This window comes from Malus sylvestris, chromosome 5 (assembly GCF_916048215.2).
Source record: "Malus sylvestris chromosome 5, drMalSylv7.2, whole genome shotgun sequence".
NCBI classification, from domain to species: Eukaryota; Viridiplantae; Streptophyta; class Magnoliopsida; order Rosales; family Rosaceae; genus Malus; species Malus sylvestris.
In genome coordinates this window covers 30,656,154-30,726,008 of record NC_062264.1, presented here as the reverse complement: position 1 = coordinate 30,726,008, position 69,855 = coordinate 30,656,154, and the positions used below count along the sequence as shown (strand labels likewise).

The window sequence follows — 69,855 nt, the reverse complement described above, 5'->3', positions numbered from 1 at the left end:
GTACTAATAATAATCTCCTAATTAAAAACATAATATAATATATTAAAAAATTTGTCCGAGGAAAAGAATCATTAAATCCTTATAAAGGGGAAGAGATTGCAAGGCGAGATAACTAGGGTTTGGTTTTGGATCTGAGGAAAGACAAGGTCCTTAATGCACAAGAAATCATTATAAATTTAGAAAATTAATAAAATGTTGTTCGTAAAACCCTTTTTTATTCAAAAATTCTTAGGCAATTTTTTTTTATCATTAAGAGCACATTTATTTATGAATAATGCTAGGGAAACCAAAATTTTAAACTAAAATTGCAAACCAAATGATATGTCACGAACAGAAAATAACCACATTAATCTTCATCCACATAATTTGATTTAAAAATTTGATCACCCTAACATTACCTTTTTTTTAATTACTAAGGACACTTTCTTTATTATTAAGGACATTTTTGTACTAAACAATGAAGGAAGTTGCATTTCATGAGGGTATCATTAATAATAGAAAAGTTGCTTAAGGACATTTTTGAAGGACGTTTTATTAGTTCTCCCTTATAAATTAGGGTTTTGTGTGAGCCTATATATTTCATAGTTTTCTCATACCAAATCTACAATGTACTATTGAGTTTGAATTCTTGAAAAAAATTAAATGAAATCCTCGACCAAACTCATACTACTCATTTCGACAAATAAAATTAAAAAAAAAAAAAAAATCTCACACTACTCATTGAACATGTCGTTTCTCACAGAAATACTCAACAGGTTCCCACAGGAATAAATAAGCATGAAGTTTGTCACAGGACTATTCAAAACGATCTTCTTCTTCATCCCTACACCTTATTCATCTCGATCTTGAGCGCTTCACTCGTGGGGATATACGTCTGGTCACTGATCAAAGTGACGAAACCCGGCCACGGAGCAATCTCAGGACTACATTTAATCTACTGGTTTATCCCCACCTTCTTAGTCCTCTTCTCCTCGAGGATGTTGTTATCGGTAATGTACCTGTGACCTAATTTGCATTACACAACCACCATCCAAAACCGAACACCCCTACAAAGGAATCTCCATGAATGAACGCGTTTCTCTTTAATTTGGACTTGGAAGGGATATGTTTTCTTAACTAGATTTATGATTACTAAGTATGTGCAATTGAGTTCATGAGGAAAGATTAATCCTTTTTTCAACCTCCTTGGTTCTTATGTTATGATGTTTAACGTGCTATTATGATTTAACATGTTGTTGGACGTCTAAATTTTACTTGACCTTCCCTTTCGGGTTTTTAGTTCAATGAGCTTATTATTCTGGGTCATCAATGGCAGTCCTCCGCGAAATTTCTTAAAGTTAATCATATATATATATATATAGCAGTACTAATAATATGTTGAGAAGAAGTTCTCCATACTATGTACAAGTATTTTTATTTTATTCTTCTATTCTCTGAACTCTTACGTTTGGTGTGAAATAATTTGTTGAATAAAGTAAAAAAATGCATGCGTCCAAAACTTGTTAATAGGAGATATGATATATAATGAATGGTTTCAATACTAATAACGCTGTATTTTTTTGTGATAGAACGCCATACATGTAACTAGCACGAGGTTAATAAATGTAATTTTACGACAATATCAGTGTTGATTAATAGGTGGCAAATCCATCTATAGTGGCAGATGTACATTGGGACCAAGGTGGTCCCAAGATCACTTGGAGTTTGAGAAAAGTATAAGTGAAGTCCTTTGAAGATTCTTTTTGTATGTTTGACACTATGCCTCTTGCAGGTTACATGGACAAAACACTTGTCAGATTGCTCCGACATATGTCAATATCGTTTGACACGTGTGCAACTTAGTTAAGGTGACGACAACAAGCCCATCAAGTGTTCGCGAAATGCCTCAGTCAATATGTTTTTTTTTTTTGCGCCCTTCGTGCTTTGTTTCTATCTAAAAAACTTAGATCTCTAACACAGAGACCCCACAAGGCGAATCATAAATTCACCACTGTCCGTCTATGAAATATTGACAAAATTTGTCCATGAAAAATAACACCGAGGAAATCTTGACAAAACTTGACAACATGTATGTTGGCCTCTCTAAAATAACAAGGATAATCACAACATGAAAACTATTCTTTGGTCTCTAGATTCATAACAATCCACCGAATTATTTTTATATTATCTGATTGAGATTGCCCCTTGGATATAAAAACACAAAGAGTGCCAAAATTGTATGTTGGCCTCTTAAATGAAATACACAAGAAACTCACTCTACCAGTGTGCCTACAACCCCAAAACAAGATATGATCCAAGCATGTATATATTGGTGGTGAAAAGTTGAAAATGCTAAAGGCACAGCTGTGTATTGACATTTTAGAATCATATTTGGGACCATCATTAAAAAAATAACTTCATCTACTAGACTTTCACACAATCACGTCAAATTCTCCAAAAATATTTTTGTTCAGTGTATTTTGTGCCTATAGAATGAATAGTCTATTTCTTTCCTTTTTAAGCCCCCATGTGGTGCGGTTCTATTGCTGAATACACGAGATAATTTTGTCTATCATTGATTGTATAAGACTACGCATTTTGTTTTTTCTTATCGGTGATTGCATATAAGCTGGTGATGGAAAAAATTTCTCATCATTGATCAAGGGCATATCAGCTTTTTTTTTTTTTTTTTTAATTTTTTTTTTACACATTTTCAGACGCCTAATGACCTGATGGAGTTGTGAGCGCCTTTTTTCTTTTAAATTTTGTCATGCCAAACAACAAATGGTTTATGGCATCAATATATATTTAGTCCAATTACAGTGACATATAACCATCACCATTTATGTCACATAATGATCACGCAGAGTTGTGCATGTCTTTTCGCAAAGTTTGTCAACCAAAACAGCAAAGATGAGAAACTACTAGCACTGCTATTTTTACTAGGAATATAGAAAATGTAAGCCCCTACGATTTCTTTTGTACTTGTAACGTTGCTATCTACATGACTTATTACGTGTTGCACTTGCACACGGAGCGTAAACACATCACGCATTTCACTCACACTCAGAGCGTTATTATGTAGTAAACACACTGGTCACGTGTTCTACTTACACTATGTGTCACGTGTTTTGCTTACATTCAAAGGGTAAACGCATCATGTTTCACTCACACTTAATTTGTATTTACCCTAAATATTTTGATGTGTAACGTAAAATGATACGTTATCTATCTCACGTAAAACAATTTGTTTAAAAATAGGTGAAGAAATACAATTAAAAACTAAAAGCTAGTTAGTGTACTAGGAAAAATAGGTAAAAAATGATAAGTCTTGAATTCGAATCTTGTTGTAAGAAAAGAAAATAGATCTCATAGTAAACCTGCAGCTTAAGAAACGATATTCTTGATTACGAATATATATTGACAATGGCTTTTCAGACTCATTTTCCAGTCGAGAAGCTGATATGATTCCTAAAGAAGTGAAAACCAAAAAAGGTAAAATTTCAAAGTATGAAAGTTGAATGCCGTGTTGGATCACATGGCAATGGTAATATCTTTGTACTTCCTGATTTGGTTTACTAAATTATACGAAAAGCAAATTTGGGGCTATTAAATGCTACAACGCAAGATATTCTAAAATCTAAATCACTATGATCTAATTTATGAAGATGAAGATTCGAACTTGAGTGTAAGAGAACGAACAATACTAACCTTTAAACTTATCAACCGACCTAACTCACATCTCCAATAAGTATACAACAATCTTCTGTCTTTTTACCTTGCTGTCATACACATAATTCAAATGATGCAAAGATGTCCTGAAAGAAGGTAGAAGCGTCTGATTTATGCATATCAACAATTAAGGAAAGAATCACCATTTTAGATTTTTGAGATTTTCAACTAAATCCAAGTGATACTCTGTGTATCCCCACATGGCCACTTTCATCCTTTTTCCCTTTTTTTTTTTTTTTTTGGTTTTTAGTAGAGGATCCTTTTTCTCCAGTTTCCGCGGCTGTTTTTTTTATAAAAAGATTGAAATTGCACCATGGAACAACAGTAGAAAAAACCAGCTTTTTGCGTTATCTTCTGCCTCACAATCATAGCAGAAGTCTCACCATTCTTACATCTCTTGCAGAAATCTCAGCTTTATCTTAAGGTACCTACTAAATCCTTGTCTTAGACAATTTTTTCTGGCTTTTCTTTGGCTTAATTAGCACTTGACTTAGAAAACAATGTAAAGTCTTTTGGCGGATTGCCCTGGTTGATAGGGCGTTCTTTTTTAATTTACTGCGTCCGAGTTTAAATTTTCCTCCCTCCCCCCTTAGTGTGGTAATACTACTTGTAATAAACAAGAATGCAGTTTCAACCAATTTTTGCAAGTTGAAAAATAATTATTAATAGCATACAATTACTGAATTACACCTGTGAAAGAACTCATGATAGGAAATAATTTGAATATTTCAAGGCTCCAAATTGTATCTGACCTCCTAAGATTAACCACTCTTGTGCATATTAATGCTGAAAATATTGGTCTTTTGTTTTGGTTCCTTTTGCTAAGGAAATTTCGAAGGCAAGCCTGCTTTCCTTTCTATATATACACAATTTTTTTTTTTTTGATTTCGTATATTAAGCTATTAATTAACGCATATTTTTAACATTATCTGCTGCTGTGTTATACAGGAAACCAAACAATTCACCACAAACTGTTGGAAAACACAAGTTTGAAAGAACAAAAATGTTGAAGAGCAAAAATGCAACCACGAAGATGATGGCGCTTGTTGTAGACGATAACATAGTCAACCAAAGAATTCACCACAAACTACTGGAAAACTTTGGCATAGAAAACCAGGTTGTAGGGAACGGGAAAGAAGCCATTGATGTCCACTGCTCTGGGAAACATTTTGACCTTATTCTCATGGACATGGACATGCCTGTCATGAATGGCATTGAGGTAAATTTCTTATCTTTTTTTTCATGTAAATAAAGACATAAAATCGTGGAAAGTTTATTCTAAATTTACCTGTTAATGCTACTGATTTTTTTGTTTGTTTTGTTTTTGCTTTTGAATTATAGGCAACGAGGATGCTGCGTGCGATGGGAATTCGAAGTACGATTGCAGGTGTTTCGTCGCATTCGTCTCTCAGTGAAGACACGCGAGAATTTATAGAGGCAGGCTTAGATGATTACCAAGAGAAACCATTAACTCCTGCTAAGCTAGTTTCCATCCTCCATAAGGTTAATCTCCATGTTTGAATTAATTATTATTTCAAGGATTCATTAGTATTAAGAAAGGAAAAAAGCTCATGTACTTAAATGTAACCCTCTCACCATCAAGTAGTTCTTGAAATCATTATTGTTTAAGTGTGATTAACAATTGAGAGCAGCCGATTAATCAATATATATATGACAAAGTTTTACTTTTACATACGCTTTGCTCTTTCTTAATTTTGTTCCTTTGGTGTGTTGCTGCGGCTGGTCATGAAATATGAACGAAAGGCCACTTGTTTTTTTTTATATTTCTTTTACAATGTGATATTCTAAAATTTAAACTGTTCTAACCTATGAAATTGAGTTTGAATCACATTCATGTATGTTAAGAAATACGGACTTCGATTCCTTCAAACCACTTGGACTAAAAACTTCAACTTGATGAATTTTGTTTTTTTGTTACATTGAAATGAGTCTAACCCTCGACATGATTACTTAATGATACGTTTGGTGAAGTATCAGATTAAAAACTTGATTTTTTCAGTAAAAGAAAATTATTGTCTATTTTTTAAGAGAATAAACAAATTAAAGAGAATTGATCATACTTGTTCTCAATTAAAAAAAAAAACTCAGTTCATCTATGGCTTGTTTTTGTTTGTACTTCTTCCTCCTATTAATGAAAGTTGCTGTTGCACAAAGAATCAAAGATTGTGATGTTCATCTACTTCATCAAAAAGAGATTGAAGAACATTTAATGGCACAAAGTTCCATTATTTAAAATCAAATTTGGTTTTAGAGCCCGTTGAATTGATAGGCAAAATACCAGAAACCACCACCTCTGATCCAGACACAGCCGCTGCGGCCATGGATGTTCGTCATAAGCATATGCAAATGTAGGTCGAGGGCCTCTTCATCTATTAGCCCTAAGTCCAACTTATTCCACCACCCAATCCCCATTCCCAACAACCATACACAATCGCAAAACCCCAATTCCTTTTTCATCGAGAGAGAGAGAGAGAGAGAGAGAAAGGAATACTAAAAAAAAAAGGAATACTGGTGAGAGGATGGCTAGGGAAGGTTCTAGAGTAATCCACGAGAGAGGGATGGAGAAAGAGCCAGCGTGGTTTTATTCCAGCAACCCGACTAATAATACCAAGAGTTTGGAGTGTATAAGCCATCTGGCGTGAGTTATATAAATTAAGTGGAGTGACATAAATAATTCGATGCTAGTTTAATAGAAATGGCATAAAAGAGTATAATGAGAATTAATGAGAAATATAACGAATTGTGGGAGGTCCCGGATTTGATGCTCCGCATAGTGAAATTCACCTTAGCCTTCCTGGGCCTGGAAGGGGTGGACAACTGTGATTTGCTATTGTCTCCATTTTTTTTTCTTTCAAATTGCTAAAAAAAGGGGAGATAATGAATGATAAATAAAACGATTTTTGATTTGATTTGCTAACAAAATGATAAAATTAAAATAAATAAAATAATTAGAGAATCAACGGGTCGTTTTGGGAATAGAGGGGCTTAAACCCTCACGATTTGTAAAGTTGACGAATTTTCAAGTTGGTGTTTAATATGACATGTCAAATCAAGCTTTAAAGAATGTGTACTTCTTTTCTTTAAAGAAAATTAACGAAAAATTCAAAAAAACTTTAGTTTTAAAGAAAATGGACAAATAAAAGTGTAGTAAATAATAGCAGGAAAAGGTAAAAATGTGGTTTTTCGTTAAAAATGAACAGTACCGGAAATATTTCGTTAAAACTCTCATTCTTTATTGCTTATATAACTGCACTGAAGTACTAATTTTGCAACTCTAACTTACACCGAGTCAATTTAATTGGCAGTTGAAAATTGATAAATTAAGATATTATGCCATACAAAAAGTCTTACAATTTGAAAAGAGAAGTGTGATATTTTGTACCAGAACTCAGAAGAAATAAAGAAGAATAAGAACTTACATCAAAACTGAATGAATAGTACGTGGTGAACAAACTTCACGCAAGCGTAAAATTACTCTAATAAATTAATAATTATGCAATTAAGAAATATAAAGACAAGTTAATTTTTGTTACATTGGTATGGTGTGAGTTCCGAAGCCTACGTTAGACTTAGTGGATGAAATAAATTTGAAAGCTCTAAGTTTATTGGTAGATGAACAATTATCTTTCCTTGGTTGATGGTCATTCCTTTATATAGTATTAAACATGAGTTTGAAGACGATTCTACGAGGCACGAGTAGCTAACTGTTATTAATTGGTTGGTTTGAGCCTCTATTAACGCCCATTAAGCCAATTAAGGAGATGTGATAGAGGGGCAACGATTAAGAGTCTCCTTTAGGGAAGCCTCTTGAATACATCAAATATTGTGGCCTAGTTCACGATAATAGAGACTGTTATATCATTGGCACGAGGTTATTCCTTCTCTAGTTTTGTTGGGCTAAGGGCTGGTTTGGTATTGCTATGCTTTAAAAAAAAGCTGCTGTGAGAATAAGCGGCTGTGAAATAAATCAGCAGAGTGTTTGGTAAACTTTTTTGTAAAAGTGCTTTTGGAAAAAAAAGCAGTCTAATTGTGAGTCTTTTCATTAAATGAGCATTATAGCTTCGTGTGCTTTGAATAAAAAGCTAGTTTTCCAAAGCTGCAAATAGCAGCTTCAGTTTTTTCCTTTGATTTCAGCTTATTCTCACAGTAGCTTCCAAAATAAGCCTTTTTTTTTCTTCAGTTTACCAAACACCTAAAACCCTTACAGCTTTTTTTCATGGGTGCTTTTTTTTTTAAGCACCTCACTCCCAAACCACCCCTAAGAAATCCATTATGTTGTGGAATTACGCGTATCCTACATGCATGTCCTGTTGAGGTGTCTTCTCAGTTAAGCGAGATCCACAAAACTACGTTTCGTTCGCATTTAATGTCTAACCCAAACTTGAACTTGGATTTCCCTGAGTGTCATAGGAGCATTCTCATCAATCACAAGACCGGTGACTTTTCTTATCACATTATATATTGAAAAAGTATTAAAATGATGATTTGATTATGTATCTAATACAATTATAATTTTAACGGTAAGATTTGGTTTTCTAGTTTATATATATTTGTATGAATTGAAAAGAAAACGAAAACTCAGGCAAACAGGCCTGCTTAGAAGGCCCACCAGGGTCCGTGGCTTTCAGCAAAAGTAACTGGACCTTGCCGTCCCCAAAACCCTAAACCCTAACATAAACCAAATGCTTCTAGACCCTTCTCTGCTGCACATTTTATACTCTCCTGCTCTCTCCCTCTCTCTCCCTCTCTCTCTCTCTCTCTCTCTCTCTCTCTCTCACCTCGCCTTTTCCTGATTGCCCACCTTCTTTCTCTCTCTAAGGTGCTCTGCAACTTCATCAATCATGTATCGCTTCGCCACTAACCTTGCCTCCAAATCCAGGTATGTACTCCCATCTTTTGCCTCTGTCAAATTCGAACTTGTCCGCAAAAGTCACCGTCTTTGATTGTTTTCTCATCTGGGTCGCTCTCATTTTCTGATTTTTCATTGCTTTGTGGTTGCAGGTTGGCTAGGAACAGTTCTCAACAGGTACTTGTTCTTCCTTATCTATTTGAAGTTGAGATTTTTTATTGCTTAATTGTGTTTTGATGTGGGGTTTTGTTTTCCTTACTGTTCAGATTGGCAGTAAATTGATTTCGAGAAGGAACTATGCAGCGAAAGAAATCAGATTCGGTGTTGAAGCCCGGGCCGGGATGCTTAGGGGTGTGGAAGAGCTCGCTGATGCTGTCAAAGTCACAATGGGGCCGAAAGTAAGTGACTTTTTCATTCTTGATTTGTTTATATTGGTTGATTGCATTCTGGCTATGTTTGGAACAACAATCTGTATATTGGTAGTAATTTTTTGCGTTGAGTTCTCATATTCATATGTTTAAATCTTGCTGATCTATGGGTGTAGTTCCGTTTCACTTCCGTATTCGTAGTTTAATAAACTCTGAGATTTGTTGGATATCGTATTTTGTTTATTCATTTTGGTAATTCCTGCAATTGTAATTAGTGAATTGAGTTTGTTTCTTTGTTCCCTCAGTCTTCAATTCCATCTGACATATTATGATGGTTGTTGTTCATGCTTGATTTTTGATAGGGGCGCAATGTTGTTCTGGAACAAAGCTTTGGTGCCCCTAAAGTGACAAAGGATGGTGTCACTGTAGCAAAGAGTATTGAGTTCAAAGATAAAGTGAAGAACATTGGTGCTAGTCTTGTAAAGCAGGTTGCCAATGCTACAAACGATGCAGCAGGAGATGGTGAGTGTTCTTTACATTTTATGTACAACTGTTTGTAAAATCTTGGCTGATTGCGAAGATAGTGATGTAAATGTTGTTATTTGTGTTTGCAGGTACCACTTGTGCTACAGTCCTTACTCGTGCTATATTTACTGAAGGATGCAAGTCAGTGGCGGCTGGAATGAATGCTATGGACCTAAGACGAGGCATTTCAATGGCAGTTGATTCTGTTGTTGCAAACTTGAAGAGTAGAGCTAGGATGATCAGCACATCTGAAGAAATAGCTCAGGTTTGCTTTGTTTTAATTTGACAATTGAGAGAAGTAATATGAATTTCTAAATTTATGGTAATGACTTTGTTGCTCATATGAATTCTTTTCCTTTGAACAGGTTGGTACAATATCAGCAAACGGAGAGAGAGAAATTGGTGAGCTAATAGCTAAAGCTATGGAGAAAGTTGGCAAAGAGGGTGTTATTACCATAGCTGTAAGTTGCTTTCTTAGAATCTTTCCCTGTTTCCTATAATTTTCTGTCAGTAGTATCATATTATGATATGTGGTGGCAACATTGGAGCTTTCGCATTCTCTACATAATCTGATTCTAATTTTGTTTGCCTGTTGAATTATTTCAGGATGGAAAAACACTGTATAATGAATTGGAGGTCGTTGAAGGAATGAAGCTGGATAGGGGCTACATATCCCCCTACTTCATCACCAATCCAAAGAACCAAAAATGTGTAAGCAGTTTATCATTATTTGTCACTGTTCTAGTTTCATGGTAATTATCACTCTTTTCAAACGGCTTCATCGTGATTACTCACTAGACATTTTATTTTTACAGGAATTAGAAGATCCACTCGTCCTAATCCATGAGAAGAAACTCTCAAATTTAAATTCTATAGTTAAAATATTAGAGCTGGCCTTGCAGGTAAGGGTTTCTTTGGTGCTATTGTTGGAATCTTGTGAATGTTGCCTGATTTGATGTGTGTTCTCAGAAACAAAGACCTCTTGTAATTGTTGCTGAAGATGTGGAAAGTGAAGCACTTGCAACGCTCATTATAAACAAGCTTCGTGCTGGAATTAAGGTGATGCTTGTATCTTATATTATATACTGATTATGCATCTGATATTAGTAGTGTTGATTGTCTATATATACTTCATTGTCCTGATATGATTCTTCTGATGGGTTGAAGGTTTGTGCAATTAAAGCCCCTGGATTTGGAGAAAACAGGAAGGCAAATTTGCAGGACCTAGCTGTTCTTACAGGAGCCCAGGTAACTTGATATGTAGTATTCTTCACTTCTCCTCGAAAAGTTTACATTATTAGGAGGCTGACAAGTGAACCACGTTGTTTTCTTTTTCTTTGGGTTTCTAGGTAATAACTGAGGAGCTTGGTCTGAACATCGAAAAAGTGGGAATAGAAACACTTGGAACATGCAAAAGGGTGAGATATTTCAACTGTGTATTAGCATATGTTCCTAATCTTGGTGTCTCAGTTTCTGCTCTAAATAAGTTGAAATGTTCAATGATTGCATGATCTTGGTATTGTAGATTACGGTATCAAAAGATGACACAGTCATTCTTGATGGGGCTGGTGACAAGAAAGCCATTGAAGAAAGATGTGAACAGGTTTTTTGCTAGTTCTCTTTGTTTAATCTCTTCAAACAACTATTTTGTGTTTCGTTGTGTTTGTTAACGTGATGTGTGGACTTTGACTGTTGTGACAGCTGAGATCATCAATTGAATTGAGCACTTCTGATTATGACAAAGAGAAGTTACAAGAGCGCCTTGCAAAGCTTTCTGGTGGTGTTGCCGTCTTAAAGGTTAATTTCCCTTCTGAAAATTGTCAACTGTTTTCTGTGCCTTCTATTGGTCTGGAGTCTAGGGTGACAGATCTAATTTCTAAAACGTCTTATACACTGTTTCTACTGAAAACAAGTCTGATTGAGATTTACTCTGTAGATTGGTGGAGCTAGCGAAGCGGAAGTTAGTGAAAAGAAGGATAGAGTAACTGATGCTCTAAACGCCACCAAGGCTGCTGTAGAGGAAGGAATTGTAGCCGGTAAGTTGTCTTCTAGAAATGCATTTGGCTTGTCTTGTTTGAATTGTGTTATCTTATGGTAATTAATAGCTTGCAATGTGCAGGTGGTGGTGCCGCCCTTCTATATGCCTCAAAAGAGCTGGACAAGCTGGTGACTGCGAACTTTGATCAAAAGATCGGTGTTCAAATAATTCAGAATGCTCTAAAGGTATCAATAAAAAACAGTTATCTTGTTTATTTCTCATTCTCTTGGGGTCTTTTTGTCATTTAAATAAACTTAGTGTAGCTTTAAGCTTCATGCTAGTCATGCTCGGACTAGCAAGAAGTCCTTTAAGTAAGGGGAAAATATGAAATGTCAACCTAGTCTTCAATAGTTTCATAAATTAGGAATTCCAAATGCTTTCAGATTATCAATTAAAAAATACACAAAGCTAAGTAATCAAGTGCTAATGGATCATATACATTTTAATGTTATCATTTGGTTTCATTATCTTTTAGATGCCTGTATCCACAATCGCTTCTAATGCTGGAGTCGAGGGGGCTGTTGTCGTTGGCAAACTACTAGAGCAGGACAATCCTGACCTTGGATACGATGCAGCTAAAGGTTGGTTCTTTTTAACCATCGAACTAACATGATGACTGGTGGCTTCACCTGTGTCTAGTACTGTAAAAATATGTAGAAGGATTTATTCGTTCTCTACTCCTTTCAGGTGAATATGTTGACATGATAAAGGCAGGGATCATCGACCCATTGAAAGTCATTAGAACCGCCTTGGTGGATGCTGCAAGGTAATCCATATAAAGCCTTGAAGCGCCTTGTGATTTTCCTTGTTTTTTTTTTTTTTAAATGACATTCTTAAAGCAAAGATCTGAAATTTGTCTCGCTGTTGCAGTGTTTCCTCGTTGATGACCACTACCGAGGCAGTTGTGGTCGAGCTTCCGAAGGACGAGAAGGAAACCCCTGCAATGGGAGGAGGCATGGGAGGCATGGATTACTAGATGTTGTATCGGCATGCTGAATTTACTGGAGGCTGTCTTCTTCGGCTCTAACCTTCCTCGTGTCGTTTATCCTATTGAAACTGAGTTCTCCAATTTCACAATTTTATAGCTTTTTCCTTTTGAATGGTATTGGAGGCTGAACATGAATGTAATCATAGTGAGGGATTGACTGTGCAGTAGCATTTTACACCGTTTGTAGTCTCTGGTGGGTATTTATTTCTCATTTGACAAAGGATTTTATTTTCATCTGCAACTTTGTTAGTGTTAATTGTGAGAGAAAAAAATTTGATAATAAAAGTACGTATGAATGTGTGGTTAGTGTCGTATTAAGTGTTTAGCGCTTGTGCACTACTATTATAGAGTTACTAAGTTATACTCCCGGTATTTTTTACGCTCATCCTCTTGTTTTTGTTTCTCGATTCTTTGTTAAGTTATTTAGTCCAAAATAATAGAAACAGAGGATTTTCACATCTTTTTTTTTTTTCCTCTTGCACGTTCTTGTTAAGTTTAGCCTTTTGATTGAATAAATCACAGTCGAGGATAGGTGAAAAGAAATGTGAGGAAATTGTTTCTTACAACAAATAGGAATGCGCATGGGGAGATAGGAGTATGCGAAATTCACTTTCTCTTGTGGTGATTGTCGATCTTCTTTTCACCTCAAACTGTCCCTGTTATCTTAATTTTTGAATTGAATAAGTTAATAGAGAATCAAGGGACGAAAATAAAAAAACAGCTTTATAGGAAATGCAAGATGATTGTTGAAGATTGCATGTTTTGTGAATTCTTTCATGATTTATAAGATCACATAATTCAAGTGTATCAGTGTAAAGAAATACATGAATAAAAGTAGAGAATAAAGCCTTTATTTCTTTTCTTGTTCCTTGATAGATGGATGGAGGTTGGAGCCATCACAGCTAGAAATGTGGAGTCTGGGAATAATCAAAGGCTTACGTTATGTGGGCATGAAGCACTTGGTGACCACTTATTTATAGGCAAACAAGAAGCATATTAAAGCAGTTTGGTGGTCGTGAGAAGTGAGGAAGATAAGTTGGCCACCCATATGGTACTTAAATGTTGGTGAACCAACAGAATCCTCTCCGATTCCTTTTGGTAAGTGGGGATCCGTAAATTTTATCCGTTCATCGTACATTGTGTGGTCAGTTTTTGTCAAGTATTGTTTGTATTTAATTTTAAATAAAAATATTTAAAATAATTTTTGACCGCACGATATACAATGAACAAACACGATTCACAAATTCTCAAGATCCTCACAAAGTGGATCCGATGAGGATCCGGATTCATTGGTGAACTCACCAACATGGCCACGTCTGCACCCCTTCGGAAGAAGAAGACTCCTTATGTTCATAGAAATTTTCCTCTTTTTTATTATTTTTTTCTATAGCTTCATGTATTTGAAGATCTTTATTGAAGATTTATACTTCCCTAGACACGAAATCTACACTCTATACAAGTTTTAAACTAGATATGAGAAGAACTTTCATGACACAAGTACATTGTTATTGTGATGTTCCGTGTCAGTGTATCCTTGTCATGAAAGTTACTATCTCTTAGTAAGCAACTTAAGTGCGGAGTCGAAAACTTTTAACGTGGTCTTTAACATAGGCAATTGAAAATCAAACATAAGACCATGCATCAATCGCCAAGTTTGATTCAAATATATACAAAAAGAGAAGTGCAACATAAGAAAACAAAAGATAAAATGGATTGTTTGAAGTTGTAATGTTTAACTTTGTACGATTTAAACATGTGTGCATGAGTAACTACACTTAACTGCTAGAACTACAAAACCTCATAAACGCGTTCTTCAACTTAGAACATAAAAATATATAAATAAAAATCCTTAACAATTCTAGTTAATGCCATTTTTAAGATGCTGAAAGAGAAATAGAACAGTGAATAGGTGTTAAAACCTCTTACACAACCCATATAATACGATAAAGAGGAAGTGTATATCGAACAGAGGTAGGACTGGTATGTTCCCAAGCATAAGTTTCACCCAAGGAGTGACCAATGTTAGTGATAGTCGGGCACAAAGTTTACTTCCATCGGTTTACCAAAAAAAAAAAAAAAATTACTTCCTTCAGAACATCTTCAAAGAAATACTGGCGAACGAGTTCTGGAGCTTCCATCTTCAATAATTGTTTCCAATCTCAAAGGTGGTGCACATTTTTTCTGGACGCAGATGTATACAAGCTCTTTATGCAAGGGATCTCTATTTTTTTTTTTTAAATTGAGAATTTGGTGTGGGGCTCACTTCACATCGAACTTCAATGATCCGAATCGTCTATTTTGTAAGTCTCGATTCATAGATCATCCTTACAAAAATTCAATTCAATTCGAAAACATTTACCTATTTAATTATCAAGATAAAATTGTATTGTTTCTTATATAACAAAGTATTCGTTAATTTATTTGAACCAAATTAGATATCTTAAATATTTCCAATTTGGCTAATATTTTATAACGATGATCTATAAGGTGCAACTTGAGAAATATACGGTTTAGATCGTTAAAGTTTGATGTGGTGTGGACCCCACAACTAATATCTATTTTTACAAAAAAATAAAATAAAATAGAGATTCATTCCCTTAAAGGCTTCACACACACACACAAGAAACAATAGAGCGGTATTTCATTTATTGTCTCCAAAATCAAATATAGAGTGCTAATTGGGTACAATATTGCTCAAGTAACCAAGAAATTGATCTGATGTGAATTTGTGCAAACAAACAACAAGAATAAACTTAAACAACTATCACATGCACAAAACTACAGACGCCACCTATACAAACCTGGTGCAAAATATGATAGACGTGACAAATCTGCATCGGCGAACACACCGGTCATTGCTGAATAGTGAGGTCACATAAAGTTATGACAGAGAAGAGAGACTATATAACATCATTGTTAAAAGACGAGATCACAAAACTCATCACACAAAGGCGAAAACCACATAATTACTCAACAAAAATATCCGTCAAATTCTTCAAAATAGAAAATTAATCTGATAATCCTTTTGCAATAGGCACATAAACATTGCCAAGTTTCCTACTCAGCGCAAGAACAGGTCTTCCATTTGCATCTCTAATGATGAAACCAACTGCAGCTTAATTACTTTTCACCGAACCATAAAAATTCATGTTCACAGTTACTGTGATATTCCTATTCACAGTGACTGTAGGATAGTAACTGCTTCCAGATAATATCACATATTGAAACAGTACTCATAAAATTCAGTTTGAATCATTGATCTTATAGACTTATAATTCTCAGAGCCAGACCCGAAGGGAATGTGACTCAACAAACACTACTAGAATTATGTTTATAGGACACCATTTTTTACACACCATTTGCAATTGGTAGCCAATGCCATAGATATAAAGCACTCTTACTATTTTTTTGTGTCTTTACAGTGGAATGCCACTGATATGGGTAGCCTTCAACATTGAGACACCAATAATTGGTGGCTGTTAAATAGCTTTATTTCTTAAAAAATAATTTCTTGTGCATTTAGGGATGGCAATTTGACCCGTCAAACCCGTTCTCTATAGGTAACCGATCCGAACGGTTCGATTTTGGGGATTAAATTTCGGGTATTTTACAATTATGGTTAACCGTCAGGTAAACTTTTCGGTTTTAAGTTTGGTTATGGTTATTAGGCTATCCGCCCTGAACCCATACTCGAAACCGAACTGTTTTGAATTAATAAAAAAATATCAATATTTATTATATAGAGAAGAGAGTTATCAATAATCATTAATAATATAAATTATATTCTTATCAATTATTAATAGTATTAATCTCATTTTTAACAATATTTATCACATGCATTGTTTGTATCAATTGTATTAATAACACTATTTAGTATTTAATATTTAATCTTATTTAATATATGCTGTATATGCATTATATCAGTAATCTATTTAATTTTTTATTTAAAATTTACTATTTAATTAATAATATAAAAATATAAAAATATTATAATGGGAAAAACCGTTGCTCGATAGAAAATTCATTACTCAATGGGTTCGGTTATGGGGAAAACCCGTTCGGGGATTCTACGGTTTTGGGTTTGGGAAAAATAAACGGGTTCAGGTATGGGGATGGCACATCTGAATCCGATCCGCCCCATTGCCATCTTTATGTGCATTTGTGATTAAATGGGTCACCAATAGAATTTATTGGGCACCAAAAAAACAAATAAAAAAAACAATGAACATCTCTCCCCTTCACAAAAGTCCAACTCCTCCCTTTCATTCTCTCCGCTCGCTTCCCCCTTCATTCTCTCTCTCCTCCCTCCCGTATCCTCTCTCTCCCTCTTCTCTTTCATGCAGCAGCGCCTCCATCATCCGGTCACCAATGACCATCAAATTATACCTCCAGAAGCCTCTTCCCTTCCTCTTTCCAACCCTTAAGTTAGTTTCTACAAATTCGTAGCCGAATTTTCTGAATTTCAGATCTAAGAAACGGTGACCGCGGGTTTTCCGGCCAATTTTCGGCGAAGTTCGCCGGAATTGGACCTTAACCCAAGAGGTAAAAATGATCATCTCCTCGTGGCTGTTCCCTACTGTAAATGATTTCTCAAAATAAAAACTTTTAGTTTTTGGATCGATTCTAGATTTCGAATTTTAATTCCATTTTCTCTATGCATGTCGAAGATTGAGGACGAAGAAGGTTAACCAAGGTTGTTTCCAACCTGGGCCGAGAAGAATGGAAGCCTTGGAATGTTGTGAGTGAAACTAAGGTGAACATGGTTCTTCTAAAAAAAACTAAGGTGAACAGGGTGATTTTCTCCTTAACCACAATGTAATTGATATTATAGTTAAAGATGAAGTTCCCAATCTTGAATCTTTTAGATCAGTAAGTTCTAGTTATTTATTATTATTATTATTTTTATCTATAACAATATTACTTCTTGTGCACCACTTAGAAATCTCCTTTTCTTCACACTGTCATATTAACAATTTTCACTAACTATTGCCAATTCTTTTTGCAGTTCCAATTTCAGTTGTTGCTTTTTTTAGAAAAATGAAAAAGCTCGTCTGAAACAATTTGTCAATAGGGACTGCATTGAGGGAGTCTTCCCTCCTTGTAATGTTCTAAGTTTGTTCTCTTTTATAGAATTAAGTGCAAGTTGAATGGCAAATATGCTAAAGATAGGCATACATCTCTTTCTTGTAGGTTGTGAGTTCGGATGGAAAGGTGTAACAGATTCATCCCCTTCCATTAACTGAAAACAGGGATCCAAAGGTATCCTTTTGAACTTGATTTTAATTTTTTTAAGTATTATTTTTCGGAAACTTCAAGCATCTAATTTGTGCATTATAGTGCACTACTTTGGTAGAGAACCTACCTGACGATCACTACGTGGAGAACCTTAAGAGTATACTTGGTGAAGCTAGAAGGTATGTTCTTTTCCTTCTTTTTCTCCCCATTATGTGACATTACTATTCTCTTCAGTTTTGGTTATAGCATTGTTTTCAATCTTCCAATTAAGAGTATACATATCATGTTTTATTTCATACGATAAAAGTGTAACATCTGTGTCTTTCTATCTCAATCTCGCTCTCAATTGCTTTTAATTTTGGGTGATTATTTTGTCCTTATTGTATCGCTTGTGAAGCAAAAAAAAAAAAAAAAAAAAAAAACTGAGCATGATAAAATTACTTAACAAATTTATCTTAGTACTTAGTTTTCAGAGCCACCAAGTCTATCAATATTCAGCAAGTCCATCTCTATTTCCAGTGCCTAGTTTCCAAAGGCGAAGTTGAGTTAGATTGGAAACTCTCTCTTTCTCTCTTTACCTTTTGTTTTATTTCTCAAGGAAGTTGATTGGGTTGAACAAAAAGGAATAAAAAGAAATGAAAACAAATTGAAATTTGTTGGTGCTTGTGTTGATGTTGAATTTGTAATATATTAAGACCCAAACATTAAATAAATGGTTCACTTTGATGTAAATTGATAACATCAAGCCACTACTTCAAAATAGTGAGTCTTAACTTTAGAATGTTTTTGTGATGTCATAATTGATAACCATATCCACTGATCGAAAATTTATTTACTCGCAAGTATATCACTTGTGAAATGTTGAGACTCATGAATTTATCTGCTGAAAAATTGATCTACTTGCCACATCAGTTTTTCGGGTGGAATGTTAGAGACTCATACTCACAAGTATATGCTTTTTATGCAGGTTGTAGGAAACAATAAAACTGTAAAGGCATACTTTTGTGTGTATTTTAGTCATTTGATCTATGCGCTTATGTGTTTGCAGGTAGAGATAGCAATTACTAAGGCTCAAGCATTACGAGGAGCACGTCACTATTAAAAAACATGTTTGGAGGTGTTCAAGAAAATGTGAAGTCTTTTAAGTGGCAATTTCCTTCAAATTTGGTGCCTGTTTCGTACTTTGACGGATAATTTCATATTTTTTAGTATAGCTCATTGGTTTTAGACCTGATTTTTTTGAATATGTGTTTAGCAAAACTGCAATTCTGTGCAGTCTATTAACTATATATATAGTCTAGATTAATGGCCCTTGTTTTTAAAAAAAAAACATATTACAACATGGCCACCAATGTATAAAAAGTATATAATATTTCAAAGGTATAACTATTCATTGTGCCACCGTTATCTAATTGGTGGTGTTTGTTACAATAAAGTGCTCTACATAGGACATGTTCTCTAATTTAGTGGCTGCTTGGTGGCCATTGAGGTTTGCCACCAATGAGAGTATCCACAATTGACAATAGACACCAATGAAAATGGTGTCTTTTAGCCAAATTTCTAGTAGTTAAATATTGAGATGATTATGCTAGAGTCGTGCCAAAAAGCAAATAGGGATTAGGTGTGGGGCTCACTTCACATCGAATTTCAACGATCCAAACAGTCTATTTTTTAAGTCTCGATTCATAAATCATCATTGCAAAAATTTAATTCAATCTGAAACTATTTGCCTATTTAATGATCAAGATAACATTTCATTGTTTCTTATATAACAAAGTATTTGGTAATTTTTTAAAACTTAATTATATGCCTTAAACATTTCCGATTTGGCTAATATTTTACAAGGATGATTTATGAGGTGCAACTTGAACAATAAGCAGTTCGGATCGTTAAAATTTGATGTGATGTGGATCCCACAACTAATTCCAATTCTTATGAAAATATGAGATCTCTTTCCTTAAAAGTTTTCTAAAGTTTTGGGAGAGACAGGTATAACATGGCTCACTGACCTTTTCAATAGGATTTTGAAAACGAAGAAGATGCCAAATGAGTGGCGAACGAGCACTTTGGTGCCTATCTACAAGAATAAGGGCGATGTACAAAATTGCATGAACTATAGGGGTATTAAGCTAATGAGTCATACAATGAAGCTCTGGGAGAGAGTCATTGAGCATAGATTGAGGCAAGAGACACGGGTTTCGGACAACCAATTCGGGTTCATGCCAGGGCGCTCAACCATGGAGGCAATCTATCTCTTACGAAGATTGATGGAAAGATATAGAGATGGGAAAAAGGATTTACACATGGTCTTTATAGATTTGGAAAAAGCGTATGATAGGGTCCCAAGAGACATTCTTTGGAGGATTTTAGAGAAGAAAGGAGTACGAGTAGCATATATCCAAGCTATACAAGATATGTATGAAGGAGCAAAGACTGCCGTAAGAACTCATGAAGGACAAACCGAAAGCTTTCCCATAACTGTAGGATTACATCAAGGCTCATCCTTAAGTCCTTATCTTTTTGCGTTGGTAATGGATGAGTTAACAGGACATATTCAAGATGATATTCCTTGGTGTATGCTTTTCGCAGACGATATAGTGTTGATAGATGAAACTCAGGAAGGGGTAAATGCGAAGCTTAACCTTTGGAGAGAAGTGTTGGAATCTAAAGGTCTTCGCCTAAGCCGATCAAAGACAGAATATATGGAGTGCAAGTTCAGTGCGAATGGAGGCCAAAACGAGTTAGGGGTGAGGATCGGAGATCAAGAAATACCAAAGAGCGACCGTTTTCGTTACCTAGGATCTATCTTGCAAAAGAACGGAGAATTAGATGAAGATCTCAACCATAGAATACAAGCTGGATGGATGAAGTGGAAGAGTGCATCCGGCGTGTTGTGTGACCGCCGTATGCCACTGAAGCTCAAGGAAAAATTTTATAGGACGGCAATAAGGCCGGCGATGCTGTATGGCACAAAATGTTGGGCGGTGAAGCATCAACACGTACACAAAATTTGTGTAGCGGAGATGAGGATGCTTCGTTGGATGTGTGGCCACACGAGAAAGGATAAGATTAGGAATGAGGATATCCAGGGTAAAGTAGGAGTAGCCGAAATTGAAGGAAAGATGAGAGAAAATCGGTTACGGTGGTTTGGACATGTGCAAAGAAGGCCTATTGACGCTCCGATTAGAAAATGCGACTATGGGACAGAGGTTCAGGGACGAAGGGGTAGAGGAAGACCTAGGAAAACTTTGGAAGAGACCCTAAGAAAAGACTTAGAGTACTTGGATCTAACGGAGGACATGACACAGGACAGAACACAATGGCGTTCTAAGATTCATATAGCCGATCCCACTCAGTGACTTGGATTTTCCAAGTCTCCAACTGAGAAGTTTTCCTCACTCGGGAAATTAAGGGAACACTACCTCAACCTACATGCTTCACTCACAAAGCTTCAACATACAAGCTTTAACAAAAGAAAATTCAAAGAACTTAGCGAAGAAGGCTTTGGTGTATTTAACACAATACGTTGAAATGAAGGAAAGCTTATTTATTGATATCCCCGATAAGTTACAAATATGTACATATACTTGAGTCAAAATAAACAAACAAGAGGGAGCCTTCATAAAGGTTGCTTAGGAGGAGTCTCAGCAGTCGGTAGAGCCCCAGAAAGAGAAGGCACCGGAGGGGGATCATTCGGAGCCTCAGTACTGGACAGAACCCTAGAAGGAGGAGGCATCAGAGGTTGATCATTTGGAACTTCATTAGGCGGTACAGCCCCAGAAGACGAAGGCAATAAATGCCTTTGGAACAAACCCACAAATCTCTGATGATCAAGTAAAACCTGACCATCAGATTCCTTCATCTGGTCAAGCTTCCTCTTCATGTTTGTAGCATAGTCATGTGCGAGCCGGTGCAACTGTTTATTCTCATGCTTGAGCCCTCTAATCTCTTGTTTGAGACTCATCACTTCAGCCGCCAATGATTCAACTTGGCGGGTTCGAGCAAATAGGCGTTGGGCCATATTAGACACAGAACCTGCACACTGAACACTGAGAGCCAGAGAATCCTTAACAGCCAACTCATCAGACCGTTTGGAAAGTAGTATGTTATCTTTGGGAGTGAGAAGGTTCCTGGCCACTACCGCAGCGGTCATATCATTCTTCATCACGGAATCCCCAACGGTAAGAGGACCAGTAGGGGAGACGAAGGATGGGCGCCATATGTTGTCTGGAGAAGGCGGGGCTGCCTCTTCAACAAGGTTCAAGTCAAAATGACGGTCGGAGGGGCCAGACATTTTCAAAGGTGTTGAAGAGAGAAGAGGTCGGACAAATCAAGATCTTAGAAGTGCAAGAATGGAGCTTTTACTGGTGGATATTCAAGTGTGCTTTGGAACTTAATGTCAGCCCCTATAAAAATCTGCACTCGACGAAGCTTCAGAAATCGAAGAGGCGCCTGCTCAGAAATCGAAGAGGCGTTTGCTTTCTCAAAAGCTGGGCTGCTCAGAGACCACGAGGGTCGATCTTAGAAATCGAAGAGGCGTTTGCTTTCTCAAAAGCTGGGATGCTCAAAGACCACGAAGGCCGATCTCAGAAATCGAAGAGGCTTGCTTTCTCAAAAGCTGGGCTGCTCAGAGACCACGAGGGCCGATCTCAGAAATCGAAGAGGCACCTACTTTTCCAGCCTTGTCAGCACCTGTCACACGCACACTCAGCTTTGCGAAAATTATGGGCATTCTGTCGAAGATTTCTGGTGAAGTAGAAAGCACATGAATCGTACTGTTCAATCACCCACTTCCCACACGCAACAGTAGCTCATGGGTACCACAGATAACTTTGCCAAAGTTCTCTGACAAAGTTGACACACGTGAAGCTTGCAGCTCCCACTACATCGCTCTGACCAAGAAGGGTAAAAGAATAGCAAAGAAACAACACTAACAAAGTTTTAGACACATAAATTTTGAAGGTCTAGCTACCATATTATTACCCACAAGGGTAAAGGAACAGTATCATTGCTGGATAATTGGAAAGTCCCGGTGTGTCAACCTCTGTGCTTCGTGGCAAGGTAGACTAGCAAACATGCCCAACCTTTACTCACATTCGAGAAAACACTCCCAACAAGATTGTTTGCTCCAAAATCGAAGAGGCACCGCCCTCCGAATCTCGAGAGCCAGACTCCCAACATGATTACTTTCTCAAAAATCGAAGAGAGGGTAAAGGAACAGTAGCACTGCTGGATAATTGGAAAGTCCCTGTGTGTCAACCTCTGTGCTTCGTGGCAAGGTAGACTAGCAAACATGCCCAACCTTTACTCACATTCGAGAAAACACTCCCAACAAGATTGCTTGCTCCAAAATCGAAGAGGCACCACCCTCCGAATCTCGAGAGCCAGACTCCCAACATGATTACTTTCTCAAAAATCGAAGAGAGGGTAAAGGAACATTACCACTGCTGGATAATTAGAAAGTCCCTGTGTGTCAACCTCTGTGCTTCGTGGCAAGGTAGACTAGCAAACATGCCCAACCTTTACTCACATTCGAGAAAACACTCCCAACAAGATTGCTTGCTCCAAAATCGAAGAGGCACCGCCCTCCGAATCTCAAGAGCCATACTCCCAACATGATTACTTTCTCAAAAATCGAAGAGAGGGTAAAGGAACAGTACCACTGCTGGATAATTGAAAAGTCCCTGTGTGTCAACCTCTGTGCTTCGTGGCAAGGTAGACTAGCAAACATGCCCAACCTTTACTCACATTCGAGAAAACACTCCCAACAAGATTGCTTGCTCCAAAATCGAAGAGGCACCGCCCTCCGAGTCTCGAGAGCCAGACTCCCAACATGATTACTTTCTCAAAAATCGAAGAGACACCGCTCTCCGAATCTCGAGAGCCAGACCCCCAGCAGGATTGCTTTCTCAAAAATCGAAGAGGCATCATTCTCCGAATCTCGAGAGCCAGATCCCCGACAGGATTGCTTGTTCGAAAACCGAAGAGGCACCACTTTCCCAACTTCAAGAGCTGGATCTCCTTGGATAAAGCTTGTCTGTAATCTTCACACGCAACATCAGCTTTCCAGATACCACAGACCACTTTTTCAAAGTGCTCTGACAGAGTTAAAACATGTGAAGCTGGCAGTTCCCATTACCGTACTATGACCAAGCAGGGTAAAGGAATATCATTATTACTTGATGTTTGGGAGACTCCTATATATGTCGACCTCCATCCCCAACGGACAGGCAGACCTGCAAAAATGCTCAACCCTTCCTCTTATCTGAGAAGGCACTCCCAACGAAGCCTTTCGAAATATTCAGCTTTCTTTCCCCCCGATAATACCTCTGTAAACAAGCTATACTAGAGCAAGAATATCTCATATCATCAGGGTTAAAAGCAAGAGTATCCCATATCATGCTTTTTCCCTGTCTTTTCCTTTGGCCTTGTTCTTACCTGCAAGACAAGGAGAAAGAGAGCAATCAGTCAGCATTTGAAATCAAGCTTCCAGCCAGGAACTAACTGCCTGGAACCCCTTACCTGATTACTTACCTGGCATTGCTCTCGAGTACTCATCTTTAACATCTTATGCTTCCAGGGAAGATACCGCATCTGCCTGAGGAACAGATAGGGTAAGTGAGAAGGATACAAGGAAGCATGTGGAGACAAGCGTAACAGCACACGTGCCGATACATCCATTACTCTGTCAAAAACAAAAGTATCCCATATCAGCAGGGTCGAACGTACTCTAGATTTGATGGACTTGTTTTGACCCTCAAATTCTTCAGTCGGCCTTATACTCTGGAGGAAACCAAAAAACCCTCCAGCCCAGTTCAAGAATAAGCCTGTGGAAAGTTACTTCTTCAAAAGCAAAAGTATCCCATATCATCTCTTCTCATTTTTCTTCTCTTTATCCTTCATGCTGCCTGCAAGATAGGGAGAATGTGAACAATCAGCCGGAGCTCTGATTGCTTACCTTGTCTGTCACCTCTTTCTGCAGATCCCCTAGCTCGGCGACTTGGGGGACTCCTACTACATGGTTTGTATCGCGCTTAACCAAGCCTGAAACTACAAGTAAGCTTCAAGTGAAATTGATACATTACCTTGTGCATCTCCACCAGTTACAGATACCACCCCTGGATGGAGGAAGAGTACTTCCAGAAAAGATGCCACATCTACCTATGTGACAGATAAGGCAAGTCAAGACGATACCACACTCCGGTACTTAGAAGTTTCGTGGTTACGAGATCATTCTCCCACAATATTTCCTAATGTCATTTGTACTAAATCATTCACTTGTACTCACTAAAGGAGAGCTTGAACCTATGTACTTGTGTAAACCCTTCACAATTAATGAGAACTCCTCTATTCTGTGGACGTAGCCAATCTGGGTGAACCACGTACATCTTGTATTTGCTTTCCTATCTCTATCCATTTATATACTTATCCACACTAATGACCGGAGCAATTTAGCTAAGATCACAAAAAGTGACCGTTTTCGCTACCTAGGATCTATCTTGCAAGAGAACGGAGAATTACATGGAGATCTCAACCATATAATACAAGCTGGATGGATGAAGTGTAAGAGTGCATCCGGCGTGTTGTGTGACCGTCGTAGGCCACTGAAGCTCAAGGGAAAATTTTATAGGACGGCAATAAGGCCAGCGATGTTGTATGGCACAGAATGTTGGGCGGTGAAGCATCAACACGTACACAAAATGGGTGTAGCGGAGATGAGGATGCTTCGTGGGATGTATGGGCACACGAGAAATGATAAGATTGTGAATGAGGATATCTGAGGTAAAGTAGGAGTAGCCAAAATTGAAGGAAATATGAGAGAAAATCGGTTCCGGTGGTTTAGACATGTGCAAAGAAGGCCTACTGACACTCCGGTTCGAAAATATGACTACGGGACAGAGGTTCAGGGCCGAAGGGGTAGAGGAAGACCTAGGAAAACTTTGGAAGAGACCCTAAGAAAAGACTTGAGTACTTGGATCTAACGGAGGACATGACACAAAACCGAGCGCAATGGCGTTCTAGGATTCATATAACCGACCCCACTTAGTGGGAAAAGGCTTTGTTGTTGTTGTTGTATATATATATATATATATATATATATATATATATATATATATATATATATATATATATATATATATATATATATAACGTTGCGGGTGTTTCGATATTGTTTTTAGGATTTTAGGTAGAGCAGATGCATTGCATATTAGAAATTTTAATTTTTCTAGCGTGCTCTTCCAGACTTCCACATTCACAATGGAAAAGAAGAGATAAGGGCATTTTTGTGTCTTGAAGCTTCAAATTCTGTGTACGTTGCAGGTGTTTGGACATTGTTTTTAGGGTTTTAGGTAGAGCAGATGCATTGCATGTCAGGAATTTTAATTTTTCTAGCGTACTCTTCCAGACTTCCGCATTCGCAATTGAGAAGAAGACAAACTTCCGCATTCGCAATTGAGAAGAAGACATAAGGGTATTTTTGTGTTTTCAAGCTTCAATTTCTGTGTACTATAGTAAGGGTTGACGCACATTATTCTAAAAATTCTCGTCTAGACGGTTGGTCACCGTCCAGATTCATGCTTAGACGTTTAAAAATTAAGAAAATGCACCTAGACTTGCTGAGGTGCCCGCTTAGATCGCCTTGGCACTTGTTTAGCCCGTCCAAACCCGTCTATGCACTCGCTTAGGTTACAACTCACTTAGATAGAAAATAGATAACTTTCATTTTGCGTTTTATTTTTTTAATAAATTGTAAGAGACTTGTTGCATACTTAAATGAACACACATTAAATGCTTGTTCCCCATGTTTTCATTATGTTTCAATACTTTATAATATATATGTCATTTTATTTTGTAGTTTATGATGAAATTATAAATATTTGAAGTATAAGCAGACACTTATTTAAATAAAATATAATAGATTTACTCAAATCCGCCTAATCCACCTAGGCGCCCACCTACCAGTCTAGACGCTAGGCCCTAGCCAGCCTCCCGAATAGTGCCTAAAGTGTTTAGGGTTCAGCTGACACAATAGGTGTTTAGGGTTCAGCTGACGCAATAGGTGTTTAGGGTTCAGGTTTTGGTTTAGCATTAGGAAAATATAGAGAGACCATGTTTCTAAACTTTTTTTTATGAACCACGTAATGCCGCGTTTAATAATTGGATTCCTTATTAAGAAAAATGCAACCATCAATCGCCCTGTAATCTACAACATATGGTTTATGCACATATAGTTTATATAGCTTCACCCTTAGTATTACTGTAGTTTTACTACGAACTAATGTAATAATATTGTCATCCGGTTTTGTTTCTTTTAGGCTCGCACTATTAGCATAATCGAACTAAAGTAAAACCGACCTAGTAAAAAGATCGAATTCCTTCAGGACAACTACTAATAACAAATTTCGAAAAATATAATAAATAATTAAGCTTATGTAATTTTAAAACCACAAGGAGGATCCGCAAATCGTGTTCGTTCATCGTATATTGTACGATCAGTTTTTGTCAGGTACTATTCATATTTAATTTAAAATAATTTCTGATTGTACGATGTATAATGAACAGACACGATTTAATGATCATCAGAATCCTCACAAAAAGGATCTAAAAAGGATCCTCATTCATTTTAAAAGACCAATTTCAGTCGAACCACAATAATTATGGTATGCTTTGGTTCAGCTTAAGATTACACTCATTTAGGATAAAAACAAATCAGTTTATTCATCTGATTAGAATGGTTGATAGGATTTTTTCCTTAACCCTAATCACAATTTAGTCATATATATACATATACATATATATATATACACACACACACACACACATATACATACATATATTTCCCTCAAGCGTGTGCTTGATTAAGTTCTTAATTTGGTTAGGCACTAAAGAGAATATGCTATATATATATATATTATTCGTATGTCGAGATGAGTGGCTGTTGGAAATGGCACTATCCAGAGAGACAGTAGATATGAACCAGTTCAATGATGTGTTCCTATTCCATGTTCGATTACCAACCGCTTCGTCCCACCACAAGTAGGAGACTTATCATTTAAACAAAGCTTTGAGTTCGACAACCAAATCGGAAATACTTATTGACACGTCTGGTCCTGATATTCCTCGAACATTAGGTACGTGCTAGTCGACACCCGAAGATAACGAAACCATACTAAGATGCATGAGAACTAAAGAATATAAATAAGACTTATAAATTTTAAATATAATTAATATGCAAATGAGGAACATGTTCAGAGCATATAAGTAACTAGAATACTAAAAATAAATAATATAAAATTAAATGAGCAAATGACATATAATATAATCTTTCCAACATACGTATATATATCTAAAAAACATCTTCATAATATATAGTCATCCATCTATATACTACAAAGAAGTGTAAAAACATGTTTCTAAATAGTATATAGTCATCCATCATATATACTACAAAGAACAGAAGTTCAATAAAGCATGGTTTTTCAAAATATTCTCAGTAAAACATAATAATCATATAAATCTAATTTACTTATAAAACATAACCATTAAATCATGTTTTTCATGTATGTATTTCTACTATTAAAACATGTATTTTAGAAGGGGTCCACTCATAGATACTTCGCCGCCGAATAGCCACGCAAACTAGCGAAGCCGGAAACGCCACAATAAATGCACCTAAGCACATGAATGGTCCAATTAATAAAACTCTATTAAAAAAATTTAATTTGAGAAAACAGACGTCGAAAACGAACTCGAAATGTTGAATTATCCTAAGAAGGATCCCAAGCAAATTTCGTAAAAATCAACAAAAAAATCAGCACAAAGAATATTCCAAGAATATTTTCAAGAAAATGTTTCAGAAATATTTTAGAGAATATTTCAGGAATATTCCCTGACGAAATATTCCATACTGGTTGGGCTTGGTCCTAGGTTGGGCCGGTTTGGGCTGGGTTTGAGTTAATGGGCCAGTTCCTTATTTGGGTTTTGGGTTGGGGCGAGATAGGGCTAATGGGTAGTGGGTTTGGGTGTTAGAGTTTAGGGCTTTGGACCTGGGCTACTGGATTAAGAGATTGGGCCGGATAGCTTGACCCAAGGATGAGGCCGGGTTAGTGTCTCTGGGTCGGGCTTGGCCCGTTTCCAGGTTGGTTTCGAAGACGAGGAAAGTCGGATCTTTCCAAGCTCCGTTTAATCCCAAAACGTAACCAAAACAGGTCGTGCAATATACCAAAATGAAGCCGAACAAGGAAGAAATTCATACCAATTTCAAGGCGTTTGGTGGCCGGAGTTAGCCGGAAAATGGTCTTCAACTTACGAGGTTCGTCAAAAAATATGGAGAATGCTTCCATGAGTTGTTCATGCGTTCAAACGTTACCAAGGTTCTCAAAACCACCCTAAACTAACCTAAAACATGATCTAAGGGGATCCTAGGAGGCTTACCTTAGTTGCACTGTCCAAAACTCGCAGGTGAGGTGCAAGCACAATGACTGTGCTCCAGTGCGGGTCAGGAAGAGAGGGAGAGTGATCGGGGGAGGGTGATGAGAAAAGGATGGTCCAAGGGGTGGTAGCTGTGTGTGAGTATGTAAGTGTGGCATTGGTCGCCGGGGAGGAGAGAGCACAAAGAGTCGAGACGAGAGGGAGGGAGATAAAGCTGTGAGGTTTTTCTAGAGAGAAACATGGGGAGAAGGAGATGAGGAGAGAGATGGAGCCGAGGGTACAAACCAACAGAAATGGGCCCCACAAGCACACAAATTAAGACCAATCAAGAACCACAATTTTAAAAATACAATATTCCTACTTGAAGTGAAATTACGATTTTGTCCTTCTATTCCGTAAATTTCAGAACTGGTTGTTACACTTAAGGGTGAGTTCGGTACGGTTACTGTACCAAAACCCTTGTACCAATTACCGTACCAAACTTTCGGTTTGGTAAAATCTATTACCATTACCATACCAAACTTTTGGTATACCGAAGTTCAGTATTGCCAAAAGTTTGATTGGCATGATATGGTAATGGTAATTGCCATTTTGTTTTGGGACAAAATCTGTTTTTGTTTTTTTAACCCAATTCAAGGGCAAAACTTTTTTTTTTGTACCTTTATCTCATACATTATATATTAAATTCATGGGTAAATTACATAGTAGCCCCTCAGGTTTGAGTTCTATTACAACCTCATACAACATCTTTAAAACATTTCACTTTCATATCTCACGTACTATTTTATTTCAAAATAATACCTCCGTTACATTTTCCATCAATTGATCCGTTAAGTGCTGACGTGGTTGCCACGTGACTGCCAAATGTGTGCTACGTGGCATAATTTTATTTATAAAAAATAAAAAAAAAATAAAATAAAACCTGAAAGCGCATAACCCACCCCCACCTCCCCAGTAACCCTCCCCACCCCTTAAATCCCTAACCCAGCACCCTTCCTCCTCGACATCTCCTTCCCCAACCTAACCTCTACTTCTGCCAACCGCTGCCAACCCACATCTCTTCCCAGAACCCCATCCCCGCAACCCCCCACCCCTTTTCCATAGCCTACACCTCTGCCACAGCCTACACAACTTTAAAATCTCGACTCCAATCAAATTCGAGATCTGTTTCTTCCGGACAATGTATTGGTAATAGTCCACCCCCCACAATCCATCGTCTTCTCCGAGCTCACTCGGCAATATGCACACGCCACGGTTCTATCGGAACGAATTGATTAGGATTTCAGAACCAGCAATGGGAGAGAAGATGCAGAGCAGATGATCCAGTGCTCGTCTCTCCGGCACCGTTTTCGGGTCTCGGATCCTGACGCTCTTGGTCTCCATGTTCGCCACCTTCGCCTTCATCTACGTCGCCGGCCGGTTCGTTCTCTTTCTCTTCTCTCTCTGCAGTCTGCACCCATTTGATGTTGCAGAAAAATGGATTGGACCCATGCGATAAATTTTCTTTCTTTCTTTCCCTTCCTTTTTGTTTGATCTGGGGATTGTGTGTAGGCTAGGAAGAGGTGTAGGTTGGCGATTGTTGGCAGGAGTGGAGGTTAGGTAAGGGAAGGAGGTGTCGGGGAGGAAGGGTGATGGGTTAGGGATTAAAGGGGTGGGGAGGGGTTGCGGGGGAGGTGAGGGTGGGTTCTGTGTTCTTTAGGGTTTTTTTTTTATCTTTTATTTTTTTAATAAAATTATGCCACGTGGCACACATTTGGCAGTCACGTGGCAACCACGTCAGCACTTAACGAATCAATGGATGGAAAATGTAACAGAGGTATTATTTTGAAATAAAATAGTACGTGAGGTATGAAAGTGAAATCTTTTAAAGATGTTATAATAGACCTCAAACCTGAGTGGTTACTATGTAATTTACCCTAAATTCATCATTCACAATTCACACACATAATAATTCAAATGATGCATCAAGATTCATCATGAAAATTAAGCTTACAATCCAAATAGAAGTTACGAACCACAACAAATAGAAGTTAACAATCCAAATAGAAATTAAAGTTTCAAACCAAATGAAAATTGGAAGTAAACTTCAAAAAGGAGAAATCATTGATCAGTTATTCAAGCTTGAGATGTCGAAGCTTTTGGAGGAGGCATTAAACTTGTAGAAGATTGAGTTTGTGTTAAGCCTACATTACAAACAAAGAAAACATATTAATTAGTAGCAAGAAGAATTAAAGTTGAAAACCATTTAATAACAAATTTACTGAAAAAATTAAAGCATATCTTTCTTGTTTTCTCTTCTTCCATTTCCTTGAAAAATTGAAGCATATCTTCCGTTGGTTCCTTGTAGAATTTTACTTCATCTGCACTAAGCCAACCACTAGTACGCACTAGTGCCTCCATTATTTTAGGAGTCAAGGATACCTTAAAAGGGTCCACAACCCTCCTCCCTAGGCTAATTGCATTTTCACTAGCAACAATAGAAGTGGGGGTTACAAAGATATTTTGGCTATTTGTGAAAGAATTAGGAACTCTTTTGTGTTTGATTTCTACAATTTCAAGAGATTAAAGTCACCAACAACAACGCTAATATAAGTAGGGTTTTATTTTCAAATTATTGGAATATTATAAATATGTGTTATATAATTATCTATTATATAATTTATAAATGATATATTATATTGTATTTTCGGTATGGTACGGTAATACCGTGGTAATGGTATCCATTACCAATACCGTACCATGAAATTTTAGTACGGTACAATACCATACCATTACCGATGGTACAAAAAATTTGGCACAAAATTGGTATGGCACGGTTGGTACGGCAATTTGGCAAAAAAATCCACCCCTAGTTACACTTATCATTTAAACTAAGCTTTGAGTTCGATGACCAAATCAGAAATTAGATCACGTAGTTAAAAAAAAAAGACTTACATGACACAAAATACATGCTAATAGTGTATTGTACATGCCTTTTTTGTATCATGTTACAAAATAGCGATGAACACCTACAGTATGGTCATATCATGTAAATTCTCGTTTCGATCCACCACTGCTACTGTTTTCAACTGGCCCAGCCGTTTTTGCCGTGGAAAATTCATATTTGGTAATGCATGCATGCATGCATGCTTATCACAGGGCAAAGTCCGTAAGCTTACCTAAAATAGCTAATTCATGTGGAAATTCAGGGAGTAAATACTTAAAGTTGGCGCGTAAAGATAGAGTGCAGATCTAAAATGGAATAAAATATAAATTTTGGCTTTCTTGACAACTTGACATACGGATTTCTATGTGAGGAAAAATAATTGTGCTACTTAATTAATTAAGTTTGAATTTGGAGACGGTATACCGTTAATTGTCATTTTCCAAATAAAGCAATCGCACTCACGTTCAATCATATGCTATTTCTGTCCCTTTACATGGCTCCTCTTATGTATATTTAAAAGAGAAATTAGGTTTATATTCTTTTTTTTACTATTACATTGATTAAAATATTTTTCATTTTTAATTTTTGATCAAAGTCCTTGAATATTAATAACATCATTAATTATTTGAATAATATTTTTTTATTTTTAAATATATTCCTTTAGTGTTAAAAATGTTACAATTAGTATATTTATATTTATGGCTAAATTGTTTATCATATATTTTTATTTTTAGTTTGTACCTATTTTTAATTTGTACCAATTTTTTTTTCATTTTTAATTTGTACCCATATATTAGTTTCTTTTTGTGCCCATATTTTTTGAAGTTTTATTTGTGTTTGTAGTGATGTGTATACCGTCACGTGACATTGTATATTTAATCAATGATAGAAAAATTACATATGGTATATTTATGTTTTATGACTAAACTTTGTACCATATATTTATATTTTTAGTTTGTACCCACTTTTAATTTGCAACATTTTTTTAAATTTGTAGTATTTTCTTTTTAGTTTTATTTTGTACCCATGTGTTAATTTCTTTTAGGGCCTATATTTTTGTTGACCCTAAAAACTACTAAGTCTACGTGGTGTACAAACCGAGTAACTAATAAGCTAACTACGTCCTTCGGTTGTTTGCAGGGTGTGCTAACTTGTCGGCCGAGTTCGGTCGACGAGTAAAATTTCGACACCAGATTCGGTCACGATGATTATGTTCGTGAGAGTATAAGCATGCCGAATCAACACCAAAGTATAGGGACACAAATACTCAAAACAAATGTACGTCTTGATTGTGAAAGTGGTTCGGCCGTCAGAATGTCGAACTCTAAAACCTACATCCAAATAACTAATCATAAACAACTCGGCGTTCGATGTGCCGAGTATACTAACTTGTAACATCTCGCTTCGCTGAGAAGGCTAACAAGATGACCTCTGCCAATAAGGATTTGAAAATCTTTCTCGACTGAGACTTGGATAGATAACCAGTCGGTCTTGTCACAATGCTGTTTATCCAAACTGAAAGTGCTTCACGGTTGGCTGATTCTACGGCAACAGTGCTGTTTATCCAAACTAAAGATGTTCGCCGGTTGCCTTCACAATGTTGTTTATCCAAACTGAAGATGTGTTGGCGAAAAAGGAAAACAAAAATCTCAAGGTTGTTGAGAGGTTTCGCATAAAGCGAGGGTTTGTGCAGGGCAGTTTGTGTGTTGAATTGGAAGGGGTTTGTTCAATGTCTTTCCTCCCTATTTATAGTAGCCAACCTGTATTGAATCCCAATCATTCTCGAATTAGAACTCCTTTCCCCGATCCAACCTTATCTCGGCCAGTCATACTCCTACTAGGACTTTGAACTTAACTCGTTATCAGGCCGTATTCAATCTCAAACTCCAACATCCTTATCCTGTCGAAACTCCTTCTCGTAATAGGACTTACCCACATCCCATAGGTTCTCGACGGGATATGGCCAGCTTTGACTGCGCAGCTCATAAGCTGGATAACCCCCAACGACACCTAAACACGGTCTTTAGGTCGAGAACAATTCTAAACTCGGCCCAACCAATACTAGGCTGAGAACAATTCTAAAATCGGCCTAAACCAATATTTTTGGGCCCAAACCAATATTTTTGGGCCCAAACATTGCCCTATCGCTTCTGCGGTCGTCAACCTATACTCCTTGGTTCGAGCCTCGACCTTGAAGAAGTGAAACCGCCTCTTGGGAACTACCACTATGTGCATTTATGAGACGTAACCCCACGACCTTGATTTCCCAAATGCTGCCACATGTCAGCCCTCTAGTTACCCTAGCAGCCTTCAATCATGATCCTCGAAAACATGCGATCGCCGAAACGTCTTTCTTGCACTAAACCCGCTGCAACACGCCATCGTGCGTCCTCAAACCGTAAAAACCTCTATTTTCTCGCCTCAATTTTCTGAGCATGTATAATGATTAGTAACTCTCCCACTCGATTCTACCCTTTATTTTGAAAATCAAACGTTTAGCCTTCTGTCCCAAATGCCTATAAATACCCGGATCCCTTCCATTATTGCCTTACGCTTTCCAAAACCTTTAAAATTTTCTCGTTACCTTGTTTTCAAAACCTTCAAAATCCAAAAAATCTTAAGATTTCATCTCATAAATTCTTTAGCCTTCATCAATGGCCTCCTCCGTCTCAGAGCTCTCCACCGAGTGCAACAAGTGCAATGACTTCATAGATCGGAACGCCATCAAGATTTTACGTTTCGAGAGTGACCTAAACACCACTCACCAAATTCTGGGCCCACTCTTCAAAGACACGGTGCCATCATCCATCACCAACCCGTTCAAAAAACACTGCTTGGCAAGCTTGCTGTAATGATTCGATTGGTCAAAGTGGTGCCAGACAAAACCCCAAGGATCCTGGCCTTCGACCAATGCAAACTGGGTGGCCTGGGTCGTACAAATGGAAAAATTCTTCGGTAAAGAGTGGGTAGCTTTTGGTATCCACGACGTTATCAAGCTCTCGACCATGGAGATTACAATGGATAAAGAACTCCTCATGGCAGCTCTAAGCCTTTGGTGTTCGGCCATCAACACCATGGTTCTTCCATTCGGCCCTATAACTCTCACCATCATCGACATCTCGGCTATCATCTGGACTTCTCTTTCTGGCATTCCAGTTGACACCACCCTTATTGGATGCCCATTAAACCTTGACCTCAAGGCGCTGTTCGACGAATGGGCCATCGAAACGTTGAGCCAAGAAAGGCAAGAGCCTTCAAATGAGGACGTTTAGAAATTACACAAGAATTTTCTAAACTACAACACCCTTATCCTCCATTTTGCTGGTCAGGGGGAGGCAATTCTATGGAAATGAGAACATAAGGCTTTCCTATTTTACTGGTACAACAAATTCATCTGTTGTACCAAGTCGAATAAATGATTGGTCAAGAATATGCCGGTGGCGGAAGCTCTGGCTAGTGATCACTCTCTGGCGCTCAGTCCCCCCTATTCTCGCCAACCTTCTATGTTGCCTAGTAGAAACGACCATCGACAAGATCGACCCGCACCAGAATAGACCTCTCTGGGTGTTCCAACTCTGGCTACAGGTTCATTTCTCCACATTTTGACCAAAAATCACCAGCCTCCAGTCTACTGTAGCACTCGACCTTCAGTTGGCCCCTCGACCGGTACCTATTCACCTAGCTGAAGAAGTCTTTAAACACCTCTTCAGCCTGGACGTCTTTTCTGATGATGAACTTTTGATATGTCGTCGTCAAGAATACCCTCACTCTATCAGACTTCCCACATCGACTTGGATGAAAGCGAAAATTCTGGTTTTTGTCAAAACATTCATGTTATCTGCGACCTTCCCCTCGGTTGCGATGCTCGTCGAGAAAGTTGGGAAGTCTACCACCCCTACTTTGTTGCCCGACAGCTCGGCTACCTCCAAGGTTGCCCGGTGCCTCTGCTTTCTTCCTGCTCCCTTCTAAGCCGAGGGCGCGTCTCTGGTTCCTTAGAAAGGGAGTGTAGAGACATCGAGAAAGAATTTCAGGAACGGTGTAAGAAATTTTACCTTCAACCAACTGTTCCTGAATCTCTCGGCACCAACACCTTCGGCGACTGGTGGGATGAATATACTCACAACTTTATTGGCACTTCGGTCGAGGACGTAATCAACAAAATATTTGGTGACCGACCTAAGAAATCCTTCGCCCCTCAATCTAAAAAGGTGCCCCAAGGTATACCCATGTTTCTACCTTTATTCTTTACACACTTGAATGGTTTTACTAATGAGATTTCGTTTTCTTAGGCAGTCGGGTACTGAAACAGGTGGACGTGGTCGTCCCAACAGTGGTCAAGAAAAAATTGGCCCCTTCCTCCAAGAAATCCAAAGCCGCCGCACAAAACACATCGAGCAAACGGCCTAACCCGGATGCCGAGACGGTGGGTGAAGCTCCCCATCCCCCAAAACGAGTCAAGAAATTGGCAAAGAAGGGAGCACGGGAGATTCATGTTATTTCTAGCCACACCACCGAGACAACTGCTCCGAGTGCCTCTCCTCCTGCTCCTGTTATTCAGGCTTCAGTGAAGAATCGACCTTCTCCAACCAGCCCGGCTACCCAAGCTTAACCAGCATCTGAAGTCCCGGAGATCGTGGTTGAGCTAGTTGTTGTACCGCTGGTCGACTCGCCTGCAGCTCCAGGGCCGATAGAAGTACCTGTACTGGGGGAGGCAACCCCTTCGATCGGGAAGAATCTCCCTAAGAATCTAAAACAATCAGCGGCCATCTTAGATTATGTATGATTATGTTGTCAACTCCCTTTACTTATTAAAAAATATTAACAATCTTTGTTTCAGGATGATTAGAGTGACGAGATTCTACCAGCGAGTCGCTCTCGACCAACCTAAGCTCCTTCCGTTGATCTTCCCCCCGTAGTTGAGGCGGCCAACTAGGCTGATCCTCCTGCAACTGATAGTGGGAAGAGGCATATCATTAAACCTAAGCGACGTCAGAAACTCCACTTCATCTGCAGGACTAAGGCCTCAGCATCCCCTTTCAAGAAGTGACCTCGACTTTTGTAAGGCTCGATTACTTTCTCTTGTCAATTTTGTTATAACAAGTCTGAACCGAGAAAATATTAACTGTCAGGTGCCCAGTTATTCATTTCATCAAAAATTTTATGCGGCGAAATATGTTATCTATATTTCTCGGCCACCTCAATGGCCATCGAACGTAGATAACCTTCATCGGCCGCGTGAATTAAGAAGCAGTCTGAAACACTGGGCTTAGCCTTTAAGCTTTCTAGGTTCGAGCAATGAACCCAGAGACATGGCCGAAGTCTCATCTCGGCAGGTCTAACAAATCCTCCCTACTACATTCTTTTAGGAATTTCCTTGCGTCTAAACTGTTTTCTTGTGCAGCCTTCATGGGAAGTCGAGTTTGATGCTCTCTTATCCAGCACTTCATTAACGACTGGTCCTTCAGTAGCTACGACTGAACCCGTCGAATCAACTATTCTTGTTCGGTTGTAGGAGCTTTTGTCTCTCTCAGCTTCACAAATCCTCGAGCGCAAGGGCCTTGATTCGGTGGGTGCATGTCTGAACGATCTTGCAGCTGATGGTTAATTGAGCTCCGAAGCCATCATTCAAGCGTCGTCCGCCTTGGAACAAACCTGAGAATATTTCAGTATTTTTGAGAAAGCTCTTCGGGCTGACGATGACTTGAAAGCTGCAACGGCCGTTCTAGACGCTTTTCGTCCGAAGGTCAAAGTTTTAAAGGTGAAAAATGAGACCCTGGTCAACCTTGACCGTCAAATTGCCGAACTTCAAAATCGAAGGTCGGCAATTGCTTCTAAGCTTGCGAATGATTTTAAGTCGGGCGGGAAATCTTGCTTAACCAAATACGCGGCGAGCGTGAAGCGAGTCGAGCAGCTGAATATGAACAAGAGGAATCGGCAAGCTAAGGTCACGATAGACGAGGTGAGGTGGTTGGAGCTGAAGGCTGTTCTTGAATATCTTCTTCCTTCATCACCCTAGAATTATTTGATTGTAAAATGATCGACCAATGAAATGAACTTAATGAAATGAAATGAACTTTTATTTTCGCATCTCTCATGTGACTGGATAATATTTCTTTAAAAACCTTACACTGATTGACAACTTGTGAACAATCCCGGTTCGACCTCTAAGATGGTATGCCCCATTGTCGAGGACTTTATGAATAACGAATGACCCTTCCCAATTCGACGACCATTTGCCGAACCTAGGGTCTTTAATTCCTGCGGGTAGTACGGTTTGCCAAACTAGCTCTCCTTCGCTGAACGTTTTTTGTTTAACTCGTTGATTATATGCACACTCGGCGATCTTCTTTTGAGCCACTAATAAGTTATAAGCATTAAGCCAAGCTTCTTCTAAATCTTCTAGCTCTTGTCTCATGGCTTAACTGTACTCAGTGCTGAACAAACTACTTTGTTCAATTATTCGCAATGAGTTTATACTCAGCTCAACGAGCAACATTGCGTCATGTCCATAAGTTAACGCGTACATAGTTGTTTCAGTGGCTGTCCGTACAGAGGTTCGATAAGCCCATAACGCTTCGTGTATCCTTAAGTGCCACATGTCTGGCTTTTCTTTTATCATCTTTTCAAGAATACCAATAAGAACCTTGTTACTTGCCTCGGCCTGTCCATTCGCCTGCGGGTAGTATGGCGTAGATTGCTCAAGTCGAATATTTAGATTTGCCATATAGTCCTTAAATATGTCAGATGTAAAGATCATACCGTTATCTGTTATGATTGTTTTTGGCATGCCGCTTCTAGTCACAATGTTTTCTTCAACGAAACTACAAACTTCCTTAGACGCTAGCTCGACATATGACTTGGCTTCGACCCATTTTTGTACTCCACGTCGAGGTCATTCAGAGCAAGCCTAACAAATTTAACTTCGGAAGGGGTACTCGGCACCAATTCCGGGCTGATTTAAATCTTGTAAGATAATCCATTGGTGACTTATCAGATGCTTGAGCCATCCTAGCTAATGAAGAAATTAACATTTCAATCCCTAGCCGATAAAGCTGTTCGTGAAATTTCTCAACCAACTCCTCCCAGCTTTGGATATAACTAGATGGGAGGTTGATATACCATGCGAATGCTGAGCCCGTCAATGAAAAGTTGAACAACCGTAGTTTATGAAAATCACTATTGATGTCTCCGCATTGTGCAGTGAAACGAGCCACATGTTCTAACGAGGATAAAGATGATTCTCCAGCAAAAAGGCTGAAATCTGGAATCTTGAAACCTTTAGGATATTCAAACTTTTCCACATAAGCCGGATATGGGTGGATGAATTTCGAGAACTTCAGCCCCTTTTTCATGGCCGAATAAATCATTCGTTGGACCTCGGTCATATCAACGGATGTTGTTTCCACTATCTGGTCGGATCCATCTGACCTGCTACTTGATTCTCCCATCTTTTCTAAATCAATTGTTTTGGGCCGAGTAGACACTACTTCGGCCTATGGCATGGTATTTTTAAGTGGAAGCTTCGGAGCCTGATCAACTGGTCCTTATTCGAAGGTTTTGCTAACCAATAATTCGAGCAGTCTAGTATGGATCTCACTAATTATTGTTTTGTATCACCTCAAGCAAATTATTCATTTTTTGAACAACTATCTGTTTAACCTGCCGAGATTGCTCATCAAGTCGTCTTCGGAGAAACAACCTAGTTGGAGGGTCAGAGCCTTCACCGTCGTCTTCGTCGCAATCCTCTACTATTCCTTCAATGAAAACGCCTGTGGTTTGATTGGGTACTTTTGTGTTACGAGGCTGGGTACTGAGGCAAACTTCATTTTCTTAGTGTGTCACACTTGCAGCCTCAATGGTCACAGCGACGATAGGATTTTGTACATGTGACACTTCTTGTCCAAGACTCTGAACCGGCAGATCGGTCGCTGATTTTCGCACAGTTGTTTTCTTTTTTACTAATCGTGTCTCGATGGTCATGAACTTGGTAGTTTTAGCACTGGGTCCCACCGGGCGTGCCAAAATGTTGACCCTAAAAACAACTAAGCCTACATGGCGCACAGGCCGAGTAACTAATAAGCTAACTACGTCATTCGGTTGTTTGCAGGGCGTGCCAACTCGTCGGCTGAGCTCGGTTGAGGAGTAAAATGTGTTGATGTTGCATCGAGCATCCAGCTAACTTCTTGATCTTACGATTGCGGTCGAGGAAGGAACACGTTTCGACCTTTAAGTTCTAAAGCTTGAAGACAAAGCTACTAATTCTGCGAAGTTCACAAATCGTCGACGCCAGATTCGGTCACGGTGATTATGTTCATGAGAGTATAAGTACACTGAATCGACACCAAAGTATAGGGACACAAATACTCAAAACAAATGTACGTCTTGATTGTGAAAGTGATTCGGCCGTCAGAATGCCGAACTCTAAAACTTACCTACGAATAACCAATCATAAACAACTCGGCGTTCAATGTGCCGAGTATAGTAGCTTGTAACACCTCGCTTCGCCGAGAAGGCTAATGAGATGACCTCTGTTAATAAGGATTCGAAAATCCTTCTCGATCGAGACTTGGATAGATAATCAGTCGGTCATGTCGTAGTGTTGTTTATCCAAATTAAAGGTGTTTCACGGTCGGCTGATTCTACTACAACAGTGTTGTTTATCCAAACTGAAGATGTTCGTCGTTTGCCTTCACAGTGCTTTTATCCAAACTGAAGATGTGTTGGCGAAAAAGGAAAACAAAAATCTCAAGGTTGTTGAAAGGTTTCACGTAAAGCGAGGGTTTGCGCATGGCAGTTTGTGTGTTGAATTGGAGAGAGTTTGTTCGATGTCCTCCCTCCCTATTTATAGTAGCCAACCTGTATTGAATCCCAATCATTCTCGGATTAGAACTCATTTCCCTGATCCAACCTTATCTCAGCCAGTCCTACTCCTACTAGGACTTTGAACTTAACTCGTTATCAGGCCGCATTCAATCTAAAACTCCAACATCCTTATCTGTCGAAACTCCTTCTCGTAATAGGACTCACCCACATCCTACAGGTTCCCGACGGGATATGGCCAACTTCAACTGTGCGGCCCATAAGCTGGATAACCCCCAACAACACCTAAACACAGTCTCTGGGCCGAGAACAATTCTAAACTCGGCCCAACCAATACTGGGCCGAGAACAATTCTAAACTCGGCCCAAACCAATATTTTTGGGCCCAAACAATTTAAAAAAAAATTCATTTGTACTCATAATTTTTTAATCTTGTATATGTACCCTAATTTATTTATAATGTACCCATTCTTCTTTATTAATGTACCACTTTGTTATATGTGAAATGTACCAATTTTTGTAACACTATGGATACATTCTTTTGCCATTTATTATTTTTTACATAGTTTTTATCCATTTATTCAATCAAAATGTTTGAATTTTTTTATTGTAACCGTTTCTAATAATATTATAATGAGGGATTTTAAATTTATAGGATTATAAATCTCATAAAATATCAAACAATTAATGTCAAAACTATAAAAATATAAATATTAATTGTAATATAATAAGATGTACAAAGTCAAGTGACTTTGATCAAACTTTGAATATCATGAAGGTTTTAGTCAAAGAATGTTAAGGACATATTTAAAACTTGGTAGTCTTTTTAAAACTAGAATTAGGGTTGTGATGCGTGGAAACTGCAACATGTATAATCTGAATTAAGATTGAAGGGAGAGAATATTAAACCATGGAAGAAGATAGTGAATGGTTGGTTTTCATTGGGGAGTGGAGGAGGGGATGAACACCCAATAATATTATTAAATATTACTAAATATTACTATATGCATCTTTGTTTTCAAATTAATTTTCTATATATATATATATATATATATTACTTACTTTCTAAACCAATTAATTATTTTGGATCAGTTTGTTTTAAAAAAAAAAATCCCTACTATTTTGAAGAAAAATATGCACTCCATTTTGGCCTTATGCACATTTTCCATTGTTTCTAATTTTTAGAATTAAATAAATTATAAGAGAATTAATGGACAAAAATAAAAAGTAAAACATAAGAGAAACTTGGAATCAAAATCACTGCCCTTGAAGCATCCTCAAGCTTTTGAGCTATCATGTAAGCGAACTCAAAATAACCTTAGTTTTGGATGTACGTTTTAACTCAACCTATTTAAGACAGATAGAATGACGCAAGAGACGGTGTAACTGTAGACTTGAGGCTCAAACTTTCACATAGAATAGAAATGGCTGAAACAAATTTTGTAAAATAAAAGTTATAGCAAAATTTTGTAAATAAAAAATAATAATAAAACTATAAAAAAATAAAAAAATTTAAAGCATTAACCGACAGGAATACATTCATATTATTTAGTATGAATGTATTCCTATTGATTATAACCGATAGAAAATCCAACATATTTAAAAAAAATTATGGCCAGCCCGGGGCTGGCTGGAAGTGGCCAACCCTCTAGCCCTCTAGCCCTCTCCGATTCCGTGGGGCCCTCTCAGATTCCACAGCCCTCTAGCCTGGCCCTCGGTTGGAGACGGTTTTCGGGCTATTTTCGGTCACAATCACGGGATCCCTACGATCCCCAAGAAAAGGATCCGGCGAAAATCTTTTTCCTTAATTCACAACCATTGCATAAATGTTTGCACAAACTTGGGTTAGACAGACCTAGTGTGCTTTTGGTCCCCTGAGTAAAACTCTCATAACATACACATGATGATACATCCTAATCCCCTACCATTTTTTTTTTGCATTTCTAATGCTGGTGAATCATACAATAATGATTAAGAAAAATCTAAAATGTTTTTGTGAGTCTTCTCAGTCCCGATAAAGGTGGACTCTCGTAGTTTCGCCACCAGTTGGTTCTTAAAAAAAAAAAAAAAAAAAAAAAAAAAGGGTTCTCCAGCGTCGTATTAGACTATTAGTGTTATACAAAGCAAATTTTCATCGAATGCATACAGATGCAGTTAGAACTAATAATTACATCGATGAGTTCATTATTCTCTAATCACAACTAATATAGTTTTTTTTTTGGCATTTCACTGGCTTTTACAATATATATTAGAAAACTTACGAAAGCATCTTGAGTGTAATTCCTTTTGTGTCCTTTTATTGGATTTGTTTTCTTCTAAAGTACTGACTTAAAGTGTTTTTCTCTTAAGAATAAAGTTTCCATTTAAACTATTAAACGTTTGCTTCCATAAAGGTATGGTGAAATATGTTAACTGAGAATTTGTCTCGATAAATATCAGACATCTTGGATAATGAATTGAAATCGCTGGAGTACTTGTGACATGCGCTTTAGTTGAGGTCCGACCGCTCACATACGTTATTATTTTAACGTCGACTTTTGAGCTTTTAAAATATTTAAGATGCTGGTAAGAAAAGAAGACAAGACCAATTAATTTATACTAAAATTATGCCAAACTTTCATCAACAAAACTAACTTAGAAGTTGGACATCATCGGGTTGCGATTTTTGACCAAGCAATTAAACAAAGGAAAACTAACGAAAATGACTTGAAAACTTTGAGTTTTAACGATAAGAACAAAATAAAGGGTAAAATAAATAGTACCATAATTGACTTTTTAGTGTAAAAATGTGGTTTTTCGTTAAATTGAACAGTACCAGAAACTTTTCGTTAAAGTTTCCAATTAAGCAATTCTCTCATTCAACAATGTATAGTACAAACGTAACCACACTTGAGGTACATTAAACCAAAAGCGATTAGTGGATGTGGATTAAGAGCTCATTTGGATGTACTTTTAAAATGATTGAAAATATTTTTGGTAAAAATATTTTTGGAAACAATCCTTAGACAAAATGAAAGTACATCCTAGAAAAGCACTTAAGGTGCTTATTTGAAGAAACACATAACTTGTGTTTATTGTATAAAATACTTAAAGTGCTTTTGAAACCCAAAAAAATATTTTCTCTAAAAATGGTTTCAGTCATTTTAAGAACATATCCAAATGAGTGGTAAGTTATTAACCGACTAATTCAATTTAGAAAACTAATCATTGTCGACTAATGCATTAGTTCTCCATGTCCTGATGGAAGCATGGCCCTCCTAAACGAATTAGTCATGTAATATAATACACCAGAGTTTATAAGGGAAGGGGTTTCCATTTAAAAAAATAATTGAAATTAGTTGTGGGGCTCAAATGACATCGAACTTCAACAATTTGAATTGTCTATTTTTCATGTTGCACGTCGTAGATCATTCTTGCAAAATATTCATCAAATTGGAAATATTTGAAACATCTAATTGAGTTCAAAACATTGAAGAACACTATGATACAAGAACATTGAAATTTTATTATGACAATTGAACAGACAAATGATTTCGAACTTAATTGATTTCTTGCAAGTATGATATATGAATCAAGATTTATAGCATAAACGGTTCGGATCGTTGAAAATTTGATGTGAAGTCCCATAACTAACCCTCATTTTTTTTCTTCCAAAAATAGAAATCCCTCTCTATAAAGGCCTGTATATATATGTATATACATATATATGTTATATTATATGTATGGATGTATATGTATATGTATATGTAGATGAAAGAACGAAGAAAAAATTTGAAATAAGTCCAATTCTAATGGCCTACTTTTGAAATTGGTAAGAATTAAAACCTTGCCATCCATTTTGTTGAAAAGAACAGAAACTCATTCACGTGTGACTATTAAGCTTTTATATGTAAACAAAAATGTTTTGACACCATAAAAAAAATTTAGATTTGAAATCAATTGGTGATAGAGAAATTGCTTAACTGCTTACAAGCCTACCGAAGGACAATTATTTTTGGGGTCTCAGAAACAAAAAGTAAATGAATTATGCAGAATTAAGGGCCTAATTACTACATTGATTAAGTACAGATTCAAATTGGTCATCTCAGCCTACTTGGTCTACCAATTGTGCAAGGACGTCCTACTTTGTTCTACCAACTAGGCCCACCGGAGTTGATTCTTGCCGACGTATACTTATATCAGCGATAACCACCGGTTCGAGTTTCAAGCCAAAAAGAGTGCAGATAAGAAAAGGAACCGGATCCCCTCCAGATCAATATATATTGAGTCTGCTGAATAGGTGATCCGAACTGTTGAAATTTGATCTAATGGTTATAATTATTATAACTTTTAGAGGGCCTCTTGTTTGTAGCCGTTGAATCAAATTTCAACGGTCCGGATCGTCTGCTCAACAGGTGCAGTTTTATTGGATCAAGAGGGGATCCGGTTACATAAGAAAAACCAACTTGAAAAAGCTATACGAACAAAGACAGAAACCAATAGACGCAATTTCTGGTCGTGGAAAAATGCACAGTAGAAGTAGTGTTTGACTAAGAGCAACTTCAGCGTGGAAGCCCTCCCCCCAGGCTATTCACTATTCAATCCACCCTGTGAACAGTAACTGCCCTTAATGAATAGTAACTGCATTTTGCATCTTTACCGTTGCACTTGAATAGCCCTGGCAATAGGCAATAAAATATAATTTTTTTTTAATAATTAATACAGAATAATTTTTTATTTATAATTTCGGATAAGATTTTTTATGGTTCTCTTTACGCGATGTGTCATTACCCGAAAAGACAATTACGTATACCCATTATCTTCCACTGTCGACGCAGAATAAAAGTAGAGAGAAAGAGAATGGAGGTCAGTGCAGTGGTGGCTACGACTGTTGCCGCCATGTCCATCAAGAGCATGGAGTTGAAATGGGTGAGCAGCAGAGGCAAAACCCAGATGGAAAAAACCATAAAAACGCCATCAAAGTCCAAATCGCCATTTCCCTTACAAGTCATGGTCCCAATTTTCATATCCATAAACCCATCTCACATACACCCATCCGACCTCCGAGACCTCTTCACCGCCTACAACCTCTCACCTCACCGGTTCCCCAATTACGCTGACGACAGCGGCGTTGAAGCCGTCGACTTGCACAAGCTGCGCATTGCTCTCTCCCATAGCTCAGTCCTGGTCTCGGTCTTCTGCAAGCCAAGTGATTTAATTGGTGATTCATCATCGTTATCGTCTTCCATCGAAACGCAACAGCAAAAGAGGATGAAGAAGAAGAAGACATTTAGTTTTGGGGAGTTGCTTCAGAATGCCATCATTCTGCCATCCACTCGGGCTCTCGGGCTGGCAATTCATCACAGGCTTGGAGCTCGGGCCTTCACTCTCCCTCGAACTGCCCACGCTGGAGCTTCAAGGCCGGCTATCTGGCCTTATTTCGTCCCCCGTCCCCCGAGCACCAGCCTACGCTGGAGTTGCTCTAAGGAGACAAAGTTAAAACCAAAAACTACCTTAAGGCTAAGTTAATATAGCCACATGTGCTCAATCTCGACCATCCAAAAAGAAGCAGTAAAATGACGAGGTCATGATAGGTGGAAACCAACTTATTTCATTTAAAAAAAAAAAAGAAAGGACGTGAAATAACTTCGCAGCTCACGCGGTCACACCTGTCTATTATGCTTTTAACAAAAAGATGCCTCGATTAAGCCAGCAACCAACAAAGGACACGTATACTACATGCACAGTTCTCCCAACCGCTTCTACTTCTATCAAGGAGTTGGGTACCTGATGGAATTCCTACTAGCACTATAGAGTGAGAAAGATCCAAGCACTAAAGAGGAAAGCAAAACCAGAGCGCTTTAAGAAAACATATATTTCTTGTCAAGGCTCATAAACCAAGTATTATTTTAGAGTTGACTGGCTGTTACAACTCCATGCCCAAGAAGAAACCTCTAAACAAGGAGCAGGGGGACTTGTTAATGAGATGTTGTTTTAGACCCCTAAATTACTACAGGCCTGGAGAAGGCCCAGTGAAAGCCCAAAGAAGATCCAAAGAAGGAGAAAGAGACCAAAGCATTAGACATATAAAACTGGCCCAATAGAACTAAAAAGAGCAGTTCCGAGCACTATATATGTCCACTCAATAGTCTGGTTTAACTATCAACAAAGAGGCTGAGTGCTATAAACGACCACTTAAACCTTGTTGTCAATCTTTTGTAGTCTTTATCTCGAGCTCATCAAGTGCCAATGGTATTAATTTTTGTTGACCTTCCAATTTCAATTTTTAACAATCTTTCTTTATTTATTATATATTGTCTCAAATTGCAATTGAAAAGCTATAACTACCCAAATAATATTCTTTTGAATGAGGGATCAACAAGAGAGAAATTACTTATAACTAGACCGCCACCTTGATGATATTTTTCACCAATCAAGTGAACTCATAAACATAAAACTAAAGTACATTCTCATTTTAACTTTCTACACTCATTTCAATTTCTGTTACTCGGATATAAGGAATTAGAGAAGATCAAAAGGAAAAAAAAAAAATAAGGGTAATGCAAGGAAGACCAAAATTTTAAACTAAATTTTGTAAACCAAATGATGTGGTTGTTGACACTTGGATTATTATCACGCGTTAATTAACATTAGTTACGCATTATTTAGTTTGCAAATTCAATTTAAAATTTAATCTTTCTAACATTACGCAAAAAATAAACAAAAATTGTATGAAAAGTACAAATGGATGTGCGAACAACACCACCCAAACTAATACACATGAAAATATTAATTGGATTAGTTTGAAATAGGTTGCAATGAGGCTAGAGTTGTTGGTAAGTTGTTTCTACTTCAAGTACAATATGCATCATGATAGTGGTAAAACCTAATAAATGGAGAGAGATTGAGTTTGAGTTTTAAGATGTTGATAATTAAGTGGGGCATTAACACGTGGAGCTTAGTTACTCATAAACATATAATATGAGATTATGAAGAGATTTTTTAGTGTTCTAGGATAGTGAAATTGCTCAGTATATTCAGCGGGAAAGTAACTCGGCAGCACATCACCTTGCTCGAGTGGGAATTGGTAGTAATCAAGAGTTTGTGTGGTTTGAAAAACCTCTTGATTTGCTTAGGGATATTTTGTTCAAAGATGTGTCGTAATTTGCCTATGTTTTGTTATTTGAGAATATGTTATCTTGTTGTGCGAGATACTATTTTCCTTTCAATTGGGTTGGAATTTCTAGCGACATTTTATCGTATCATAAAATAATTAGTTATAAACTTGAAAAAATAATTTTAACTAATTGTATTAGACACTTGATGTATCTTAAAAAGTTCTGACATGCTGAAAAATTTCTCGAGACAATAAGAGAGAAGAAAAAACAAATAAAACTTGGGAACGACACACAGTTTGCCTTCGATGGCGTCAAAACTTCATTTCGTCCTTTTGCTTCCTATTATTTGGTATTATTCGGAGAGACAGACTTATCTGCCGACGCACAACAACATATTAACACAAAAGGCAAATCCACTGAAAATACACACACGCTCTCTCTATCTCTGTCATCCCAAACAAACGCTAGCAGTTTTTCGCTTGAGATTTCTCTCCATTAATTTCCCGTCGCCATTACCCACCTTGAAGCTATCCTCTCTTGGAAACCCAATTAAAGTACCGTTCTTTTGCTCTGCACCACCAGTCAGAGATTCAGAGACTCAGAGACTCAGAGAGCAACTACCTCCTCTGCTTCCATGGCCGGTTCAAACTTGCAGAACAAGTACCTCCTCATCCAACTCCCTTCAATTATTTGCATCCGTAAGTGATAACCCAAAAAAAAATCTATTTCTTGATTTATTCAAAATTATGAATTTCTGATTGGGTTTTTTTTTTCTTTTCAATTAGGCCTCAAATGAGTGGATTTCGGAACAAAAGATGAATCGGCGCGTCCCCGATTTCGAAATGGACTACGAGTACTTACTTCCCACCACCTCTGCTCTGAACCGACCCAGAAAATCAACCATGTAAGTCTTTCCCCACTTGATTAATCCGATTTGGTTCGGTTCGGTTCGTTTAGCTCAAATTCGACTGCAGGCCGGAAGACGATATCATGGAGCTGCTATGGCAGGACGGCCAAGTCGTGATGCAGAGCCAGAACCAGAGGTCTTCAGTCAATAGTAAAAGATCGCACCAGTCCAAATACGACGTCGTATTGCCCGACGACGGGGGTGGCATCACCAGACCGGCCCCCCAACCCCAACCCCAACTGCCGGCTCAGAACCCGCACCTGTTTATTCAAGAAGATGAAATGGCCTCGTGGCTTCAGTACCCGCTCGTCGACGAGCCCTTCTCCGCCGGCCTCCTCTATCCCGATTCGACCACCTCCGAGCACCGGACGCCCCAGGTTTCGGGGCCGGCGCCAGCTTCGAGGCCGCCGATCCACCGGCCGAGGAGGACCGAGCTCCAGAACTTCCTGCAGTCCGACACGACCAACAACAACGACGCCAGCAGCAACAGGCCTATGATTTCGGAAACGGCGCCGTCGAGCTCGAAGAAGAGCGTGGTAAGGGAGACGACGACGGTGGTGGGTTCCAGCGACACTCCGCTGGTGGGCTCATGCTCTAGGGCTTTGGATTCTAGGCCCGACGGCGCTGGTGGCGGCTTGGCTAATGGAGCGACGTCGTTAACCGCTGCAACCGCTGCGACCGCTGCGACGTCGTTTCCTGGAAATGAATTGACCACGTGTGAGATGTCGCTGACGTCGTCTCCAGGAGGCTCCAGTGCGAGCGCCGAGCCGGATTCGGCTCCCAAGCCGCCGCTGACTGCCGATAACCGGAAGAGGAAAGGGAGAGAAGCCGCCGCCGCCGACGACGACGCTGAGTTTCAAAGCAGGGTGAGTCAGCACAATTTTGTTTTTACTAATCTAAACTTCTAATATACCTACTAACAACACCTATTTTCTCAACCTAAAAAAATACAAAACCAAATTACTTCTGTCACCAACACAAAATAATGTGATGAGAAATATCATCAATTAAACTTCTAATATACCTACTAACAACACCTATTTTCTCAACCTAAAAAAATACAAAATAATGTGATGAGAAATATCATCAATTAAACACAAAATAATTTTACTAATTTTTTTGTTATTTTTTCATATGAAATCAACTTTAATAACGAAATAGTTTTCAGAAATGGCGGCTAAGGGCCTAGTTTTCAGAAATAATCGTTAAAGATATAAAAAATATCCTCAATAACGAAAAATCGTTTGATAATCATTAAAAAAAAAAAATTCAGTGACTATTTTATTTCACTCGTTATAAGTTTTATTTTTAAAATTTTAGTAAATACATGCGTTCAATTGCTGGTTACTTGGTAACGGCAACATTTTCGTAAAAATGTGAAATTTAATTAAATTTAATTTTAGTTTTCAGAAAATACAAACTGAATAGTAAATCCATTGTTCTCTTTCCCAATGTGTTTTGTTGCCTGGGTATCTCGGCTAACTTGCGCAGGGAGGGGTGGTGACGTAGGTAGGCTTTCGCACTACGCACCCTCCCTGCTGCCTCTCTCCTCCCTAGGTTATAACCCTATGAAAAGGCTAGAGTGTGCAGTTGTACGCCCTACACGTGGCATTTAGTAGGAGGGATCTAACTTTTCTGACAATAAATTGAATGAGAGAATGAGGGAATGAGAGATGTTCGCTAGATGATGAGCACGTGTCAGTGAAATCCCACTTGTGGTGTATAAATGGGTTCCACTTCACAAGAAATTTTTAGTTATGACGGGAACACAAGTAGTACACCATGTGTTTTAATATGAAAGGTAAGAAATTGTATTTTTTAAGTTATTAACTTTTTAGCACACATACCCCACCGTTTGTTTAGGGACACGTGGTGTACCACTTTGTATACCGGTCACACTGAAAATCTCTCCCACTGTACGGGGTGCAATGAGCATGGATGATTAGATTTACGGAATCGCGATAAAAGTAATAATAATCAATTCAAATCATCCAAGATTTGTAGGATTTAATGTTACATAGTATGAAAAAATGTTCTGCATAAATTACCAACTAAACTGATTTATTTGAAGAAAATAATGGTGTGTAATACATGGAAAGTGATTGATTTATTTGTTTTGGACTAATGATTTATTATTCATCCTAGGCTTGCTCGACACTTTTCACGAGACTTGTATTAACATTCATTTTTCCCTAATGCACACCTTTATTTGGTGCACATAGTGAAAAATAGTGTGCGCAAATCACTTTTGTTACTTCCTGAATTAATAGTGAAAAATAATGTGCGCAAATCACTTTAGTAGATGTAAAATTTGAGTTACTTCCTGAATTAATATAGAAAATATTTTTGGTACGTGAAACCAACGGGTTATTGATATTTCTGCAACAAGTATTTTATTTAGTAGCCACCAAATTAGTGATTGAGGAAAGTTGCTGGTAAAAGGGCATAACTTGGTGTATAGGCATTGACAGATATTAGAGTCAGATGATAATTGGTTGTTTAGGTTTGTTGATCTCTTGTTAATTGTTAGCCAATACCGATATGGAAATTTAGCGATGGTTTGATGGAAAGTTTGAATTTTTAGTTTTGGATTATCTTTGTTGATTTGGTCTAGACTCTAGAGTTGATGTTCTTGCGCTACAATGCCATGCATAATTCAGCTGGTGGGATTGGCGGGGGCGTTCATGTTTGTAGCTTTGAGCGTTAGAGTCCATCAAGACGATGATAGTTCCTATACTTGCAATTTATACCTGTGTTTTTAATATCCCTTATGTTATTTAATATTGGATTCTAGAAAATAATTGCTCTTTTTCTTTCCTTTGTTTAAAAAGGATGTTGAGTTTGAATCTGCCAATGGAAAGAAACAACTCCGAGGATTGACATCATCTACAAAGAGATCGCGAGCTGCAGAGGTCCACAATCTCTCCGAGAGGGTCTGTACTTCTACTTAACTATAAATCTGTTGACGATCCAAACTGGTTTTTTTATTTCCTTCTTCATGTGCGGTTATTTTTCTTCAAAATGGGGCTAAATGTAGAACTCTGTGCAGAGACGTCGAGATAGAATAAATGAAAAGATGAAGGCTTTACAAGAACTAATACCTCGGTGCAACAAAGTTTGTCACTAATACAATCTGTCACTGGAATTTTGAAAGAATTTTGAATTGCTTTCTCCATTAACGAAGTATTTTTTATTCTGTATGACCAGTCGGACAAAGCATCAATGCTGGATGAAGCAATTGAGTACTTGAAATCTCTCCAGTTACAAGTACAGGTATGCTCGTTTCCAAATGCTATATATGTCTTATCATACTTTTACGGTGGAAGAAATCTCAAGCAAAATTCAGGGAAATTGGATATATACGTCCTTGGAAAATGATTTCTTTTTTTAGTCAAGTTATTATACCAGTCGAATCTTTAACGAAAAGAGAAGAAGATTAAAACAGTGACAAATTAACAGAACATCAATCTTTTGTCAACAAAACGGTGAACTTTCTTAGAAAATAAGAATTAGGGAAGGCCAGAGAGCAACATTATTTGTAAGTGTTTGTGCATTGTTTATGTCAAAATTTGATTGTAACCAATCTCTGCAGATGATGTCCATGGGATACGGCATGATCCCTATGATGTTTCCTGGAGTTCAGCAGATGATGTCCGTGCCCATGGGGATGGGAATTGGAATGGGCATGGGCATGGGAATGGAAATGGCCGGCATCAGTCACCCTATGATGCCATTTCCAAATGTAATGGCCGGTTCACCCATGCCAACAGCAGCTGCACTTATGGGACCTAGGTTCCCTATACCACCATTTCACATGCAGCCTATTCCTGCAAGTGATCCTACCGGAGTTCCAGCAGTCAACCAGACAGATCAAATGATAAACTCGCTCAGGGCACAAAATCCAAACCAATCACACATGCCAAATTTTGCAGATCCTTACCAGCAGTTTTTCAGTCCCCAACAGATGCAGTTGCCACTGCAGCACGTATGGTTGCTTCGAATATGAAATCTCAATCACAAACTTGTCTTCACATAAAAATACCTGTAATGTTTACTAGTTCGTCTCCTTTTACAGAACCAAGCAATGCCCCAGCCAACTACTGGCAAGCCGAGTTCCAGTAGTGGACCTGAAACTCATGAAAACCATCAACCAGGTGAATTTCTGTTAACCTTTTATTCTATTTGGTCCAAATCATGATTTTAGGTGACAATCCACTAGATTGTTGTAGCTTAAGTTGTCCCAATATAGGTCTATAGGTTTACTAATTGTTGCACTATAAGGACAATAGCTTAATTCGGTCAAATTCTTCGACAAAATTTGCACATTAGTGACATATTTAGGGTAAACCGGTCTTCTTGGAAGCGTTAAAAGCGCCACACACATGCTTTTCCATTGACGATTCTGTAAAATAGAATTTGACGGATTGAAGTCATTGTCCTTAAATAGTAACAATTTTGATCGTGACGATTGGAACTATAAAGACTAGGGCAGAACTTTGTCGTATATCTGGTATGATAAACAAATTCGTTTGAAAGTTGGTAATAACCGGCGCTGTAACTTTTTGTGCATTGCAGGTTAAGGTTATAGGTTGAAGTTGAGAGTAGATGGATAACGGAAGGTTCAATGCCTGCTAAGTTTTGTAGTCTAAAGCTCTGAGAGTAGCTTTTATTTTCTCCTCTCTTCTTTTTCTGCCTAAACTGCCATTTAACCAAAAGCTAACCTGTAACTATTACAACCCCAATTGTAATATATTTTACCAGTTTCCGATTTTGTCGCCGGCGGAACTGTAAAACTGTAAAGAGTGTCATCAAGTTTATTAATTAGTGAGGTCACAGAGTTTATGGGTTCTGACGGAAAATCCTAAAATGAACCGGCTCGTGTCATGATCCAGAACTCTTAGCTGTGGGATTCTTAGACAGTGTCTCTTTGGCCAAACAGTCTTGGAACATGACACGAGGCAGTCCATTCTGAAAGATATGGAAGAAGACGGTGATAGATCCTTCGGTATCGTTTTCTACATTCATGTAATTTGATCAAATGGTTAAAGTTATTATAACTTTTAAAGGACCCTCTTGTTTTTAGCCGTGGAATCAAATTTCAAGGGTCCAAATTTGTTGGTCAGGAGGCTCAGGTAGAAGGGAACTTTAGCAGTTATCAAATTTAAGGATTCGGATTTGTTGGTCAAGAGGCTCAGGTGGAAGGATCCCTTTCCCTATCTTGGTGGTTGTATGCGGGATTCCCCCGACAAAGTCATCAGACATTGACATATGCTTGATCAGCAAAAGATGAGGGCAGATAAAATCACATGTACAAAACAAGTATCTCGGGTCGTTGTAGTTTTCTACAAACAGGAGGATTGATCGCCAAACATATAAACTCGGAGAGAGATTTATACTCTGACTAAAACTTGTTTATATGTAGAAGTGTTTTTCTTCAACTTACATTGGCGATTGCACGTTAATCTTTCCATGGTTTCAACTTTGAACCCGATTACAAAATTCTTCGGCCAACGAAGGGCATGAAACTAGAGGAAGAAGATCAAGATGGCAGCATAATATTTTCATGAGTTTGCATTTGCTGAAGACGAAGACGTCTCGATGGTAGATAGGATCTGGCGACAGAAATCCAAACAAAAGGTTATTCATGTGAAATGTTGATGGTCGTATAGCCACCCAATACAATTCACAAATGTACAACAAGAGAAGAATATTATTTTGTAGCAGTAATAGAGGGAATCACCTTGTCGGTAAATACGCGAAACACGTCCACGCCCATAGCTTTCTCAAGTTCCTGATTGCACAATTAGCAAACAGTGTTCTCCATTTTAGTCAGGGACGGTTTGATTTCAGAACGAGTATCACGTCTACATAAAAAATATTTGATAACGAAAAGACTTTGGTCTCGATTGAAGTAAATGTCACTACTCACCTTCTCTGCATCTGGTGAACAATCTATACTCAAGATAAGTTTCTGAAGGTTCTCATCTTTCAAAGCACTGCAAATTTCACCGGAAGAAGCTGCGATAAAAAACAAAGTGAGGGCCTGATAAAAGGGTGAGCATTCTCATCAGCCGAGGATTTAACAATAAAATTTTCATACTAGTTGCCAAACTCAACAATTTCTTCATACATATATAATCAATCCTTCAACCAGAGTTCTTAAGCGGAAAAACAAGCAGATGCACGACGGGTTTCTGGAGCCAAATCATGTAGGACAACTCTGATGCAGAGTTAACTGCAGAACATTAAAATGGTGCCCTGGCCACTTATAGTCGATTAGTCTACACTAAATTAAACAAAACTACCAAGCTGATGGATTCACTAAAGAGAACCATCATAAGTCAACACATAGACGAATACCTCAAATGCCTGTAAAACAAGCCTTCTAGAGATTGCGAGGGAAAGGCAATTGCAGAATGATGGAAAGAAACAGAAAAGTGTTTACCAAATACAGTAACACCATGAACTCATTCAGCATAAAGACCATAAACCTTGGCTTCTCTTATGCCCAAGCTAGTTGTAGAAACCCTCTTGCAGGTTGTTTATCCTCTTATTGGTCTATACCGATAAAACAACCTTCTATTCTGGATTTGGCTTCAAACCAACGTCGTTCATTCTCCTAATTCACCTTTAGAAAAAGTAGTTTGAATTAAATTTTGCAAGTCGGAACCTGGGTCCTAGTATGCACCACAAGCAAATCAACTTCTCCAAAAAGGTGAAGGGTTAATCCTCCTATTTCAATGTTCACCATTCTCACTGCCATCCCACTTTCTAGTCATCACTGCCCTCCCTAATTACATACCCATAGATTGCAATTTCCAGCAATCCCAATGGCACATCTTATGTAAATGAGTAAAGAAACTCTAATGCATTTCCAAGCTAGTTATATAAATCCTTACCTATCGCCTCAAGTTGCGGCCTTTGCAGCACTTGGCTCGGTTCCTCCACAAGTAATGGCCTCTCTACCAGTAGCTCTGGACCTGCAGCTGAAGAGTAAGAAATAAACAAGAACGAAAATAATCAGAATCCTCAAAGCACACAAGTCTCTTGAAAATCAGTGCACCAAGAATCAAAATACCAATCTTTCACAAACAAAAAATAAACTACAAATTAGCATACGAAAGCAGTTTAATTAAGCTCAAATTAGAGTGGAAAAAATCTTACTTGGTGGTTTTTCCTCGGAAGAAACTGGAAGAGAACATGGGTTTTCTGCAATTTTCATAAATAAGCTCAAAATTAAGCCCCAGATAATCATCAAATTAAGAAATTAAATAGATTTTGAAATTTAGGATCATCGTACCCTTGTGCTTCTTGAAGCAGGGCACAGAACAACTGCAAGAAAAAAGATATGAATTTTTTTTTATAAATTATTTAATGCGAAAATAACGAGATAGCAGTAAGAAAGAATCGAAAGGAAAGATTAGGTAGCTTACTAAGGTGCGCGGCAGGAGGGGCACTTGTATTTGGATTGTGCTTCGTTGCAGACTTGGCACACTACTCGAGGACCCATTTCAAAGAAAGTTTCTGAGAAAATTACTTTCTGAGGAGCCAAACAGAAGCTAACGTGACAAAAACCCTAAACCCTTTTGTAACCTTAAAGTTATGTTTTTTTTTTTTTTTTTTTTTTTGGGTAGGAAATTTTCATCTTCTTTGATAGCAAAGAGGAGGTCGAGTTGAACAAAGTTCCACTGTTTTTTATTTATTTATTTTTTTGGGTAAACTCGATATTCATAGCCTTGGTTTGTCATTGAGGTGTTTAAAAAAAAAGCGGGATGAAAAAAAACTGGAGTAAAATTTGTGTTTGATAACTCTGCTTATTTTCAAAGTCATTGTCATTTTAAGCTGAAAAGTAGCAAAATGATACTTTTCAAAACCAACTTTTTTTTTTTCAAGAGGCGGGTGAACAGTAAAATTTAATGAAATTTTCACAATCTAAAAAGTACCCTCCTATGTTACTCTTTCTTGCTAGGTTGAAGATCGAATCTTCATAGTTGATATTCTTATTTCGCCAGATATGTAGATAAGGGAGGGACGATGAGATCTAAGAGGTGGGTGGAGGAACCGAGGAAGGTAACGGGGGCGGCGCACGCCTTGGGACATGGGACAGTGAAGGAAGCCATTGGAGTGTGCGGTGAAGCAAAGCAAAAGCAGAGTGAGCTCCTCATTTTGATTCCCGCAGAGAGATGGGAATTAGGAATGGGGAAATAGGGAGGTGGGATCTGAAGGGGGAATGTGAATAGTGGGGGAGGGATACGTAGAGGGGGGAGGGGTGATGAAATCCAAGAGGTGGGTTTGTTTTGGTGTTTGGGGACTGAGAAATCTGAGAGATGGGGGAAATAGGCAGAAGAGAAATGACTAATTTTGTCCTGATTCTTGTCGGAGAGCTCAGGGATTTGAGTTCTCAAATTTTCTTATCCCCAGCACCCAAAACACCATTCCCGTAACCAAAACTTGGGGTTAAATTCATAGGGGTGTACATGATGATAATCTGGTGGTGGGATGGTCTGAGATCGAAGGTTTGTGCGTGGGGTTGTCTCGATGGAGGAGAGAGTGCAGAGAGAGAAAGAAAGCTGAGAGTTTTTAAGGGAGTTCGAGGGTGTAGAGGGAAAGGAAGACACATGGATAAGGGAAATAGGGTGTGGGCCCCACTGCCACACAAAATCCTCACATAAAAATAGTAATATTAAATAAAATATCATAATAATAATATAGTATTATATCATTTTTTATCATTTCACACAATCACAGCTGTTTTACATAAAAGTTTACCAAACACTATCATATTGCTTTTTTTTTCTTTCCAAAAGCACTTTTACAAAAAAGTTTACCAAACTCGCTGCTGTTTTATAACGCTACTTATTCTCACAGTACAACAGAAGCTTCTTTTTCTTCAAAGCACAACAATACCAAACCAGCTCATAATCAGGGCAAAGATGCCAAGATTACATAGAGAGCCACCAATAAAGCAAGCAGCAAGCAAAACACAAATAATTGAGCACTGCAGGGGGCTATAAGAGAGACAGATGCCACACCATGTGCAAAGACGTCGCCTCCTACATTGCCAAACACAACTTAAGGACGACATGGTAAACCATCATTGTTAAGTACATAAACCAAAGAAGAAGAAGGTCGATCGACCCATGAAACATCATTCATCTCCTGAGATCTCGTTGACGCCAACAAATCTGTCGCCTGATTGGCTGATCTTGGAGTCCAAGACCAGTGACAGTCCTGAAAGGAAGCCCCAAGGTTTTCAACTTTCGCCAGAATGGGATAAGCTCTCCAGCTTCCATTTTCTAACGAGTCATTCAAGCATGAAATAGACTTGAGAGAATTAGATTCCAAAATAACCTTTCTATAGCCCAGCGAGATGTCCAGATTGCAGCCATGGCCTTAGCCTGAACCGCGCACCGAGCCACAATTTCTTGCTTTTAAGCCACTAAAAACTTGCCCTCCTCGTCTTGAACAACAATCCCCACAAACCCCGAACCGCATGAAGATACCCAACTTGCATCCACATTGATTTTAATGAAAGGGAAGATCAGCGAGGTCCAACTAATTACCTCATCAACGCCAACAAAGCTTGTGGTAGGTTGATTCCCACTGACACAGTTTGCCTCAAGAAAAGCACCCACATCATTAAAGATGGCAATAAGGACCTAAGAAGGGTTGATATCACGGTAGTTGAAGATGAGGTTGCATTTTGCCTTCTAAATATGCCAACACATGAAGGCAACCTAAGTGAGCATCCAATCCTTATCCTAGTGTGCCCATTGACCCGAGTTGATGGGCAACTCTAACCATTGCGGCCATGAAACGATGTCGTCCTTATTAACCTTATAGTTTAGCAGTCATTCAAACCAAATTGCTTTCACCTAAGGACATTGAAGGAAAATATGTTCGACAGATTCATCATTGTTTTGGCTGATAGGACATGTCGGGGAATAGGAAGATTTTATCTTGAAGAGATTAACCATCGTGGCAAAGGCCCTATGTATTGATTTCCACATGAAATTTCGGAGTTTTGGAGGAGAGTTCAGCCTCCTAATAACCTTCCAAACCTGCTCTATGGAGTGCCTGATGTAGGGTGGACTTTGACCCTCACAATCATGAGCCCTCAAGTGTGCCCAATGGTACCCAGACTTCATCGAATATCTTCCCCATTTGTCAAAGGGCCAGAACAGTCTATCTTTTTTGGAAATGTCCTCTATCACCGTATCACAAATTGCGTTCAGCTCCTCCATAGATAAAAATAGCATTAGAAAGTCGATATCCCAAGATCTTGAGTTTGCACATATTAGCGACTCGACTTTAATGTTTCTTGACACCGCCACATCACCTTTCGGCATAGGATGTCGCACAGGAATTGAGGGGATCCATCTATCAATCCATAAACGCACATCCATTCCTTCTATTATCTGCCAATGCGCTCCCTTCATCAGGAGATCTCATCCTGCCAATAGGCTTGACCAAACCCACGATGCACAGCTACTAGCCTTACTGGAATAAGGATCGTGGATGAGGCGCTAACACTGTTTAGCTAGGAGAGCATCGTTAAAATCCTGAATGTTCCTAAATCCCATGCCTCTCTTACTCTTCGGTAGGCCAAGATTTTCCTTTGCGACCCAATGTATTTTCCTTTCCTCACATTTTTGCCCCCACCAAAACCCCGAAATAAGAGTATCTAACTCGTTACACACCATTGCAAGAAATTTGAATAAATTCATTTGATAGGCCAGGATAGCTTGTATCATTGCCTTAATCATAACCTCATTTCCCGCCTGTGATAACGTGTAATGCTTCGACCCTTGAATTTTCCCCATGATTTTACCCTTCACATAGGCCAACCTCTGTCTTTTTTATCGCCCCCAAATGGCGGGGACCCCGAGATAGATACTAGGATCATTGGCAGTCGACATCCCAAAGATATCCCTCAATTCCACCAAAGTATCCGTAGGGATGTTGGCACAAAAAAAAATACACTAGATTTCTGAAGATTAATTGCCTGTCCAAATGCCGAGCAGTACTCACCCAATAATTGAACAAGATTAGTAAAGTTCTTCTTATCAACCTTCAGAAAGATCAAAGTGTCGTCGACAAAGAATAGATACAAGATTACCCAGCCATTAGGGTTAATCCTCACACCATCCAAGTACCTCATATCCATCATCGACTGAATCATACGGGATAGAACCTCACTCACCAGTAGGAACAAGTATGGGGATAAAATGGTTCCCCTATTGAAGACCATGAGATGGAACAAACTTTTCCCCTGGTTGACCATTAAGAATGACTGTGAAGCAAATTGTGCTAACACAGCCTATAATAATCCTCCGCCACGTAGTACAAAACCCCATTTTTTCCATAACTGCATCCAGGAAATCCCACTCCACCCGATCAAGGGCTTTGTGAATGTCAAGCTTGAAGCCAAGTTTGAACTTGCCTTTTGCTCTCCTAAGCTTGAGGAAATGAAAAAACTCATGTGTAATCCCAATACTATCATGTATTAGTCTGTCTGCCACAAAAGCGTTTTGCATAGGGGAAATGAGGTTCGGCAAAATAGGCTTCAACCTGTTCGAAAACACCTTTGATAGGACTTTGTAGGAATAATTGCATAGACTGATCGGATGGAATTGCGAAATTGTCTCCAAGTTGTGTACTTTTGGAATCAACACAAGGTGGGTGGAATTGATCAGGCTAGGGAATCTGTTCCCGGACACCAAAGCTCTGACCAAGTTGTTAACTTCGGCCATGATATTCTCCCAAAAAGTATGATAAAATACACCTTGAAAACCGTCCAATCCTGGAGCCTTAAAACCACCCATTTGGTATGCCGCTACTTTGATCTCCTCCACCGTGACCCTAGAAGTAAGAGATTCATTCATATCCATTATGACAGTCGGGAAAATACAGTACAAAATTGATCCCCACTCCCTATGCCTAAAGGTTTTGAAGAGGTTCATAAAGTGGTTTTCAAATAAGCTCTGGACCTTCCCTGAGTTCTCCTCTCAAGTACCATTCTCCTACTTGATTTTCAACATTTTGTTTCTCATTCACCATTGAAGAGTAGATTGGTGGAAAAGAAATTGGTGTTGGTGTCACCCTCCCGGAGCCAATTAACCCGGGATCTCTGTTGCCAAAAACTATCATCCTGCTCCTATAACTTATCAACCCTTTTTTACAAGTCCTTTATTTGATTAACATTCCCCCCCTCCCCACATTTGTTGCAAATAATCCAGTAAGGCTAGGAGCTCACCAATTTGCTTGTCCCTATCAATGCGTTCCTCAATAAGATCACCATTACGGATACCTCTCCAAGTGAAAGCCGGCCCATTAAATTCAAGATCCATCAACTCCATGCAGTTCATGAAGTTCGCCAAGTATCTAGGCTGATTATAGATCTGTGTCCCTCCCCCCCTCCGACTTCTCAAAATCCCAAATAAATTCATTAAAGTCCCCACCACGCAACCAGGGGATAGAAGAAGAGGTAAAGTGGGAATTCATCCATCCCCAAAACTCTTCTTTCTCAGCCCGATACGAAGTCCTGTAGACCCCAGTAAACCTCACCCAATTATGCTCCCCTACTTCTCTAGCCTATGCATCAATAATGTTTTTTGAGAAGTAAATGATTTGAACTTCCAGAAAGCCATCCCACCATAAGCTTAACCTACCGGCTTTTCCAATCGGAGCAACATTAAAGCCATCCAAAAAAGCCATACGACATCTTACCCCAATGAATTATATGATATTTCATTTTAGTTTTAGAGAGAGACCATAGAGGGCCTATACTTTCTTATCAGCTCATGCAGGGCTCGAACTACCGTGTCCGACCCAAGACCACGACAGTTCCAAAAGAGGTAAGTCATGGTGAACTTGCGGCTGTTGAAGGCCAGCCGCCACCTCATCGGGAAGACTTTCCCGCTCTTATCGCCAATAGTGCACTCATTTCCTTCTCTGAGACCTCATCCATGTAGCTCCACATATCCTAGCATTCAATTAGGACTTCTTAGAGTTCCTCTTTTGCATATATAGATCTTTTCATCATCAGGCATCTTTCCTTAATACTCATTTTTTGAAGCTTCTCAGCAGCTTTCCCTTTTCTAACCACATTGCTTTCACCACTTTTAACCTTCTTTTGTGGGGATTAGAAGTCCTCATGGCCTTGTAGTTCAAGACTCATTTTCAAATGGTAATCAGTGGCCTCAAGGCCGCTGCCTTCCTATCATATGTCTCAGCCTGAGCCACCTAGAGGACACCCAAGGTTGTAAGCTGTTCTCTATCTGCGCTCATCCCCATGCTTAACTGTGGAAACAGTTGACCGATTGTCAAGCCAGGATCTTCCCCTTGTGTTTGAATATCACTCTCAGCTGGCAGTTTTTGAATCGTGACTAAAAGGCTTTGTCTTTTGCCTTGACTGTACTCCTAGGATATGTGGATGAGAAGAGCTCGATGACCCATATCCCATAAGCAAATGGTGGGTAAAACTTGGAGAAACTCTAGCCATAAGCCATTGTGCATGATTGTTCCCTATCCTCATCCCTCTACTTTCCAGCCTATCTCTTTTCTTTCTTCTACTTCTTGCCTCCTGAATCTCTTCTGTTTGCATTGGGTCCAAAGGGTTGGTGTCATGTTCCCCCTCACATCCTGTTCTGATATTTTTACATAAGCACGTGTTGGGTATAACAGAAGTCTTGCAGCCTCTCGTACGTGAACTCTATCTAAGTATCCTTATTACTCTCCCTTGGTAGCCAACAACCTGTGATTAAAGGTTCAGACGTATTTACCATGACTCCTACACGAAGGAAACCTCTGGCCTTGGAAGGATCTTTGAACTCCATAAACTCCTTAATTTCTGTAGCGAGGCGCCTAACGTTGGCTTCTAAGATCAGAAATAACGGCACTCCCCTAATCTGGACCCAGAATAGGATCGTTTCCACTTTTACTTCCATTAAGGCAAGCTCTTGGGACCACCTTTTGACCGAAAAATTTTGTTTCATCACTACCCAAGGAACCTGGTTTAGAATTTTTGTAGCCGTACTCTCATCTTGGACGGTTATGATGAAGGTGTTGTCCCGAACCCATTTGACTTCAATCTCCCCCATCTTTTTACAAGTAGATCGAAGAATATTCTTAGACCCCCCATTTGTTTAAAGTTCGGTTAACCAGAGCTGCTCCCACCAACTTAATCCCATGTTCCATTGTCAACAAATCCAGACCTTTCCAAATGGACCACCAACTCCTCTACCTCTGGTTGCGCCATTTGTCTCCTGGATTGACTTAGAGCACTATGTTTTGCTTGACTTGAAACCCTCCAACTGTTAATTTCCGACTTGCTGGTGGCTATCCTCCACTGTGTTTTGTGAGCGCTTGTGACAAGTTTGATAGGATGGGGTCAAATTTATTGTATCTTCCCACATTTTGTAGACTTTCCCTAGTAAACGAAAGAGTATTCACTTTCATATTCGAAGTCTTAGATTCAGGTTCCTCCTCTTGTATGCAATGTCCTAAACATGATTCTTGATTCCTCAATCTAAACACCCAAAAATTTAGTGTTCAAGTTGAGCATTAATAAGCTGTATTGATAATGTCTTGGACCAATTAATTAACGGGTCATGTTCATGCCAATCCGTTGCCAAGAAAACAATATACATTTATGGTGACATTGAAGAACATGAAGTAGAAGAAAGGATCTTCTGGAACAAGATAATGTTGCTTCCTGGCATTGGTGGCAGCAGTACACACATCCGACGTTTTTCTTTCAGTTAAAGAAACCCGAGTTTAAGTGCATTTTTTACAGGCGTCAAGAGATATGGCAAGCTTCGAAATATGGCGTAAACAGAAGTATGACAATCTCCATCTTCCAATTAAGGACGCGAGTCATCATATAGTAACGAATCCAAAACACAAATCAACTTGAAACAGAATTTAAGTTGTAATACAGCACACAAGCAGAAAATTGTATCCTCAAAAGTACACGCGGGCTGATTTTCCTCACATATAAAGCCCTTCTGGAACCCCTTCTTTCTTCTTGAACATCACCTTTTCCTTCGCCTTCTTGAAGTCCGCATGCATCACCTGATAACGCCCACAATTTAAACATATATGATATGGTACCCCAATTAATTTCAATGATTAATCAAACGGCTGGATATAATGTGTTAACGACACCAAGTAAGAACAAGGTTTTGGAAATAAAAGATGGGGAGGGGAGGTTTGAAGATCTCCCCTGCCATCGCCTTCAGTTTGAGAAAGGAATTCCACTTAAGGATCAAATTAGCTATATCTCACCTTCATGCGGCGCTCTCTTAAAGCAAGCAAACCAGCTTCAGTACATATAGCCTTGATATCAGCCCCGGAAAACTCATCCTTGGTCATAACAAACTCTTCCAAGTTGACATCATCAGCCAACGTCATCCTTGATGTGTGAATCTGCAATCAATAGATCCAAACATTGTTAGTCACAAGGAAAAGAACTTATAGCACATTTGAAATTTAGTATGTTTTTCTTATACACTGTCATGTCAATTTACCTGGAAAATGCGCCTCCTTGTTTTGATATCAGGAAGAGGGAATTCAATCTTCCTATCTATTCGGCCAGGACGAAGCAAGGCTGGGTCAAGGCTTTCAATTCTGTTTGTTGCCAAAATCACCTTGACATCTCCTCTTGAATCAAAACCATCCAACTGGTTCAATAACTCCAACATGGTCCTCTGAATTTCACGTTCACCACCCGAATGGGCATCATACCTACAGATAAATAATCATCAGGAACATTGAATTAACAGTAAAAGGCATTCGTGAATGTTTTCATCAATGATCAGGGGCTCGCCACTCACCTCTTTGTACCAATTGCATCAATTTCGTCAATGAAGACAATGGCAGGTGAGAGGTCATCGGCAACCCTAAAGAGTTCCCTAACTAATTTTGGACCATCTCCCAAGTACTTCTGAATCAGCTCACTACCAACAACACGCAAGAAAGTTGCTGATGTTGAGTTTGCCACTGCCTGAAAAATGTGAGAATATGGTTACAAGCTAGGAGATAGACAATAAACATGCAGGTAAAATATATATAGAGTATGCAAACATCACAGAAAGAAACTTTGTCGAGCATGCATATTCTCATAATTGTTAAGGTTAAAGAGAACTCTTTAACTACACACATCTTTGCAACAAATTTTACGTGTGCATGCTCTCAAAGCAAGGTGTACTGTGTATATGCTATCAGTTGGGGTGCACCCAAGAGACATAGGAAAACTAGCGAAAGCAATTGTTACACCCTTTAATATGCAAAATAATGACAGAAATAAAGAACCAACTATAATGTATCAGGTGCAGTGAGCTTTTAGGAAGGAAAAGAATAGTTAGATGATATCCGACACCCAACAAACAACATCAAAATCTCTATGGCATGTTGTATATAGAATACGATACAGATTGAAAACTAATGACATCGAAAACATAAAATATTGTGACTCGCAACATGAAGCAAGTTCCTGCAACCATATTTCTTTTATATAACATATGTCCAGTGCGGAGTATATTACTAATATATACAGAAAAAGGAAAAAGTTACAAATATATACCAACAAAACGTAAACCAACAGGCTGTCGCTCAGTGGGAAGAAAATACTCATTCTTACCTTCGCAAGCAAGGTCTTGCCGGTTCCTGGCTCACCATACAATATGACTCCCTTAGGTGGCTTGATACCAATGTCTTCATATAGCTCGGGATGAGTCAGTGGGAGCTCAACTGCTTCTTTAATTTCCTGTATCTGGGCATCCAATCCACCAATGTCAGCATAAGACTCCAACGGAGCTTTCTCGACCTTCATCACTGACACCATAGGATCAACTTCATCTTGAAGAAGCCCAACAACAGAAAGCACCTGGCAACAAACATCATTTGACACATTACCAATCAACAAACACACAAATGGATAAATCAAACAACGATAAGCGAAGTACATCGCCCACAAACATATAGAGTTTTGTTCATAAGCATCGGTAGAACCATAATTGTATCAATTTCATATATACCCGATGACATTTTGATAGCATAACTAATGCCTGAGTCACCTTCTATGGCTTTAGCTAGCACTCTAAAAATCAATCAAGATCTCAACTTTAGCACCCAAATACAAACCGTCAATGCAACTAATCATCATCAGCTTGATGAGGTTACAAACATGAAAAACTCATCCGCAATCTCAATTTCACATTCGGTTTCATAAAATCAGATTCCACTCATATAAAAACTATACCTTCTATTCCTTTTATCCAATCCCTAACAATTTCTCATCAAAATTTCTCAATGTTTGAATTTTTTGAACCAACAAAAGCTAAACAAGCACCAACAACCAATTAATTTAAACCCAATAAAAAACCCTAAGAACCCAGAACCCCAGGTACCTTATTATGCATCAAAATGGCACACCCAGGCTCCAATTGGTCCTTATCGACAAAGGACAATATCCCAACGTAGTACTCAGGACCGACGGAGGACGAAACAATAGCGTGATTCTCATCAATCAGTTCTTCCAAATTCCCCACGCTCATTGGTGAGCCTCGGAGGTCGTCGACTTTAGATCTGTCCTCCTCAGCTTTCTCCTCCTGCGGCTTGAGCCGCTCCTGATTCGTCACGAACTCCTCCTCCATGAGGAGATAGTCCTTGATTCTCTCAAGCTTCAACAGCCGAAGCTTACACTTGGTCAGCGGCGTCACGGTAGGGAGCCGAGCCGCAGCTTCGGGACCCTTCTGCTTGCGCTGTTTCCGGCCGACTCGGGCAGGCGGAGCCGCCGGCTCGAACTTTTTCTCCTTCTTGTCGTTGCCATCGGGCTTCCGGTCGCCCGGTAGGCCTTGTCGGTTCAACCCGCCCGGAGTTCCCTGACCCATTTTCTTGTCGCCGTCTGAGAGGAGAGAGTGTGTGAAAGCTTTGAAGAGAGATGTCTTTGGAAACAAGTCACTGAAATTTGTGAGGGCGAGCGATGCAATGCGGTCAACATATATAGACAATGGGCCGAGTTTTATTGGGCTTTGACACTTTCCCTTAACCTCTCCCACCAACTGTCCAGTTCTTCACGTCCTGCAGAAAAATAGTTAATTCCCCTTTTTGTAAGAAGAAATATATATATATATATGTTGTGGTTTATTTTATCTGACAGAGAGACTAGGGCCGGCGGCAGAGAAAGATAGAAGAGAGATGTGTGTTTGTAGAATTGTAGGGGAATGTGTGTGTTGTTATCCCTCCTACATTGTGCCTTTATTTATAGTAGTAAAGGTAGAGAAGATATTTCTTCTCCTCCAAGTAATACAAGTTGTAATAGGAAAAGATAACTAGAAGCAAATCTTATCTAGGATTTACACAATCATACTTAAACTAGGAATGTTTACAACACTCCCCCTTGAGTGGGTAAATACTCAAGGTAGATTCAGCATCATGCAGAAGTTGAGGAAGTCGACTCGTCAGCATTGATTCCAAGGAATAACGCTTATTCTCAATAAGGTAGGAACTTGCATAAGTAGTAAGTCTCACTAAAAAAAACCCTAAGGCTATGGCAAAAACCCGAGTAGGGACAAAATCCATAGTCTAAGGAAAAATGCGTGAGAAATGCAAAGTCAAAAGAAACGTCTACAGGACGTCATCAGGGATATGACCAGCCCAAGGTGGGTGCCTCGTTAAAACCTAGTTAGGTAGCAAAAACCCAGTGGGAAAAATGCTCCTAATCGTAGGGAAAAATAGTACATTAAGATCAAGCAAGTATCCAGAAGATACTCCCCCTAAGTTTGACATAATTCCAAAGAGAAATAGCAAAGTTACAACTCAGAAAGTTTACGCATACCAATTCCATGAACAAGCTTCTGAAACGTCGTCTTCGGTAGTGATTTGGTGAAGAGGTCGGCCAGATTGTCTTGTGATCGGATTTGCGTGACTTCAATCTTCTGATGCTCTTGTTGTTGATGTGTAAAGAAGAACTTCGGCGCAATATGCTTGGTGTTGTCTCCTTTGATGTAACCCTTCTTGAGCTGTTCGATGCAAGCTGCGTTGTCTTAAAAAATCGTCGTCGGGGCATTAACGGCGGGATGAAGATCACAGGAGCTTCGAATATGGCCCACTACTGCTCTCAACCAAAAGCATTCCCGAGTTGCTTCATGTAAGGCGATAATTTCAGCATGGTTAGACGAAGTGGCAACTAAGGTCTGTTTAGTTGACCTCCAAGATATTGCGGTGCCTCCAACGGTAAAGACATAACCCGTTTGAGAACGCGCCTTGTGCGGATCAGATAAGTATCTAGTGTCGGCATAACCAACAAGGCGAGAATCAACCCGATGAGCATAGGGTGCGGCATCACTCGAGGATTCGTAGGGATAGAATAAGCCCAAATCCGTAGTACCCTTAAGGTAACGGAAGATGTCTTTCACGCCAGTCTAATGTCTGCGTGTTGGTGCATTGTTGTATCTTGCCAAAAGATTAACAGCGAAGGAGATGTCGGGTCTAGTGCATTGAGCTAAGTACAATAAAGCGCCTATCGCACTTAGATAAGGAACTTCAGGCTCCAAAATCTCTTCATCATCCTCCTTCGGACGGAAGGGATCTCGTTTTGCATCTAGTGTACGAACGACCATAGGAGTACTCGAAGACTTCGCTTTATCCTCATTAAAACGGCGCAACACCTTCTGGGTGTAGTTCGATTGATGTACTAAGATTCCATCCGAACAATGCTCTATCTCGAGACCGAGACAGTATCGAGTCTTACCTAGATCTTTCATCTCAAATTCTGACTTCAGGTGCGAAGCAGTTCTCGCGAGCTCTTCAGGAGTTCCGATGAGATTCATGTCATCGACATAAACTGCAACAATCGCAAATCCGGAATGTGACTTCTTAATAAACACACAAGGGCATAGTTCGTTATTCACATATCCCTGACTAGTCAAATACTCACTCAAACGGTTATACCACATTCTTCCGGATTGTTTCAAACCGTATAGTGAACGCCTCAGCCAAATTGAGAGCGTGTTCTGGGGTTTGGAAATATTTGAACCAGTCAATGTAAGTCCTTCGGGAACTTTCATATAAATTTCCGTATCAAGATCCCCATAGAGATACGCGGTTACTACGTCCATCAGCTGCATATCCAGTTTTTCGGAAACTACCAAACTGATAAGGTACCGAAAAATAATCACATCCATAATGGGTGAGTAAGTTTCGTCATAGTCAATCCCGGGGCGTTGTGAGAAACCTTGTGCTACAAGACGAGCTTTGTAACACACAATTTTGTTCTTCTCATTACGCTTCCGAACGAAAACCCACTTGTAGCCAACGGGCTTTACATGTGGAGGGGTAGGGACTACAGGTCCAAACACCTTACGTTTCGCAAGTGAATCAAGTTCGACTTGGATTGCTTGTTTCCAGTTTGACCAATCAGCTTTACGTCGACATTCATCAACGGAATGCGGTTCAATGTCATCGCTCAACATGATCTCAGTAGCTACTGCAAATGCTAATGCATCGTCGACAATCATCTCATTTCTACGCCACACATCATCTAAGCTAGCATAATAGACCGAAATCTCACGATTCTCGGGAGGAGGATTCGTCTCTTCAAGGACGCTTCCATAATCTAGAATTTCCTCATGAGTTGGGTAAAATGAGTAAGCGATAGTCGGATTCACGGTAGGCTCTTTAGGACCTTGTGCCGTGGTTTTCCTCTTCCAGGGGTGTGAATCCTTTGAACCAAGGGGTCTGCCACGCTTTTGTGTAGGGGCAGATGATTGGCTAGCCGTTAATGTATGTGGATCACCAGAATTGGCGTCCCGGGCTTCCAGGAGGGTAGTCCGTCATACATTTGGTACATCCATCTTTGCAGGCGTATTCGCAGCTGGAATATGTGATCTTGTCACGTGCGCTAGATCGGTGAAAGCATCTGGCATGCTCTGAG

The 69,855-nt window shown here is 38.8% G+C and overlaps 6 protein-coding genes, 2 long non-coding RNA genes and 1 pseudogene across 14 annotated transcripts; 6 read left to right on the top strand and 3 right to left on the bottom strand.

Annotated features, from left to right (window-relative positions):
• Positions 1 to 3,974: 3,974 nt before the first annotated feature.
• On the top strand, positions 3,975 to 5,402 carry LOC126622746 (two-component response regulator 24-like). Its single transcript, XM_050291481.1, has 3 exons — positions 3,975 to 4,135; positions 4,660 to 4,930; positions 5,053 to 5,402. Exons 2-3 carry the CDS (start codon positions 4,715 to 4,717, stop codon positions 5,230 to 5,232), a joined length of 396 nt encoding a protein of 131 aa, XP_050147438.1. The 5' UTR covers positions 3,975 to 4,135; positions 4,660 to 4,714; the 3' UTR covers positions 5,233 to 5,402.
• Positions 5,403 to 8,441: 3,039 nt separating this feature from the next.
• LOC126622731 (chaperonin CPN60-2, mitochondrial-like) lies at positions 8,442 to 12,814 on the top strand. Its single transcript, XM_050291466.1, has 18 exons — positions 8,442 to 8,611; positions 8,734 to 8,758; positions 8,848 to 8,979; positions 9,312 to 9,471; positions 9,564 to 9,739; positions 9,840 to 9,935; positions 10,081 to 10,185; positions 10,290 to 10,376; positions 10,444 to 10,533; positions 10,642 to 10,722; positions 10,824 to 10,892; positions 11,000 to 11,077; positions 11,176 to 11,271; positions 11,411 to 11,510; positions 11,594 to 11,697; positions 11,988 to 12,093; positions 12,200 to 12,278; positions 12,383 to 12,814. Exons 1-18 carry the CDS (start codon positions 8,574 to 8,576, stop codon positions 12,486 to 12,488), a joined length of 1,728 nt encoding a protein of 575 aa, XP_050147423.1. The 5' UTR covers positions 8,442 to 8,573; the 3' UTR covers positions 12,489 to 12,814.
• Positions 12,815 to 16,676: 3,862 nt separating this feature from the next.
• Positions 16,677 to 18,979, top strand: LOC126623700 (uncharacterized). Of its 3 annotated transcripts, none has more exons than XR_007623843.1 (6): positions 16,677 to 17,078; positions 17,168 to 17,369; positions 17,518 to 17,600; positions 17,691 to 17,759; positions 17,838 to 17,914; positions 18,784 to 18,979. It is a non-coding gene; the product is annotated as an uncharacterized LOC126623700 (long non-coding RNA). The 3 variants fall into 3 exon arrangements; XR_007623844.1 differs by having other exon boundaries at positions 16,681 to 17,078; positions 17,168 to 17,283; positions 17,506 to 17,600; XR_007623842.1 differs by lacking the exon at positions 17,518 to 17,600 and having other exon boundaries at positions 16,687 to 17,078; positions 17,168 to 17,283.
• A 3,767-nt stretch (positions 18,980 to 22,746) lies between these two features.
• LOC126620910 (uncharacterized) lies at positions 22,747 to 24,887 on the bottom strand. 2 transcript variants are annotated; one of them, XR_007622729.1, is made up of 4 exons: positions 24,821 to 24,887; positions 24,465 to 24,643; positions 24,270 to 24,333; positions 22,747 to 24,173 (listed from the first exon to the last, which is right to left on the bottom strand). It is a non-coding gene; the product is annotated as an uncharacterized LOC126620910 (long non-coding RNA). The 2 variants fall into 2 exon arrangements; XR_007622728.1 differs by lacking the exon at positions 24,821 to 24,887 and having other exon boundaries at positions 24,465 to 24,661.
• A 10,950-nt stretch (positions 24,888 to 35,837) lies between these two features.
• LOC126622775 (uncharacterized) lies at positions 35,838 to 37,191 on the top strand (annotated as a pseudogene).
• An 8,561-nt stretch (positions 37,192 to 45,752) lies between these two features.
• Positions 45,753 to 46,421, top strand: LOC126622774 (uncharacterized). The gene has a single exon (XM_050291496.1). The coding sequence runs from the start codon at positions 45,753 to 45,755 to the stop codon at positions 46,419 to 46,421; it is 669 nt and encodes a 222-aa protein (XP_050147453.1).
• A 1,874-nt stretch (positions 46,422 to 48,295) lies between these two features.
• LOC126624129 (transcription factor PIF1-like) lies at positions 48,296 to 53,757 on the top strand. 3 transcript variants are annotated; one of them, XM_050293147.1, is made up of 9 exons: positions 48,296 to 48,708; positions 48,796 to 48,914; positions 48,985 to 49,783; positions 51,749 to 51,850; positions 51,967 to 52,032; positions 52,125 to 52,190; positions 52,510 to 52,902; positions 52,993 to 53,071; positions 53,493 to 53,757. In XM_050293147.1, the coding sequence occupies exons 1-9, from the start codon at positions 48,316 to 48,318 to the stop codon at positions 53,495 to 53,497; spliced, it is 2,022 nt and encodes a 673-aa protein (XP_050149104.1). In that variant the 5' UTR covers positions 48,296 to 48,315; the 3' UTR covers positions 53,498 to 53,757. The 3 variants fall into 3 exon arrangements, with proteins under 3 accessions (XP_050149104.1, XP_050149105.1, XP_050149106.1); XM_050293149.1 differs by having other exon boundaries at positions 48,527 to 48,670; XM_050293148.1 differs by lacking the exon at positions 51,967 to 52,032.
• Positions 53,758 to 54,204: 447 nt separating this feature from the next.
• LOC126624130 (uncharacterized) lies at positions 54,205 to 56,546 on the bottom strand. Of its 2 annotated transcripts, none has more exons than XM_050293151.1 (7): positions 56,351 to 56,546; positions 56,218 to 56,249; positions 56,082 to 56,126; positions 55,817 to 55,897; positions 54,847 to 54,935; positions 54,658 to 54,708; positions 54,205 to 54,529 (listed from the first exon to the last, which is right to left on the bottom strand). In XM_050293151.1, exons 1-7 carry the CDS (start codon positions 56,425 to 56,427, stop codon positions 54,479 to 54,481), a joined length of 426 nt encoding a protein of 141 aa, XP_050149108.1. In that variant the 5' UTR covers positions 56,428 to 56,546; the 3' UTR covers positions 54,205 to 54,478. The 2 variants fall into 2 exon arrangements, with proteins under 2 accessions (XP_050149108.1, XP_050149107.1); XM_050293150.1 differs by having other exon boundaries at positions 55,817 to 55,903; positions 56,351 to 56,542.
• Positions 56,547 to 63,759: 7,213 nt separating this feature from the next.
• On the bottom strand, positions 63,760 to 66,903 carry LOC126623176 (26S proteasome regulatory subunit 4 homolog A-like). The gene is made up of 6 exons (XM_050291975.1): positions 66,329 to 66,903; positions 65,560 to 65,805; positions 64,754 to 64,923; positions 64,448 to 64,664; positions 64,206 to 64,346; positions 63,760 to 63,992 (listed from the first exon to the last, which is right to left on the bottom strand). The coding sequence occupies exons 1-6, from the start codon at positions 66,809 to 66,811 to the stop codon at positions 63,909 to 63,911; spliced, it is 1,341 nt and encodes a 446-aa protein (XP_050147932.1). The 5' UTR covers positions 66,812 to 66,903; the 3' UTR covers positions 63,760 to 63,908.
• Between the last annotated feature and the right edge of the window lie 2,952 nt (positions 66,904 to 69,855).

Coding starts and splice junctions, on each gene's coding strand:
- LOC126622746 (XM_050291481.1), top strand. CDS start 4,715: ATGTTGAAGAGCAAAAATGCAACCACGAAGATGATGGCGCTTGTTGTA. Junction 4,931..5,052: donor CTGTCATGAATGGCATTGAG/GTAAATTTCTTA, acceptor TTTGAATTATAG/GCAACGAGGATGCTGCGTGC.
- LOC126622731 (XM_050291466.1), top strand. CDS start 8,574: ATGTATCGCTTCGCCACTAACCTTGCCTCCAAATCCAG. Junction 8,759..8,847: donor CTAGGAACAGTTCTCAACAG/GTACTTGTTCTT, acceptor CTTACTGTTCAG/ATTGGCAGTAAATTGATTTC. Junction 11,078..11,175: donor TTGAAGAAAGATGTGAACAG/GTTTTTTGCTAG, acceptor CTGTTGTGACAG/CTGAGATCATCAATTGAATT.
- LOC126622774 (XM_050291496.1), top strand. CDS start 45,753: ATGGAGGTCAGTGCAGTGGTGGCTACGACTGTTGCCGCCATGTCCATC.
- LOC126624129 (XM_050293147.1), top strand. CDS start 48,316: ATGGCGTCAAAACTTCATTTCGTCCTTTTGCTTCCTATTATTTGGTAT. Junction 48,709..48,795: donor CCCTTCAATTATTTGCATCC/GTAAGTGATAAC, acceptor CTTTTCAATTAG/GCCTCAAATGAGTGGATTTC. Junction 52,903..52,992: donor TGCAGTTGCCACTGCAGCAC/GTATGGTTGCTT, acceptor CTCCTTTTACAG/AACCAAGCAATGCCCCAGCC.
- LOC126624130 (XM_050293150.1), bottom strand. CDS start 56,427: ATGGGTCCTCGAGTAGTGTGCCAAGTCTGCAACGAAGCACAATCCAAA. Junction 54,709..54,846: donor GTTCACCAGATGCAGAGAAG/GTGAGTAGTGAC, acceptor TTGTGCAATCAG/GAACTTGAGAAAGCTATGGG. Junction 54,530..54,657: donor TTCGCGTATTTACCGACAAG/GTGATTCCCTCT, acceptor TTCTGTCGCCAG/ATCCTATCTACCATCGAGAC.
- LOC126623176 (XM_050291975.1), bottom strand. CDS start 66,811: ATGGGTCAGGGAACTCCGGGCGGGTTGAACCGACAAGGCCTACCGGGC. Junction 64,924..65,559: donor GCAAGACCTTGCTTGCGAAG/GTAAGAATGAGT, acceptor CACATTTTTCAG/GCAGTGGCAAACTCAACATC. Junction 64,347..64,447: donor CAAGGAGGCGCATTTTCCAG/GTAAATTGACAT, acceptor TATTGATTGCAG/ATTCACACATCAAGGATGAC.